Source organism: Schistocerca americana, chromosome 3, assembly GCF_021461395.2.
Source record: "Schistocerca americana isolate TAMUIC-IGC-003095 chromosome 3, iqSchAmer2.1, whole genome shotgun sequence".
Classification (NCBI taxonomy): Eukaryota; Metazoa; Arthropoda; class Insecta; order Orthoptera; family Acrididae; genus Schistocerca; species Schistocerca americana.
The window spans coordinates 295,600,783-295,672,871 of NC_060121.1; positions in this window are offsets into that span (position 1 = coordinate 295,600,783).

The window sequence follows — 72,089 nt, forward strand, 5'->3', positions numbered from 1 at the left end:
TGCCATTTAACGTAACGCTCAACAAAGCAACAATATCAACAATAAACCATTCACAGAGTACTGACTACCGCAACGACACGCATTGGTGCACCTCATAAGTAGGCAGCAGTTGCAAAGCGGCACGCAGACTTTCGAATATCCACCGGCAATGATCCGATCAAACTGTCGCCAACGTCAGAACAAGACGAATCATTCCAGGCCAAAGCAGTGACGACCAATAAGGATATAGAGGTGGAGAGGGTACAATCCGACCTTCCTGTGTTCTGCTTACAGACCGAAACAAACATTCTGCGGTAAATCCATTTTCTTTCAAAAATGGTTCAAGTGGCTCTGAGCACTATGGGACTCAGCGGCTGTGGTCATAAGTCCCCTAGAACTTAAAACTACTTAAACCTAACTAACCTAAGGACCACACCCATGCCCGAGGCAGGATTCGAACCTGCGACCGTAGCGGTCGTGCGGTTCCAGACTGTAGCGCCTTTAACCGCTCGGCCACTCCGGCCGGCTCCATTTTCTTTAACATGTCACTTAGTCAATCAGTTCTGTTGCTTTCATTTTACTTTAAAAATAAAGAAAGACTATAATTTTACTTACGGTTTTTTTTTTCTCGTAACTGTATCATCTGAACTGTCCTTGGGTGCCATAAGTGCTACGCCTACCCCAATCTGGGAATCACTGCTCTAAAGCCTTCAGCTTCAGCACTGGCGGTATAGTGAGTGACCTTCCCTGTGTGCTTTTGTGTTTTTTGATTCGGATCGCTCTCTGGACTGCTTACACATGCCTACTACGACTTTCGCTAAGATATAGACTAGTTTTTGGTTAGCCGTTCACATCGTGAGCTGTAGCGTAATCCACCTCCAGGAACTGCCTTTTTGTCCCACTGGTCTGTGTATCACTGCCAGTGCGAATGATCATAAGCTGTGCTCTGTCTATGCCGAGTAACACACAAAAATTTTCTTCGGTATGTCTATCTTACGCCGTGTGTCGATTGGATGCTTTCCAATTTGCAGCACTCAAAATCTTCTTTCCCCTCTCCCTCTCTTATCACAAACTTTCCTTCAATAACTCTATTTATTCGCAGTATACGTCACACCCCGGGTGATTTCCCCATTTTCATCATTTATATTTTATTCTTTGCTCCCCTATACTCAGAAGTACTTTATCGTTCGTCATTCTGTCAGTATTTCACTTTAGCGTTTTCCTGTACAAGCACATACCAAAACCATTCAACTGGTTTCCTTTTTTGACTGTCCATGATTCGCTATCTTATAACAAAAATCTCATGATTTAAAGACTCTCTTTTTTAATTCTATTCGATTTTTTTCTCTGTTAACAAACCTTACATCTTAACACCTTTCTACCTCTCATTTCCTCCATACAGCTCCCACTTCGTGCTACCAAATTTCCAGAGTACCTGAAAGATTTTACTTGTTCGATACTCGTTCTTTCCAATGATATTTTGACAGAACCTTCATGATTTCATTTACAATCACTTTGAACTTTCATTTATTTATATCCATTCCACACTGTTTTCCCACTTCTACATGCTTCTCCATAATAAATTGCATTCATTCATTTGGTTCATCCAGCACTGCTTCATCATTTACACACTTTTAGTGCCTTTACGCTTTCTCCTCTATGCCTGTATGTAATAACTGACGGCGTCATCGAGAAAAAGCTGAAGGACTGCGTAGACTCCTAAAAATGACTGGGAAGCTTCAGCCATTAACCCACAGATGAGAGCCTGACGAATTTCTCTTTTTCTTTTCTTCGAGCCTCGACCCATTACCAGTCGCAAAGGAAACGAATCCAAGAGCGACAAAGTTCCCGGGAGTAGTTTCCGAGGTCTCCGCCGCTGGCATGGAGGCGCTGCTGAATTCATCGCGTGGGACATTGTTAATGGAGGGCCCGTTTTCCGGGCGAGGAAACGTACTTCAAACCGGGAGTGAACTGGAGTGCTGATCGCCTTGGAGATCCAATTACGGGCACAAAGAAGAGTTTCTGGAGGCCGGAGGGCCGCGCCGATCGGTGTCTGGCGCCGACAGTGAGGATGGCAAGGGGGCGTAGGCGTGGCGAGTCATTCCTTTCCTGGCTTCCGGGGAACTATACCATGCACGGCGCGCGAATGCAGGCCAAAACATACGCGCAGTCTGTATTCCTGTAGCTGAAAGGTGCAGGGATATAGAACCACGACTTACTGTCTTCAGTTTATTCCGACTGTCATATAGAAGAATATACTCTGATTTAATTAAATGGACTTGGATTCACGGGCTAAGTATAAGAGCCATTTCGAAATTAGTATTTATTGTCTTATTGCGTTTTAAATCTTTTTGCTAACGTTCTCTTACTCTCATTGTCCTACACGGACGCTATCCAACATGGGAGGGGAGGGGGAGTGATTGGAGGGGGGGGGAGGAGTTTTCACGTGATTATGACGTGTCCCTTGTTCCCCTATCCCCAGACAACATTATACTACAGTTTTACATAAAAGGTGTTTAAGACAAGTTGTTTTTCTCTCCAACTTACAAATTAAACGGCAGAAGGAATATTTATTTAGACTGCGGTGTTATGAACATAGCGCACTTGGATTTTCCAGAGAGTTAAAACGAGGAGTTATAATTGTAAATACACTGACGGGAAACATCGCACCACCAAAACTAATTAATGCAGAGTAATGAAATTTCGGTAATACGTCTGTTTAGGTAACATATTTAAGTGATTAACGCTGCAAGATAACAGGTTCATGTAATTGTGAGATAAGCCATTGCAGATGAGAAATGCAGATACATTAATAACCGGTGTAGCCACCAGAACGTTCAATGCAAGCAGGCAAGCGTACAAGCATTGTGTTGTACAGGTGCCAGATGTCAGTTTTTGGGATGGAGTTCGCCTACTGCACTATGTCGGTCATTACAGGGACGGTTAATGTTGTTTTTGTATGACGCTGGAGTTGTCATATGATGATGTCCCATACGTGCTCGAATAGAGACAAATCTGGTGATCGAGCAGACCAAGACAACTTACCGACAATCTGTAGATCATGTACTGAAAGAGAACACTTACAGCCTCAAATGGCTCTGAGCACTATGCGACTTAACTACTTATGTCATCAGTCGCCTAGAACTTTGAAATAATTAAACCTAACTAACCTAAGGACATCACACATCTCCATTCCCGAGGTTACAGCCTTCGTTTCGATGTTATTTATTACATGGCTACCAGTTTCGGTGATTCAGTACACCATCTTCAGGCCTGTATGCATAAACACAATCGTAACTTCAACAACTTATCAACCATATAAGTACTAACACAGATTATAAACAGAATAAGAATCAAGTACAATACTATGCAAGTGAATTTACAGTAACCATTTGGTAAAACCCACAGATATATCCATTGTCATGTACTTAAAATGGAATTATATATAGTATACCATAACGAATTTCGACTTTATACATTGTACAAATGTGCTATTTATTTATAAATTCATTAATTAAATATTCCATGATTTTTATGGGTCAGTTGGATGATACATTAAACTACACACTCCTGAAGTGACCTACTATTCGATAAAAATAACTGTAGGAAATTACAGATGTATGAAAGAAACTACGACTTCAGAAATAAGTAAACAAATATGCATTCTGCACGTAGTCCTTGCACAAGGGCAGCATGAACAATATCATAGTGACAATATAAGTAAGCTAGCAAAATGACTGTATAAATATGTCTATACGTCACATCAAAGTTATAAAATGCTTAACTGAAAACCGAATATAGACATATTTATCTCATATTTATAAAATGAATGCAGAATACATAATTCGGTGCAGGATATATGCACAGGTCATGTTCATATATTTTTTCTATTTTTATGTATTCTGTTTCTCTTGCCCACTTTGTCTAGATTGCACCCATTACTAAGCTACATATGTACTGTTAGGGAGAATTCAGAACTTTATTTGTATCCACTAAATACGAATAACTTTTCATGTGGTTTGCTGTTCAAGTATTTTACTGTTACCTCATGGATTAATACTGGCGAGGTATAATTAATACCGAGCATCAAAACGGATAAAGGGATTAGTGAATACAGGTTTGCCGTACCGAGATTGAATATTGTAACACCAAAATCCTCCAAAATTTAACGAAAAGTATACCTATTCAAAAAAGTAGATAAAAATTCACTTGATACCTTCCTGAGAGACGATCTCCAATCCTTCCAAATTAACAATGTAAATGTAGATCAGATGTGCCTTGAATTCAAAGAAATAGTATCGACAGCAACTGAGACATATATGTCAAATAAATTACAAACGACAGGCTTGACACCCCATGATACACAAAATGAGTCAGAACACTGTTGCAGAAACAACAAAAAAACATGGCAAATTTAAATACATACAAAATCTCAAAGATTGGCGATCTTTTACAGAAGCTCGAAATTTAGCGCGAACTTCAAAGCTAGATGTTTATAATAGTTTCCGCAACGAAACTTTGTCTCGAAACCTGGCAGAAAATCCAAACAGATTCTAGTCATATGTGAAGTATGCTAGCGGCAAGACACAATCAATGCCTCTTCTGCGCGATAGTAATCGAGATACAATCGAAGCCAGTGTTGCCAAAGCAGAGTTACTAAACACAACCTTCTGAAATTCCTTCGCCAAAGAAGACGAAGTAAATATTTCAGAATTCGAATCAAGAACACCTGCCAACATGAGTAACATAGAAGTAGATATCCTCGGAGTAGTAAAGCAACTTAAACCCTTTAACAAAAGCAAATCTTCTGGTCCAGACTGTAAGGTAGTAGAGTTGGGTTGGGTGGGGTGGTTGGGGGAGGAGACCAAACAGCGACGTCATCGGTCTCATCGGATTAGGGAAGGACGGGGAAGGAAGTCAGCCGTGCCCTTTGAAAGGAACCAACCCGGCATGTGCCTGGAGCGATTTAGGGAAATCACGGAAAACCTAAATCAGGATGGCCGGAAGCGGTATTGAACCGTCGTCCTCCAGAATGCGAGTCCAGAGTGCTAGCCACTGCGACACCTCGCTCGGTGTAGTAGGAGCAAATCACTAATTATAGGTCATTATCATTAACGTCGATAGGTAGCAGGATTTTGGAACATATATTGTGTTCGAAAAGTATGAATTACCTCGAAGATAACCGTCTATTGACACACAGCCAACATGGATTTAAAAAATATCGTTCCTGTGAAACACAACTAGCTCTTTACTCGCACGAAGTGTTAACTGCTATTGACAAGGGATTTCGAATGGATTCCGTATTTCTGGATTTCCGAAAGGCTTTTGACACTGTGACACACAAGCCGCTTGTAGTGAAATTGCGTGCTTGTGTAACGTCGTCTCAGTTATGTGACTGGATCCGTGATTTCCTGTCAGAGAGGTCACAGTTCGTAGTAATTGACGGAAAGTCATCGAGTAAAACAGAAGTGATTTCTGGCTTTCCCCAATGTAGAGTTATAGGCCCTTTGTTGTTCCTTATCTATTTAAACGATTTGGGAGGCAATCTGAACAGCCGTCTTAGGTTGTTTGCAGATAATGCTGTCGTTTATCGACTAATAAATCCATCAGAAGATTAAAACAAATTGCGAAACGATTTAAAAAAGATATCTGTATTGTGTGGAAATTGGCAGTTGACCCTAAATGACGAGAAGTGTGAGTTCATCCACGTGAGGGCTAAAAGGAATCCGTTAAACTGCGATTACACGATAAATCAGTGGAATCTAATGCAGTAAATTTAACTAAATACCTAGGAATTACAATTACGAACAACTTAAATTGGAAGGAACACATAGAAAATGTTGTGGAGAAGGATATAGGTGTTCGTTATTTCCGCGCGGTTACGAGATTGGAATAACAGAGAATTGTGAAGGTGGTTCGATGAACCCTCTGCCAGGCACTTAATGTGATTCGCAGAGTATTCATGTAGGTGTAGATGTTGATGTACTGCATCATCACAGACTAGTAGCACACTTTCTGTTATGGTTTGATGAATATAGTCTCGGTGTGCCTTCAAGTGGGTATATGTAGTATAGGGTAGCCATCTTAACATTTGTCTGTCCATCCTGTAGTTAGTCTGGTAGCCTTAGTTCCAGTGACACTAGCCAACATATTACATTATGGACTGGTTTTTTACCCGGCTACACAACTTGTACAGAGGTTGGTGTAAGCTGCTTTCTTCTCCGTCGTGCCTTTTTACGACGTTATGCAGTAGTGTATCCTGGACATATCTGACCGTATCCCATACAGGGTGTGTGGGCAGGTATATATATATGATGGCTTTTTTTTACATTTGATCCTTTGATATTACTGCTAACGTATAATCCGATGTACAGATACTGTATGTTATGTGGATATACAATAATAGTATGTGACATTTACATGAATTAGATAGTTTTCCTTCAGTGATATTTGTTTTATGGTAGTACATGGTACATGGATGCATGCACACATGACTGTTGTTCCCCCTAAACAGTTTCTTGTGAGGTTTTTTGATGCATTCTGCCTAAGCTATGATATAGGTGATTTCCTATATTTGGTCTTTTGACACGTCTTGGAGATTCGTTTTATGTATATGACATAAGTATGCCCATCTACCGTTTGCACCTGAGCATTTTACACTTTAACATGACATATAGCTGTATTTCTGTTGCCATTTTGACTGCTTACCTATATTGATACTTAGATTTTGCTAGCTTTACCTATACTGACACTAAGACATTGTTGATGCTATCCTTGTGGAAGGACTGCTTGAACATAGATGCTTATTTCTGTGGTTTCCTTATTTCTTGTATTATAGTTTTTTTCATATGTCTGTCATTTCCTACAGTATTTTAGCCGATTAGTATGTTATTTCTGGATTGTGCTGTATAATGCATCATCCAACTGACCAATAAAAGTCACGTAATATTTAGTTACTGATTTTATAAATAAATAGCGCATTTGTGCAATGTATAGAGTATTTGCATGGTTGGTAAGTTGATGATGCTATCATTACTGTTTACGCATGGTGTATTGAATCACCGAAATTGGTAGCCGTATAATAAATAACATCGAAAGGATAGCTGTGGCTGTCTCACTTTGTTACATAAGTGAACGGCCGAAGTTCCTCAAACCTTCAATCAGAAGGATTGACATACAAAAACGCGGTAGAGAATGTTAGGTTAAGATAGCGGTATGTGGGCGAGCTTTATCCTGCTGGAAACACCCCTTGGAGTGCTGTTCATGAATGGCAGCACAACAGATCGAATCACCAGATTGACGTACAGATTTGTAGTCGGGTGCGTGGGATAATCGCGAGAGTGCTCCCGATGACATACGAAATCGCATCCCAGACCATAGCTCCAGGTGCAGATCCAGTGCCTCCAGTATGCACAGGTTGGCTGTAAGCCCTCAATGGCCCCCTCATAACCAACACAACAGATCTCCATCCTCCCCTCCAATGCTCTCGCTTGACACCACTGAAGTCGCAAATGGTAGTGATTCGAGGTCAGTGGAATTCACGATACAGGGCGTCTGGCTTGGAGCTGTCTCTGAGTACCCGATTTGCAATAGTCTGTTGTGTCACTGTGGTGCCCATTCAGTTGAGAGGATGTGTCACATCTCGAAGTCACTGGAGGCACTTGCGCCACACTCGTCTGTTTGTGGAACTGGCAAACCAGGAAGGCTGTAGTCATTACCCATCAAAGTGGGCGCCTGGGATGCAGGAAGGCTGACATCGCTGGAAGCAAGAGGCTATGTAACCTGTTAAGGTGGTGGCAAGGCGATGTTATCCACTATTCTGGGAGAGGGAGCTAGTCCGAACCACATGTACTCCTGGGGTACACCAGCTCCTCCTACAAGGGAAGACCACTTGCAGAAGGTGTACTCTGGGAGTGCATGTGGTTGATACGTGTGTGGCATGAAGAGATGTCTTGTAGTGGCACTTCTAACAGGGCCTGACCTACTAGGTGTCTGACCATAGCCAGCACCCAGCATTGGTAGTTCCGGGAAAAAAAAAAACAGAGTACAAACCTCGTCCTTGACTGAGTATTGGTGGCGGAGTGACTGCTGAGGAGGATGAGTAAGATTGGGTCAGATAAAGAACGGAGAGTTATGAACGATGTGGTCGTCCATGTAATTGCTTAGCTGGGCTGACTGTCTTGCAGGGTAGAGTAGTATGCAGCATGCAAAAGGGTCCACGCATTGTCCAAGGAAAGGTCCCATTGAAACTTGGCGAGTTATTGCCTAAAAATGCAGACAGATCGTTCTGCTATCCCATTAGATGCTGGTTGGAAGGGTGCCATTTGGATCAAGGTGATGCCGTTGGAGGAAGAAAATTTAGATGAGATGAACTGGGATCCGTTGTAGTGACTATGTTTTCCAGCAGCCACCTGAAAGAAAAAAATATGGGTCAATGCCTAAATTCTTTGAGACGACGATGTCAGTGACATGTGTGACACATATAGAAAGCCGATACTGGCTTCAACAACAATGGGACAGGAATATTCCAAAAAGTGGTCTGCAAAATTCAAGTGGAGGCATGTCCAAGGAAATGAAATATCTAGCTAGAGGAAAGAAACTGACTGCCTGTTTACTCTGACAGACGTTGCAAGCTGCCACCATGTTGGCAATGTCGTTGTCATTCCCATGGCGATATAGAAGTTGCCTAGGGAACTGCTATGTCAGCACGATCCCACAATGTCTCTGCTGGAGGCGTGACAATATGCTGTGCCAGAGAGCATGTCGGATAACAACACGACTGCGGCTATTGTCTCTCTGGTAGAAGGACGCCTCTAAGGGTGGATAGCTGATTATGATGATACCAAAAGGCTTGTACCTCTGGATACTCCAGCGTTTTCAGTCCGTCGGCCAACTGTGGGTCACTAGACACAGTACTTGGATGACCTGGTCCTCAAAGCAGTGGCGAGTGATAGCAGCCACATCTAAGGAGGGGGGGGGGGGCGAGGAGGAGAAGCCAATGCTTCTTCTGCTTTGGTATCCATGTGTAAACAGGCCCCCAGTACTGTGTCGAATAGTGGACCTAGTCCTGGCAGAAATCTAGGGAAAAAGGCGGCGTTCGCATCTTGAGACGTAGAACGATACTTGGTCAGACAAAAACAGTGCCAACCACTCGAAACAACACGCTGTCCTGCTAGGAATATTTGCGTCCATCTTCAACAATTATAAAAGAGCTTTACGATCAGTCAACAGTGTAAATTGCCGGCTATATACGTAATTTTGGAATTTTTTTGGGGTGGCATTATGTGGGGCCGGCGTGCGCCGCTGGTTGTCATGGAAGGCGCTGTAACGACTGTACGACACGTGAATGCCATCCTCCGACGGATAGGGCAACCATATCGGCAGCATATTGGCGAGGCATTCGTCTTTGTGGACGACAATCGCACCCCCATCGTGCAGATCTTGTGACTGACTTCCTTCAGGGTAGCGACATCGCTCGTCTGGAGTGGCCGGCATGTTCTCCAGACATGACCACCATCGAACATGCCTGGGATAGATTGAAAACGGCTGTTTATGGACGACGTGACCCACGAACCACTCTGAGGGATCTACGCCGAATCGCCGTTGAGGAGTGGGACAATCTCGACCAACAGTGCCTTGATGAACTTGTAGATAGTATGCCACGACGAATACAGGCAAGCATCAATGCAAGAGGACGTGCTACTGGGTATTAGAAGTACCGGTGTGTACAGCAATCTGAACCACCACCTCTGAAGGTCTCGCTGCATGGTGGTACAACATACAATGTGTGTTTTTCATGAGCATTAAAAAGCGCGGAAATGATGTTTATGTTGATCTCTATTCCAATTTGCTGTACAGGTTCCGGAACTCTCGGAAACGAGGTGATACAAAGCTTTTTTTGATGTGAGTACATTGCTTGACAAAAAAAGTGTAGCGCCCAGAAGGCAAGGTCGCATGTCAGTATAACTTCATACACGTACAAATCATTGGCAGCTGTGTAAATGATTAGAGTTGCAATTCCCTGTGGTAGGTCTGCGTTTGTGTCGTTTGTGTTGTTCATGTTTAGTGTTGTTATCTGACCTGGTAGAGTATAAAAGTGACGTGAACAGCAGCAGATGTTGGATCTTCACTATGAAGGACATGGAGATGCCGCATACTCGTGTGAGATAATGTTGCAGAGCTGACAGTTTGTAAGGGGCATCGTTTCCATTTGGCCAACTGGTCCAGCATACAATATCCACAGTCGTGGGGCATTTGGATGTAAGGATATGACAGTGTTTCTGTCCATATGATTTCCTCTCGGATATTGGCACGCGCTTTATAGATTCCCAAACGCCCCCCTATTGGTAAATTGTGATAGTAGCCAAGTAACGTGGTACTACCTTCAATCCTAGATGGATTATTACCACGGGTATTACAAAAAAAGAATATATTTTTTGCGTATATAGCCTGTTCTATTCTCTGCTTAGTACCCGTTAAGGATTCATCCTCCTCCCCGTGTTCGGCAATCGCTTTAAGTAGCTCCAGGAAGTAACCAAGCATAGGACTTACCCTTTGTTGTAAGGCAGCTACGTGATTCTGAGAATGTAGGCAAAACTATAATGTCCTGTCACTGTCATTGGAAGGTGATGTATTCTTTTCCCTAACTAGTAGTCAATCCTGTCCTCTCTGTTACATCGGATCTCAAAATCAAATCGTCAGATAATCCCTCCAGTATCCTCAGTGTAATTAGTAAATTCCCATTCCAGCGTCTGCAAGAAGCAGTGTAAGGTTACGTTTATCTAAAAACTTCATAATGATTTTTAAAATTAATATATTCTTTTAATTAAAGACAGCTGCTATATTAGTTGGTAATGGTTGACGAGATCTTATTAAATGTTGTATCAAATCTTGCTGGTTTGCAAACAATTTACATTCGAAAAAAATGTGATTGGTCTCCGTCCGTCACCCCATTACGTTACCAGTAAGTGCTATCTCAAAACTGTATTCGGAAGAGATGTCTGGGGAATGATCCATGATCGAATCTCATGCGAATTACGGAACTCACAAACTTTTTATTATTTTAATTGTGTTGAACCAGGGATCTGAGGAAATGTTTGAGTGTATTTTTCGATAATATTTCCCTTCACTGCTTACAGATGATTGGTGTTCTTCTTCCCACTGGAGTTTCACTCTTCTATATAGTCTCCACTTATGGCGACGGTAACACGACATTTTTAAATGTGCCGTATTGAGCGACGGTCTTCGCCAACTATTTCGTTGTATCTAACGTTAAAGCCTACCTTGATCGACATAAATTTTATCTGATTCCAGAAATTTTCTTTTTTCTTGGTGGCTTTCATTATATTCATTACCAGTGGATTAATTTTATTGGTAACTCTGAGTTCCTAATCCGTAAGAAACGCTCTAACATTATCACCGCCCGAGGTTGGGTAGTTATTAACACACTGGATTCGCATTCAGAGAATGACGAATCAAACCCCTATCCAGCCATCCCGATTCAGTTTTTCCATGATTTTCCTAAGGCAAATGTTGGGATGCTCCTTTCTAAAGCGCACGGCCGATTTCCTTTCCATCCGTCCTTAATATGAGCTTCCGAGCACGCACGAGCATTCCAAAGAACTACATCAGTTTTGATAATGATTGTTCCACATTCAAGGAAGGCTACTAAAATCACCAGTATGTGTTCATAATAGAACACTATCATCAATTTGTTGCATGATTTGTAAGTCGATATTTCTTGCAATACGAAACTAATGAATGGTATGGTCTACTTACTTTCGCTTTCGGAATCAAAATGGAACATCCACGTAATGATTCCAAGGAAACGATGTGGAGGATCTTCACGGGAACATTTCAGAAGATTTTCACTAATCTTCTTGCTGATTTCATAATCTCCCTCGGCAAGAGCCACTAAACATAGCAAGCACATTTTTCCTATAGGCTAATTGTTCGATTGTAGCGTCATAGACCCATTTATGACGTGCGTGTTCTATGAAGTATTTTCCCGATGAACGTCCCAGTTTGGAATGCGTTCGCCAATTATTGATGCATTTTCATTAATAGTGATGTTGGTCTACTCCGCCGTGGATGGTTCTATATAGTATACAGTGATCAATTATAATTTCTTACGTGGTATACCCGCATACATAAATTAGGTACAGATTAAACAATACGAGACTACGAATTTTATTTCCACACTGCCAAACCTGATTGTGCATTACTTTTTCACCGATATAGACATATCTTAGTATCAACAACAACATGTTCCGTATAATTGTGTTATGTTTCCTTGCATATTAAACCACACTTCATTTTTAAAGAGGAAAAGCTACTGTGAAAATCTTTCTCCAAAGTGTTTTTCAGTTGCTCTGTAAGACAATAGTTACTAACACACCGTAACGGCAAACTGAGACTCGTAAATTTCCGTTGAGAACACCTACCTTCATAACTCAGAGTGTAGGTAACGGAAGAATCGATAAACAGTTAGAGATGAATTGGCGTATCAGTCAAATTAGGATGACCGCAGAATAATTGCTAACACTAAGTTCTGCAAACCTAAATGAAAGTAGGTGGCTGCTGACGTAAGTGGACAAACCGCTTCCGTGAGTGAAAAATGCTGGAGGAAGCCGCATATTTAGTTGCAGGTAACGGTGGAATTTTCTGCATAATGGTATGACTCGTCGGTTGCACAAACAGAAGCACACAACATTATATAATCCCGTGGGATTTCCATTCACGCAAACGAAAGATTTTGGCGTCGAAACAGACAGCTGCAGGTAACATAATTTTAAATCAGTCTTCGAATCACCGAAATGGTTCTCAGCGCTTATCAAAGACGCATAGTTCTTTGAATAGTGGTGTAATTATTCCTGTCGTCCATAGTGGCGATAACCCAGCCTTGTTTTAACCTCAATAATTCATTTCGTTTGTGAAACCCTCTGCACAAATGTGAATGCGACTGAAAATTTTTGTCACATGGCACATCAAGATTTTTCCAAGTGGACATTTTAATGCAATGACTTCCTGGTTTGATTTCCCTTTTTTCTTTTCTTTTGCATGAAAATACAAATAATCCACCTGTTCATTTTTCCTCATCTTGGTTGTCTCTTTTATTCCACATGGTGTCCATATGAAACCTCCCTGACTTTCAAATGCTATTAAAGAAACTCTAAGACATTGATACTTGTCATTTACGCCATCATATATAATAACTCAAAAATTTTCACAATAATTAATACGTTACTAAATTTGTAACCCGTAAAATGTCTAGACTATACTCTGTCTCAAGTCATAGGCGCGCAAGCGTTTCTGGGGTGATGGTGCCTATAGCATCCACCATTCTTCTGCCCAGATCAAAGTCACGTACAGATGAGGTACACGATGTCTTTCACATAACCCAACAGGAAGAAATCCAGTGGGGCTATGTCCGGAGATGGCAGTGGCCACTTGTTTGGTCCATCACGTGCTATCCATCTCTGTGGAAATGTATGGTCCAGGGGGTCACGAACTCGCGAACTCCAGTGCAATGGTGCGCCATCCTGTTGTAATGTCCTATTTGAGTGAAGGGGAAGAAACTGAAGGACGGTAAACTGCTCAAGCATGTCCAGATAAACGGTTCATGTTACTCTTTGCTCAACCAAGAAAAATGGTCCAACTGCCTTTCATCAGCGCACACCACAAATTCATATTTTCGCTGTTTCTGTAATGTTCCCGAATACTGTGGCGGTTTTCCGACCCCCAGGTGCGAATTGTGTGTAAGGTGGGTTCGTCAGCGAAAACGACATTTCCTAGGTAGCTGACTTTTACTCAATTCAGTTCAACGTCTCAATAATAAATTCGTAGCGAAGCTGCAAGTTGTTTCACATTACTGTTTGCACGATTTGAACTTTGTAAGTGTGCTATTGAAGCCGTTCATGCAGCACATTGTAAACTGTTGAGAGAGGGATGTTTAGCTCTCGTGATGCTCGGCGAACTGACTTTGACGGGCTTCTTTGGAAGGGCTGTCTAATCTCCTCTACCATTTCATCAGATGTGCGTTTTCTGCCAAAACCTGTCCACATGTCTGCACTCCAAGTGATAAGGAAGTTGTCACACCGAGCCCTAATCGCCGTAACGTCTGGAGACTCCCTCTCAAATCGATGACGAAAATTTCTTTGGAGCACATTGAGTGATTTCTTTTCTGCATACCACAACAGGCACCGGGCTCTCTCTTGAAGTACAGCCATATTTGGTAAATATTTAGTTTCTGCAGCAAATCAAATTGTTTGGAAAAAGTACAAAAAAGTATCTGAATTGCTTTGTGTTATACCGCATCCCACAGTATCCATGTCTCCTAGGTTTTGTTAGTAATTGTGTTTGGAAATTTATGATGTTTCATACGCATACCCTGTAAGGTCCCTCCAAAGGTTTCAAAAGATTTCATTTCTGCCATCTTCTGAAACAGGTTTTTCATGAAGTGAACAGTTTTTCATATATGTAATTGACCTGTATATGTAATTGTAGAGATACCTAGATCTGTAGATGCAACAAGTATTATAATCGGTTCTACTAAACCTATATAAAAAGAAAGAAACTGTAAAAAAATCTGTTGTAATCAATTTTGGCCGGTTTTATGCAAGTGCACTTTCAGTTCTTCACATCAAAGTTTCCAACACCACTGAAAAAATTTAGTACGCATCAAAGCATTATCAGTTTTCAGGCATCCGACCATATCCCTATAACATATAATGCATGAAAAGGAGAGCGTCAAGAAAAGCTACAAAACAGAGGTTGCTACTGCATTTTAATATGTTCTGAATATCATGGTTTACAAATTGTCCATATAAGGGAGCGATTGCGACACGGAAACTTCTCCAGTGAGCATCAGACAACAGACCTCAGAAACTCCGCATCTTGTTGGTTCGGCTCAACATCATATTATTTAAATCACCTACTCCTTTCCTGAGAGCAGTATTGTGGCCACTGTGTCGTTTTCTGCACGAGTTCATTATTGATACTGTTGTTGTCGTCTTCAGTCCGAAGATATGTTTGATGCAGCTCTCCACGCTACTTCCTCCTGCGCAAGCGTCTTCATCTACGCCTAACTACTGCAAGCTACATCTATTTGAACTTGTTTACGTAGTCAGTTGTGGTTTTTCTCCATTGCCAAATGAAGATTCAGTGATGCCTCAGGCTGTATCCTATCAACCGATCGCTTTTTCCGTCAAGCGATCGGTTCTTTTCTCCTCAGTTCGATACAGTACATTGTACTTACAAGGGGACCGTGCCCACTCGTCACCATCGATTTCGTCCAGATTTACGGCGTATGCAGAGCTCTGCCAGAAATGAAAGTGACAGAAGTGGGAGCGCCAGATCGCCAAGCGTTTAGAAAAAAATAACGTCTTTGATGCGGGTCGGTCGAGGCATTTCCATTCAGCTGTTGGCACAGTGGAGAAAGTAAAAAATGGTAATCCTAGAGTTCTAAATTTTTACGTTACTTGCATTGCAGATAAACTGGAATGCTCAATATTTGTATTTATTGATAATTCCGCGAAATGCACGAAATTTCGGGAAAGGTACTGGAAAATTCGGGATCTGAAATAAATTTCCAGGGAGGGTTTGTAAGGCTTACACGAGAATCTCGAATGTAGAATTAGATATATTTGTTATTTTACAGTAGATGATTTACATCGCAAAAATAGGAAGGGAAGCAGTAATTTTCCCGGCATCCTGAATGCGTTATAAACGACTCATTTTTACAATTATGTTTTGTTTAAATCCATACGTGACAAACTTTGTTTACATTCATAAAAGGTTCTCTCTCATCCCACAGTTTGCAGCAAACGACGCACAACGAATCTTTTTGCCAAACGTTGGCTAGGATAGCTGATGATGTACAGTGGAATGAACATTGATGCAGTCTTCTAGGGATGTGATTTCTGTGGCTCCCACGACGAGATAAGGGCAGCTTTGGAGGCTTTTGATGAAATTCTTTACCCAACAATAGCACTAGCGGAGTGCATTTATCTTTTTATTTTATTTTTTTGGTAGTGTGTTCCTATGGGACCAGTTTGCTGAGGTCATCGGTCCCTAGGCTCACACTCTACTTAACCTACCTCAAACTAACTTAAGCTACCCATGCCCAAGGGTGGACTCGAACCTCCAACGAGGGAACCGCGTGAACCGTGGCAAGGCGGCATTAGACCGCGCGGCTACCCCACGTGGCAGGAGTGCATTTGGTGGGGAGTGGGGGGTTGGGGTGGCGGGGAAGGTTGCTTCAAAAAATGGTTCAAATGGATCCGAGCACTATGGGACTTAGCATCTGAGGTCATCAGTCCCCTAGAACTTAGAACTACTTAAACCTAAGGACATCACACACATCCATGCCCGAGGCAGGATTCGAACCTGCGACCGTAGCGGTCGGGTGGCTCCAGACTGAAGCGCCTAGAACCGCTCGGCCACAATGGCCGGCCGGGGGGGGGGGGGGGGGGGAGTGGGAAGGAGGGAATCACGTTAATAATGCATGATGCCAATCCTTCTTCATATTAAAAAAATTTCCTTGTTTAATTGTCAATTTTTTCGTCCTTCCCACGAGTCAATCCACTGAACAAAACTGGGCTCCTGCTGGTAGGGCTGCATCACATCGGTCAAAATTTTATTGTATAAGGCTGTCGTAATTTCCAGATTTTGATGAAGTAATAATGACATTCCTATATTTTGCTGCATACTCGTCCACTGTTTCTTGAATCCTTGGTCCAAAGTGGCCGTGCGGTTCTAGGCGCTGCAGTCTGGAACCGCGAGACCGCTACGGTCGCAGGTTCGAATCCTGCCTCGGGAATGGACGTGTGTGATGCCCTTAGGTTAGTTCGGTTTAACTAGTTCTAAGTTCTAGGAGACTAATGACCTCAGAAGTTGAGTCCCATAGTGCTCAGAGCCATTTGAACCATTTGAATCTTGGTCCAAAAGAGCCACTACTGTGATGTACACATACGAATCAGTTCCGTGTCCGTACGTAGCGTGATCCCCAACGTCCGATAGGCCAATTTTACCTGCTACTTGAATCCATTGTTCGCGTGCAGCTGCAGAGGGCTACTAGAAGTTCAAAATGAAACTAACGGAATACGGAGTTTTATGCCCTTTAATTAGAATCCTTCCTTGGAAATTTATTTGCAAACCCAAATTTTCATTTTCTTTTCCGTTTCATGTATTGTATCAAAATATTAATGAATACAATTTACTGAGCATTATTTCACTTTATTTGCAACGCAAGTAATGTAAAAAATGATAATAAAAAGAAAAAAAATCAGCAGGGTGAGCCGAACCCACGGCTCTTTAATCACCGTGATAGACTCTTTCCGCTGCGTCAACCGTTGCCTCGACTCTGCGCTAACACAAATGTCTCAAGTCTCGTCTGTCCCGAACCAAAATGTTTCTTTTTTTTAAACACTTCGCCATCTGGAGCACTCAGTTTTGTCACTTTCATTTCTAGCCAACCCCTGCATATATAGCATCATAAATTTGGACAACATCCTTGATGAGGAGTAGACGCGGGCTCCCTAGTTAGTTATCTGACCTAAGCATTCAGAATTGTCATGTAGCAACACATCTAGGAAGTTCCTATTCCCGTCTTGTCTGACCAGTTTATCTTCCACCTTTCACTTCCATACAAGACTTCACTTCAGACATGTAACTCAAAAAAGTTATTGTCAGCATTTATATTCGTACTCGACATTAATAAATTTCTTGTTTTCAGAAATGCTTTCTTTGTTATTTGTATTCTGCCTTCTATGTCTTCTCTACCTCAGCTATCGTCACCAAAATAACAAAACTCATCTACTACTTTTAGTACCTCATCTCCTAAACTAATTCCCTCAGCATCGCCTGATTTAATTCGACTAGATTACACTAGCATTGTTTAGCTTTTGTCGATGTTCATGTTATTTCCTCTTCTCAAGACACTATCTGCTCCGTACAAACGCTCTTCGAAGTCCTTTACTGTGGCTAACAATTACAATATCATCGGTGAATATCAGAGTTTTAATTTCTTTTCCTTGGAATTTAAATTCCTCTCCGAATATGTCCCTGGTTTCCTTCAAAACTGTTAAATGCACGGGGTACAGGCCACAGATGTACAAATTCTCCTTTCAGCCTGCCTGCCACTATCTCTGCCGCAACCATTAATGGGTTGGCTTGGGTTGTTTGGGGAAGGAGACCAGACAGCGAAGTCATCGGTCTCATCGGATTAGGGAAGGAAGTCGGCCGTGCCCTTTCAAAGGAACCATCCCGGCATTTGCCTGGAGCGATTTAAGGAAATCACGGAAAACCTAAATCAGGACGGCCGGACGCGGGATTGAACCGTCGTCCTCCCGAATGCGAGTCCAGTAACCATTAAAGCAACTCCCGCTGTCACAATGGAGACAAAAGAGGAAATGTGTCCTGAAGTACGGTGGTTAAAGGAGACAGTTTGGGTTTCCGCAAGCGTGGCAGCTTCACGAGGCCCGTTCAACTAGCTGCGCCTGACAACACGTGGCGCTGTCACTCCAGCGTGGCTAGACAGGTATAAGGATACGTAGAGAGTATTACTTCAGCTCATTTATCACAACTGTGGGAGCAGCAAAGTGAACAAGACAAAATAAAAGGAGATTGAGGAGAAATTAAAAATTTTGGAATATAGAGCACTCACGAAATGGATCCCAAGTCCAGCAGGAGAAAAGCTGTCGTTTGTTTATGAGACAGCTTCAAATAAATCGATAGTTGTATTGCTATGGAAATTGTGCGAAAAGTATTGAACACTCATTCCAGAACCTCCAGTATGTAACAACATATTTGAAAAACTGACCAACAGTTCCCTCACTCCATAAATATTTTGAAAGACGACAAAACTTAAGTGGCTGACAAGTCTATGGAAATGTTTGATAAGGACTTGAGGCCCTTTATTAATTTATAAGCTTCATAAAATTTGGGCAAACGTTGATTGACACAGGAAAAAAATATAGCGTTGTGGATATTAAAAACCACATCCTGGTGGTATGCAATGTAGTGCTAGGAAAGCTCAGCGATTCTACAGTACAGAGCCCGGAAAAAATAATTAAAATACGCATAACTGGAGTCGTATTTTTAGAACGCACTAAGGTTACAGAGAGTAGAGTTCCCAAACCGTACTTTAGTTGGCGTTTCAGTATAATAGACATCATCAGGTTCTTAGGTGCAACAGACCTCGACTTTCAGAGATGGTTATGCTACACGTATTACAGGTGACCTGACGATGGTAAGAATTGAGAGTAGCCAATACTTGTCGAAAGAGAGTGCAATTGCAGAGAAAACCATTCATATCGAAAGAAACAAATAAGTAATAAATACACTGAAAAGGAAAAAAGGACAAATAAAATTCACCATTTTTTAGCCTACAATGACTCAAAATGAATATATATTTAATTGAGACTCGTCTTGTGATACTGGGGTGAAACAATATCTTTCATTGACTTCAGAACCCTACTCATAACACTTCAATGAAAGCGTACAGAATAAATTGGTACGCAGCGTAGCACCTCGGGAAGATGGACAGGCAAGCAGGACTCCTTTAGTCTGCTTTGGATGGGCACAGCTTGGCTGGGATTAAAGTGAAGTAGCCTGCCAGTCCTGCTGACACTGTGCTACGACTTGCCTGCCTGGGTAATAGGCGGGCTGGGCAGGTTAAAAGCGGAATGTGTACACCTCTTGTACAGATACGCTGCAGCCCTGCCACACTGGGAGCGATCCATGTCCTGTTCCATAGGGTGTTCCGTAAGCTGGAAGTTAGCACGACTTTGCTTTTGTCAGGTGATTGGCACATTTTTGCGGTGTGCGGGCTGGAGTTACACGAGCGCCATCGGGAGGCGTTGGAGGGAGCAGAGAAGGACCGAATGGATTAAGTCGGAGCGAGCGGTGAGAAACACTCGTGCGACCAGCAGCAGAGATTGGTACGACATGACGTACGGCTGTTAAAAGGAACCATTAGGAGTTGGCCGACGGACGGTACACTCTGTGTAATTATAAGAAGACGATTATAAGAGTAATTCACATTGCGTAATGTGTACATAAACACTAAGTGTGGTGATAAATATTTGATTGATGATTCGAAGGAAAGCTTAAATTTTATTGCATTTCGAATTTTTATTTAATTGCTTAGCTAATTCATAAATGTTTTAAAACGTCACTCAGCGCTTGTTCGGCCCAGCTCCCCCTCCACTCCTACACGTGTAACAGGGGTGATTAATATTTTGTGGAGTGGCCTTGTGTAATGTATTACATCTCTTTCAAAAACACGTAGAGCCTTCAGAGAATTAAGTTACATACGTTGTCCCTCTCCAAGACCATTACGTAGCAGAAGTAGCGCGTTGTCAGGATTCCGGGTATCCTGCAGACGTACAGTTCTGCTGCGGTACGGATAACAGGTGCACCGCAGTGTGCGAGCGAAATGTTTCGGCAACTGGAAACGTGCTCCAAATTTACGTGGACTAAACATCTAAACTGCACACAGATTCACCGTGGCTGCACATAGACCATATTCAACGTCGCGTGCAGTCATAGTGAAATGGTATCAACAATGTGACGGCCGCACAGGCGTGAGTGATGCTGGCTGAGAAGGAACGCCATCGATATTAACCGAGGAAAAACATCTGGGACGGGGGGAGGGCTTGGAGAGGCGGAATAAGTTTTCCAACTGTGAGGACGTTCACAAAGTTGTTATCGAATGGCTCCATGACCAAGGAGCGGATTTGTATCGTTGAGGTACTGAACGGTTGTTAGAATGATCCGACCACAGTTTAGAGAGACTTGTTGACTACGTAAAAACTAGTGCCATGTAGCTGCGCTACTTTCAAGGGCAGTGTAGCATCCAATAAAAGTTATTTAGCTTGCCTTCACAATGTGTAACTTACCGTTTGAAGTCCCATCACATGTATGTTGCTCTAGCCCTTAACTCACGAGGTGACTTTTCCATAATGTGTAGAAACAGTGGTGTCTCTGGGATCCTTGCATTTAAACCGAGATTTAAGGCGCAAATCATCTGAAATCGTTAATTTAAGTCACGTAACATTTATTTTTGGTATTATTTTAACCTTGCTTAAATTTTAATGTTCTTTAAAAAATGTCTTCGTGTTATCCCAATTTACTGTGTGATATGTTGTTGAGCAAATGGTGTGTTTAATAAGTTTTACTATAATCCAAAGAAAAATTAAACAACTGAATCTGAAAAACAAATATGTAATGTCTGTAATGAAATCAATCCCTCTGAAATTTATTCAGCCTCGTAAGCACAGAGTTCTATGGCCCTGTTCAATAAATTGGTAAAATTCCCTATGCAAATAAACAATGAAATGCATTTTCATTAGCTCTTGAGTCGCAACGGATGTAATCTTGTTATTCTGTTCCCTCCACAGTAGACATACAAAATATTCAATATTGGCTCAGCGAAGTGAAATACCAGCCGTAAAATAGCTTCATACAAAGAATGCCACACAACATGGTAGAGACCGAATTCTGCATTTCGAAAATTGTATTCAAAATAAAGTTTTTGAATCGCAAAATCTAATATGAAACATTTTACATTAACTTCAAAATCAGTGAACTTCTCAACTGTTCTGCAGTTCTTACTTACTGACGTAGTTAACAATATTTGGATTGTTACATGACAGAAGGTCTGAGATCGTATGACAAAATAGAGTCCAAAATTTAACTTCCTTGTATCAGGTTTACAGAATACACAAAATTACAATCTGGGCACACCTAATCAACCTATACATTAAATCTGATGGAAGACATTTGGTTCCTACATTCAAGGGACGGTACTGTTAGAATTAGCAAAATCCACATTGGGTTGCTGCACACTTAAAACTAAATATACAAAATTTCATTAGCTGAAAAAACTGTATTATGCCGCGTCCATAGGCCAACAGCTAAATTCACACAGCTAGCCACTAGCTTAAAGTCTTACACCCTACCTTTACCAGAGTGTAACGGCAACTGCTACTGCACTCTGCGCGCCCCTGCTTACAATCGATTCTGCTTCTCAGGCAACATCTTTGGTTCAGTGGCGTCAAAGATTCGATCGCTCTACATGTGATAACCATTACATGTCATTTTTCATGAAATATATTACAAAATCGGGCTCCACGTACAAGTAGACCCCCTCACAAAATATTACTTGTTGGTTTAATTGCACAAAATAAACTCTGCAGGCCTGCCGGAGTGGCCGAGCGGTTCTAGGCGCTTCAGTCTGGAACCGCGAGACCGCTACGGTCGCAGATTCGAATCCTGTCTCGGGCATGGATGTGTGTGATGTCCTTAAGTTAGTTAGGTTTAAGTAGTTCTAAGTTCTGGGGGACTGATGACCTCAGTTGTTTAGTCCCATAGTGCTCAGAGCCATTTGAACCATTTAAACCCTGCAGTATTTTACTTTTTATCACACAAAATCACCTAGTTTTGTGCTGTTTTTAAATAGGACAAATAAACAAACCTTTAGAGAAATTAACTTTACATTTTAAGAAATTATAGTGCCTCTTACCAAGCAGATTTTCACAAAACTAAATTCCATAGTTTAACATGCACATCAAAATTGTGCTCAACAAATTCAGAAAGAAACACTGCAAAATTGATGGTCATTGCTGGGATCTACAGCTTTCCTTATCGCCATCAGATTTTAACTAGCATGTTTTGTTGGAGAAATGGAAATATCAGTGTCACAATTGTCTCGAATGTCTTCCTTTGGATGAGCCTCCACTAGTACAATGGTGATAGCTGGTTTTTGAAAAATCGCCTTTTTCACCTATTTCGTGATATATACCACTGACATCTTCCTCCATTCACCGACAAACTGTTTAATTACATTGAGGATGGTTTAAATTGACGCATTCCTACTAACATATTTTGGACTACACCGAAGAAAATAGATACACAGTTCACGAGGCGCGGTCTAGGAGGCTCCAACACGTGTCAACAACAAAGAAAGAAGGCGATATTGCAACCAACAACAAAATATTGCAGGGTTGGTGATTTAAGGAAGGTAAGGAGAATATAGAAACATTCTTCCAGACCATACCTTCGAGAACGAGTTGGAACATTTTCGCATTGTCTGGGAGAACACATCTCGTGAGTTAAGGGCTAGACATTTAATTCCTCCGTTTCGATAATATACGCGTCAAGTAAAATTTTATTTACTTTATTTCATTATTTACAGCACTGCTCCAATTATTATTCCGCTGTTGCTAGTTAGCACCTTGTCTGGAAGCTTCCTTATCAACCACTACATGCCTTGCCACAATACAACACTATAGTCCACCTTTGCAGAATGGCTACTGAGCTCCTGGTTTGTGCACTAGACCACGGGTTCAGCATTTAGCCAGGAGAGAGGACCAGTTGCTATGACGCATGGCCTCAGAACAGTTTGTTTACGAAACATTTACGAAATATGGATGACAATTTTTGTTAAAACTCTTAAACATTAACTTTTTTGAGTGCGAAGACTCAATCCCTCTCTACCGAGTTGCATAGCAAACTCACCGAGTATCTTTACACCTTTACTGCGGAGAGTCCGTACGGCTTTTTGGAAGCTGCAGCGTGCGGAGCCACGGTGTGTCTTTCCGAGCTTCCGGAAGCAGCGCGACACGACGCGCTTCGCCCAGTGTTCCCTGGGAAAGGCCAGGGCCCTGCTTACATAACACAGGAGCGTCGCCGCTGGCTCCCCTCCCACGTGGCGTCTCCGTTCTGCAGCCTCTGAGTAACATTTACACAGGTGAAGGTGAGTGACGGTGTAACTTAAAGATCGCTGAAAGTGTCGGCGAACGACAGACCCAGGAATTTGATACTAATGTACTTACAGTTTCCGCACACACCGTGCGACAGCTTCGTGTTCTTTCAGTGTCAATCGCATTTGTCTCACCTAAATGATGACTATAATCTACATTTACTCACATGACATATGCGTGAATAACAGCAGTTCTCTGCGTCACTCTAGGTTGATGCCTACTAAGCACTTCAAAGCACTCATCATCGGGAAGATTTCGTTCTGTTTTACATCATGAATTGCATTTGTTGCATACACATGCGATGTAATCTTGAGATCCAGACTCGAGACGAGAAAGTTATGTGTGTCCTTGTATCAATAGTGAAACACTAACTTTGATTATTACGTCACTGGAAGGTTTTATACTACACACCTACATCTGTGTAAAATACACAGTAAAAGAAGAGACGTAGCTACTATATGATCCTTTAACACACCAGCACATCGTATGTTTTTATTATTACACCATTTTTTTCAGCTTATACACGTAACATAAATGACACTGTCACTATCTGCTACTCAAGAACACCGTTTGTTTTGTCAATATATTTTTAAATACAGTGACAATTTCTCGCACCATGAAGGAATATTTATTAGCTCTTGCACAAATACTTTAACAATTGCTCAGAGATGTGTCAAAGATGTACAGACGGTACACATTTCTTTTTTTGAATTGATAATTCCGTTATTGAAATTAAACATTCTCTTTATGCGATTATGGCACACAGTATTGTTGTCATTACGTATTTGAATACAATAATATCCTACCGCACTAATGAGGAAAATCTATTGGCTTGCGCATCACCAAATTTAAAATTACACAAGAGATTCTTCAAAGATGTACCAAAGTTACAAATGTCTACATTAAACAGCTTATATCTCATACATTCAAAATTAAAACAATTCTATTTTAGGTTTTTGAAAAGCGAAATGTGACGGAAATTATTATCAGGAATCATTGAGTAGTGTTCAACAATAGCGTTGCCAGACTGGTACAAACAATATTTTACTATAATTACAACTAATTAATTAAAATGTAAGTAGTGATGGGGAATCGTAAATATAATGTTTACTGATATTTCTCTTTTGAAAAGTTTTCCGACAAGCTGTTTCAGATTGTGTCTGTTTTGTCGTTAATCAAATTCAGTCTGTTCTATGTACTGAATATATAAAGTTTAAGCTCCTAGTAAATTCTATCCAATTGCCTTCATTTACTCTATGTAGTTCTTTCACACTGCTGTGCAAATTTTCAAATTGATGTGCCATATCTTTTATGGACCGAACCATTGAGAGTGGTGGATCAAAAGATTCTAATCCGTCTTTTAACCTTCATACTGTACTTAAATTTCGTCCATATTTGTCTATATTCTTAATAAGACATTGCTCACAAACAGTTTTTGTGGACTCCAGTGTCTGAGTAGATCTTACAGTTGCTTTCAGTATTGTGGGAAAGCCTATGGCCCAGTTTTATAACTTTTTGTTAGTGCAAAAGTCTTGTACAATGAAAAGCTCTTTTCTGTTGAAATTGTGGTCTATGTTAAAACAGGATAGATGCAGTCGACATGCTATTTTTTTTATTTTTATTTTTCATGTCTTCTCTTCAATTTACATCTGTTTCTTTTGGATACATTATCTTGAGATATGTGCTGATAACAATGAGCTCTATTATTTTTCTAATATTTTCCATTTTTATTCGTGGGCTCTTCGCTCCGTTTATTATGGATAGTTAAGCTGGCAACCTATATCAAATTAAATGAGGGATGGGGGAGTAAATTAATGGCGACGTCATTGAAGAAACCACCTCACAATTCCTCTGAAATAGTTTATGGAAATCATTGGTACAGCTTTAGCGATAATCACTAAGATGGCAAGAAACGCTGGTGACGTGCGAAGTATAACCAGTGCAGAATTGGCTATCTGTGGCTCAGTTTTCTAGTTTAATCAGTGCAGCTCCCTAGAAAATTGCTGATTCTTCGTGCTGCACACTTCACGCTAACATCTTCCTGCCTTTTAGTGACAACGAACAAATTATGAGTTTCATCAGCACTTACTGAAATCTTGTCATTTATTCTTAAGCCATATTCCGCAATATGTTTTTTGAAACTGTGTGATGCAAGCCACTCACTCCATCAGATGTCAGACTGATGTCATCGTTGCTGACTCGTAAGAACGTGCAGAGTAACTTAGCGACCTCCAGAGCGAATTTCACTAACGTAATGAACCAAAGCTTTCGAGCTATTTCAAGGCCTCGGAGTGAGGCTATAAGAGAAGTGCTATTAGATACGGATTTTGTGGCAGTTCTGTTACATCTGGAAAAAGAAGGATCCGAGCACCCCCTTGCGTTAATGACCAAGATTTAGTTCTACAGAATTATGCACTGACAGAAAAATACGCCCCGGCGGTTCTTTATGCTGCGCGAAAATTCTATACACACGTGTATACAGATTCTTTTAGTATGCACGATAGCATCGCAGAGGTGTTCAGTCAATTTCACTATAGACACCACAAAAGAGGCGATCTGCATTTCGGCATGGTTTACTGTTAAAATTCCCAGAATGTGTGTTCTGTGTAGAGAGTTGACCAAGATATTGTTTCGTCCTGTACATATCTCGGGAAAAAATTGTTCAAATGGCTCTGAGCACTGTGGGACTTAACTTCTGAGGTCATCAGTCCCCTAGAACTTAGAACTACATAAACCTAACTAACCTAAGGACGTCACACACATCCATGCCCGAGGCAGGATTCGAACCTGCGACCGTAGCGGTGGCGCGGTACCAGACTGTAGCGCCTAGAACCTCTCGGCCACCCCGGCCGGCTTCTCGCGAAAAGATCGTGAAGGTAAAACAGAGGGCTTCGAACTCACACGGAGATTTACCAACAATCGTTCTTCCTGCGGATCATTATCGAGTGGAACAGGAAAATGGGGAAATGACAGCGGCACACAATATGTTCATACCACACAGCATAACGTGGTTTGCTGTGTCATGGACCCAAGTTATCAACAAGATACGGTGCAAGCTGGTGTTGGCTTCATAATGGTGTTGGCTGTGTTTGCGTGGAATGGACTGGCTCCTCTGGTCCAACTGAACCGATCATTGACTGGAAATGGTTACGTCGGCTACTTGAAAACCATTTGCACCCATTCATGGACTTCATGTTCCCAAACAACGATGTCATGTCACGGGACCACAGGTGTCTGCGACTGATTTTAGAACATTCTGGACAATTCGAGCGAATGATTTTGTCATCCAGATCCCGGCATGAATTCCATCGAGCATTTATTCGACTAATCGAGAGGTCAGTTCAAGCACAAAATCCTGCACCAACATTTTCGCAGTTGTGGACGGCTACAGAGGCAATATTGTTCATTACTTCTGCAGAAGTGTTGCAACGACTTGTTGAGTCCATGCCATGTCGAGCTGCTGCAATATACCTGACTGGATATTAGGATGTATCCCAGGATATTTGTCACTACGGTGTAGATGCGCCAAGTCTCATCTTGTGATGCACTGCAAACCCTCTGTCGACGTTGTTCTGTTCTCTGTCTTGTTTGTCGGATAATACAGCCCAACACACAGTAGTGGGAACTGTTGTTATCAGCATATAACTACCACATTGAGTACAAGACTACCAGCTACCACGCCAGTGCGGACGCTTCTGGTTGGTCTGAACACCGATTTTGATCTAAGAAGAGTTTGTGTGTTTGAAGAGAAACACAGAGGCATTCCATTTCTCGGAAGTATTTCCCATCATCGCATCCAAAATTGTAGCACAGAAGAAGGATGTGATACTCTGACAAGTCTTGAAATTTTATTGATTGGCGACTCCATAGTGCCCTGTGCACTACGACCAGATAATGGGTATACTTGGAAGGAGAGACAGCATTGGTCGTATATTTTTGTTTATTATCGCAAAATCGATTTTCGGTCACTTAGTGACCATCTTCAGTGCTGTAATATATAACTTAAATTAGTAAGCACTGGTGTCAATAAGCTTACGGCCAAAGCTTATTGACACCAGTGCTTACTAATTTAAGTTATATATTACAGCACTGAAGATGGTCACTAAGTGGCCGAAAATAGATTTTGCGATAATAAACAAAAATATACGACCAATGCTGTCTCTCCTTCCAAGTCTTGAAATGTCAGCTGTTACACGGGCCAGACTAACGACCTACAAGGACCAACTTCACGTTGAAAGTCTGCTTTTCATTAAGTCTTTGCTTAATTGCACAAGCTGACTTGCTGCTACTGAGCACAGAAACTGAGATAGCCTTTCCACCCACCCTCCTTGCTAAAGTGCTATGTCTGTGGCATGTGGGACGACACCATCCACATGAAGATCATCGTTTCTGTCACGATCTGGCTCACAAGCGTATTAGTAGTCTTGCCTTCGGTGGAGTATGAGGAGGCAACTTCATAAGAGGCAGACAACGCCGTGTTGCACTCTGCTATCAATTCTCTTCGCTACGGGCACTGTCCTGCCTGAATCCAGTTGTCGTAGAGAATCTAGCCCAGACTGTCCATGCATAAAGCAAATAACACATAGCGGCCGTCGATCACTGTTGGTTGCTTTGGGGGGGGGGGGGGGGGGGGGGGGGAGGAGGGACCAAACAGCGAGGTCATCGGTCCCATCGGATTATGGAAAGATGGGGAAGGAAGTTGGTCTTGCCCTTTCAAAGGAACCATCCCAGCGTTTACCTGAAGCGATTGGGGGAAATCACGGAAACCTAAATCAGGATGGCCGGACGCGAATTTAAACGGTCCTCATCCCGAATGTCAGTCCAGTGTGCTAGCCACTGCACTACCTCGCTCGGCGATCACGGTTGTAATCGACGACAGTATCAATAACAACAGTGCTGAGACTGCATTTCACTGCATCGTCTTTGTAGTACCTGTCTTGTTTCGTTCATTTGCACTGTACCGATTGACAACCTCTTCCCTCAATTACACTTAAGAGCCAAAGAAACTGGTACACCTGCCTAAGCCGCGCGGGATTAGCAGAGCGGTCTAGGGCGCTGCAGTCATGGACTGTGTGGCTGTTCCCGGCGGAGGTTCGAGTCCTCCCTCGGGCATGGGTGTGTGTGTTTGTCCTTAGGATAATTTAGCTTAAGTAATGTGTAAGCTTAGGGACTGATGACCTTAGCAGTTAAGTCCCATAAGATTTCACACACATTTTTTTGAACACCTGCCTAATATGCTGTAGGGCCCCCGCAAGCACGCAGAAGTGCCGCAGCACGACGTGGCATGGACTCGGTTAATGTCAGAGGTAGTGCTAGAAGGAACTGACACCATGAATCATGCAGGGCTATCCATAAATCCGTAAGATTACGAGGAGTGGAGATCTCTTCTGAACAGCACGTTGCAAGGCGTCCCAGATATGAAACTTCCTGGCAGATTAAAACTGTGTGCCGAGCCGAGACTCGAACTCGGGACCTCTAAAAAGGTCGCGAGTTCGATTTTCGGTCCGGCACCCAGTTTTAATCTGCCAGGAAGTTTCATATAAGCGCACACTCCGCTGCAGAAGGTCCCGAGCTCGAGTCTTGGCCCTGCACACAGTTTTAATCTGCCAGGAATCATCGTATCAGCGCAGACTTCGCTGTAGAGTGAAAATCTCATTCTGGATACATCCCCCAGGCTGTGGCTAAGTCATGTGTCCGCAATATCCTTTCTTCCAGGAGTGCTAGTTCTGCAAGTTTCGCAGGAAAGCTTCAGTGAAGTTTGGAAGGTAAGAGACGAGGTACTGGTGGAATTAAAGCTGTGAGAAGAGGGCGTGAGTCGTGCTTGGGTAGCTCAGATGGTAGGGCTCTTGCCCGCCAAAGGCAAAGATCCCGAGTTCGAGTCTCGGCCCGGCACCAGTTTTAATGTGCCAGGAAGTTGCGTATCAACGCACACTCCGCTGCAGAGCGAAAATCTCATTCTGGAAACGTCCCAGAAATGCTCAATAATTTTCATGTCTAGGGAGTTTCGTGGGCAGTGGAAGTGTTTAAACACAGAAGAGTGTTCCTAGAACCACTCTGTAGCAAATTCTGGACGTATGGGGCGTCGCACTGTACTGCTGGAATTTCTCAAGTCCGTCGGAATGAATGGATGCAGGTGATCAGACAGGATGCTTACGTACATTTCACCTGTCAGAGTCGTATCTAGATGTATCAGATGTCCCAGATCACTCCAGCTGCACATGCCCCAGACCATTACAGAGCCTCCACCAGCTTGAACAGTCCCCTGCTGACATGCAGGGTCCATGGATTCATGAGGTTGTCTCCATATCCGTACACGTCCATCGGCTAGATACAATTTGAAATGAGACTCGTCTGACCAGATAATATGATTCCAGTCATCAACAGTCCAATGTCGGTGTTGACGGTCCCAGGCTTGGAGTAAAGCTTTGTGTCGTGCAGTTATCAAGGGCACTGAGTGGGCCTTCGCCTCCGAAAGCCCACATCGATGATGTTTCGTTGAATGGTATACACGCTGACACTTGTTGATGGCCTAGCATTGAAATCTGCAGCAATTTGGGGAAGAGTTGCATTTCTTTCGCGTTGAACGATTTTCCTTAGTCGTCGTTGGATCTTTTCTTGTAGGATCTAATCGCGGCCGCAGCGATGTCGGAGATTTGATGTTTTACGGGATTCCTGATATTCACGGTACACTAGTGAAATGATGGTACGGTAAAATCCCCTCTTCACCGCTACCTCGGAGATGCTGTGTCCTGTCGTTCGTGCGCTGACCATGACACCACGTTCAAACTCACTTACGAGGGGCGCTTGAAAAGTCCATGCAAAAATAAAAACTACTTACGTGTTCGGGGTATACCTGTCTAGTTTTTCGACATAGTCTCCTTTTTGACTTATACACTTCGTCTAACATTATTCTAATTTGCTGATCCCTTCCGAATAATAGAAACTGCCCAAGCCTGCAAAATAGCTATTAGCTGCTTCAATCACCTCCTCGTTTGAATAAAATCTTTGTCCCACCAACCATTCCTTCAAATTGGGGAAGAAAGAGTAGTCCGATGAAGCCAAGTCTGGAAAATAGGGGGGATATGAAACGAGTTGGAATACTGTTTCCAATAATTTTGCGACCACAACTGCTGAGGTGTGTGCCGGTGCATTGTCGTGATGGAAAAGGACTTTTTTGCGGTCCAATCGTCGGCGTTTTTCTTGCAGATCGGTTTTCAAACGGTCAAGTAACGATGAGTAATATGCACCTATAATAGTTTTACCCTTTCCCAGATAGTCGATGAGAATTATCCCTTTCGAATCCCAAAAGACAGTCGCCATAACCTCTTCAGCCGAAGGAATGGTCTTCGTCTTTTTTGGTGCAGATTCTCCCTTGGTAAACCATTGTTTAGATTGTTGTTTGGTCTCAGAAGTATAGTAATGTATCCATGTTTCATCCACAGTGACGAAACAACGCTTGAAGTCGTGCGGATTCTTCCTGAACAGCTGCAAACCATCCTTGCAACACACGATTCCGTTTTTGGTCAAGCTTGAGTAATCGGGGAACCATCTTGCGGATAGCTTTCTCATATCCAAATGTTTATGCAAAATATTATGTACCCATTCATTCGAGATGCCCACAGCACTAGCAGTTTCACGCACCTTAACTCTTCTCTCATCCATCACCATATCATGGATTTTATCAATGATTTCTGGATCGTAACCTCCACAGGGCGTCCAGAACGTTCAGCATCATTTGTGCCCATATGGCCACTCCGAAAATTTTGAAACCAATTAAAAACTGTTCTAATCGAAGGTGCAGAATCACTGTAATGTTTATCAAGCTTCTCTTTAGTCTCCTGAAGCGTTTTGCCTCTCATAAAGTAATGTTTAATCACCACACGAAATTCTTTTTCGTCCATTTTTTGACAACCACTCGACTTCCTTGATTCACACGAATGCCAGACACAAAGAAATAGACCAATATGACTGAAACTTGATGTGCGTTCTTTCCAAAGATGCTACTAGCTAAACATGACCTCGATACGCGGCGGTGGTGCCATCTCTCGGACTTTGTACGGACTTTCCATATGCCCCTCGTAAATGTTGATAACCTGCCATTGTAGCAGCAATAACCGATCTGACAACTGCGCCAGACACTTGTCTTATATAGGCGTTTCCGAGCGCAGCGCCGTATTATTCCCGTTTACATATCTCTGTATTTGAATACGCATGCCTATACCGGTTTCGTTGGCGCTTCAGGGTGTATTCACTCTACACATTTCTCAGAATTATTTTAAAAATTATAGCCCGACCCAAAATATTTCACTTGTTCGTTTTATTGCAACATTATGTTCGACGAGCTCACCACGTTAGTCGAAGCGCTGGCTCTCGCTTCTGTTGTAACGCTCGTCTCGAAGGTAATCTGTTCGAATCCTGTTGGTGGAATAAAACTTATCATCAGTATTTGGCCGCCGAGAGGAGAGGAGGAGCTAACTGCTTTCGCCTATTCGTTTACTTACTGCATGACAACACAAACGGTAACTACATTGTACAACCACTTATTACAGTCATCCACACGGCACAGAATACACTGGACACTTCGTAACATGTTAGGGGAAGGTAACTGTAAACAACCTCCACTAGGCTCAGTTGTGGCCAGTTGTCATGAGCTAATGCGCCACAGCACAAGGTACGAGTAAATATCGCATGAAAATTATGCCATTTCACTTCGAATGAGAGCCGGGAATCACATTAAAACCACGATATTTCTCTTCGAATGCATGCTAGTATGCAAATAAAACGGACAAAAACATGTTTTGTAGCGCTCTCTCTGATAACTAGAAGCCAGTATACAGCGCTGGTATGATGCACAGCCGTGTCACGATCAATTCAGAGAAGCGATGCTGCTGTCTGTTTTCTGCTGTGCATGCTCTGATATGATGTCATACCTTGCGGCACTACGAACGCTACGTTGCTCACAGCACCAGGTCAGTATTTTTCTTTGAAACAGCATGCAGCGTACTATACGAGGGTAGTGTTGACGGATTTTTAAAAGGCCAGTGTTGTGACTGCAGCGTTGGTGAGTAGTCTAACACACGGACTGGAAATTTGCAGGTATTTATTTTTGCTACATTTTATTTTATTCCTCTAAAATGTTAAACTATTTAATAGGTAATTTAAATATGTTTAAACAGTTCAATTGACATATGTAAAATAAATATGTTAAATTTAGTTACGATTACTACCTTGCAAGTCAAAAGGCTATAGGCTAGATTGCAGTAGAACATGTCAACTTTAGTTATTAATACTACCCTTGTAAACCAGAAGGCTGTGCCGGCCGCTGTGACCGAGCGGTTCTAGGCTCTTCAGTCCGGAACCGCGTTGCTGCTACGGTCGCAGGTTCGAATCCTGCCTCGGGCATGGATGTGTGTGATGTCCTTAGGTTAGTTAATTTTAGGTAATTCTAAGTCTAGGGAACTGATGGCCCCAGATGTTAAGTCCCATAGTGCTTGGAGCCATTTGAACCAGAAGGCTGTAGACCACCACATTTTAGCACATTGGTATAACTTTTCACAAGCCACCACTGACTAGGAAAACACACAAGACTTCCTGCATATGCTACAACTCTCGTTTCCTGAGTATGGAATACATTTTGATTTTTTTTTTTTTTTTACTTCTGTTCTTGGTCAACGTTTATATTGTCTTGGACTTCGTGAAAACTGACTAAGGTGGTTGTTCATTTCGAAAATTGAGTTATCATGTTTCAGATAATAAAAACAATGTAACGAAATTTGGGCGCAAGGCTTCCATTGCTTAGAAGCGTTGGTCTTCCTCTCAAACTGATGTTAGGTCATTTGATCTTCATTATGGAACAGACAATTCTGAAACTCGTGTCAGCATCTACCTGTGACATAAGGAACAGCGTTAACTGCGACAGAAAGAGATAGCTACAGTAACCACCGCTGCTGCATCAGAAACAGCTGCGAAATTAGAAACAATAGTTTTAACGACAGGGACGACTCGAGCAGCAATGACACTTGAACAACTTCTGCTGCAATGAGATCCTTTGCCCAATCTCCCTGTTCGACCTGTGGCTTCTACATTCTCCAATAGTCTCAAGTTGTCAATTATATTCTGTGCGTTATTTCGTATACGAAGAATTTGCTGCGCGTGATATAAAATTAGAAGTAGAAATGACTTCTTTGGTACAAACATCTTTCATAAACTGAGTCATCTTTCTTTTCGATTCCTCTTATTCCCACGGTCATTTTACGTACTTGGTGACTTGATTTACTTCTCCATCTCGGTCGCACCAAATAATACAATGGTTGCATGAAGCTAGAGTTTATTAATCAAAATATGTTGAACTTGCGTCTGACCACGAACTATATGCCTTGGTAATGCCGGCTCCAAAAACAAAACAAAAAATGCTCCATTTGAGCATTTCATTAGAATATTGAAGACCTATTTTCTACGTTTTATAGTTGATGTTAGTGAGTTATATAGAAATTTATGTACATGTTCCTGCACATGATAACATTAAATAAATAGAAACACAAATGAAGAACTTGTAAACTTACTCTCAAAATTGTAAGTAATAAAAAATTATTTATTATAAGGTAAAAAACTTAAAATAACAAGTGATTGTAAGAATTATATAAAAATCGTAATTTAGAAATTCTTATTTCAAACTACATTTAAAGTATGCAATAGTTTTAGAAACACGAAACTGATACAATTTCTACTAAACATTCGTTATTCATATCCTTCATCCAAAAGAATTTTGTTCCAAGACTACTGAGTTTAACAGGGTTTACCCTTTCTAGATGCGCCTTAATGGAACTAGACGTTAATACACTAATGCACATGCAATAATTATCAAGTTTACGATGTCAATTGGGACAATTACACCACAGTACATCCCATATGCCTACACACAACTTTGTGTAGTAAACTGTATGTATGTGTGTGTGTGTGTGTGTGTGTGTGTGTGTGTGTGTGTGTGTGTGTGTGTATTTTTACCACGGTATTGTTCGGGAGCAAAATGAGACTGGTCAGCATATGTAGGTTGTCGACATCTTTAGGAAATTTTCAGTCACAAGATTTAGCTTTTCTAATAGAAAATTATGCCATCAAGTTATAGCATGAGAAATAATATTGTTCAGTTACATTATTTAGAAGATTTGTATATATGAAGAATCAGTGAATCGACTCACATTGTTTCCCAAATCTCATGTCCATCTTCTCACTTTTTTTTTTTTTTTTTTTTTTTTGAGAATCACATACAATATGGCTTTGACCTCTCGTCTTATGATTTCCTTGGAAATATTTTAGTGCTCGTCCATTTTGCTAGTATGTGTTCATCCCGGTTGCTGCAGTACGTGTTTTTTTATTGTTTTTTTATTTTCATACTGCTTCCGCATCTAGTTCCAGACGCATTGTGAAGGGGAGAGGGTGAAGGGCGAGTCCCTTGCGCCCTTAAACTGTGTTACTCCGGCGAAGGGAGGAAACTCTCAGCAGAAGAGTGAGGCAGATTCAAAGACCTTGAGATGGCAGCTCTATCACTGGCCTAGTCTGGCGAGAGAACTGTTTTCTGTCTCCCAACACTTTAGTTGTTAATGTGTCGAACAATTCATGAAATGATCAGACTGCCCGTGGCAGCTGGAGACCAGTATACAGCATGTGTAGTGTTTAAGGAACAACAATGAGTAAGCAGACTTCTGTGTTGTTAAGTTTATAAATAAGTGAAGCAGACTTGATCGGCATCGTTCCAGACAAAAGCCAGGACGTAAACCAAACGACTGAAGATTTTCCTTCGACGTCCTTGTCTAGTCCGAGATTCTGCTCCCCACTAGTTGGCAATGACGTCGACATCGTCGGGTCGTTCAACTCCAGACGTCGTGACTAATCGATTCGGGCCGTCTATGTCTGCCATCACAAGGTAGCCACGGAGGTAGATGTTGCGTAATCTTACACAGAACGCAGACTGTAGAAATTATTGGCGTTTACTCATTACTCGGAACTACATTTCGTACAAACATGTGTAAAAACACGCTGCAGTAACTTGTGGAAGGCATAATTTTAATTATGAGGTCAGTTAAATCGGAAAAATGGAAAAATAAAGTAATGTTATCATTTCTTTGTTGCGAATATCCGTATACAGTTGTTGGAATCAGTGGAAAAAAAATGGTTCAAATGGCTCTGAACACTATGGAACTCAACTTCTGAGGTCATCAGTCCCCTATAACTTAGAACTACTTAAACCTATCTAACCTAGGGACATCACACACATCCATGCCCGAGGCGGGATTCGAACCTGCGACCGTAGCGGTCGCGCGGTTCCAGAATGTAGCGCCGAGAACCGCTCGGCCACCCCGGCCGTCGAAATCAGTGGAGAATGATGTCAATAAACACTGAAGCTTGTATCTTCAAGGTCTTGATTTTAGTTGAACTTGAATTAATAGTGTTGTACGACGCTAGTGAAAAAAAAAATTGTTCCTGTTGTATTCTTATCAGATACAACTTACGCATATGACGTATAGGTTTGATTGACAATTTAAAAAAAAAACTGTATCGTTTTTGTACATACTGAGACTGGGTAAATACAGAGTGGAATATGCTAACTGCATGAAAAATGAGGCTACTGAGAGTGCATATTTTTTCAGTGGCGATAAGGAATCTGTTCGTCTGGGTGCTTATGGGAAATTATGGGACTTCCAGCGAATAGCTCACTTCGATTAATTCGGCAATGTAGAAACGAAACTGTGCGAAACAGCGCAGACTAAAAGTAGTTCCGGGTGATTTTGTATAGATTGTAACATTATTTAAGCACATTATAAGTTGGTACACCATCTAAGGAAGACCTGCCAGATTGTGTCACTGTATTACTTTATGAGAAAAATCGTTATCAGGATCAGTAAAAATTTATTAGGCTGTCATACAGAATTGTGCCGAAGTATTGCTACTTCAGTAACTAATATTGTACCCACGGAAATTTGTTGTGTATTTGTCAATAGAACAACAGAAACTTAAATTTAGAGTTTTCAAATGTTGCTCACTGGTTTGCAAATAATAACGGTGTATGTGCTCGTCCTTCATCGACGAAATTTTTCCACTATGTCCGTGTTTTCTGTGTTAAATGATGACTATAAACATTTCACTTCAGTAGAGAGAAACGGATTAAATTATTAGCAGATGCTTATCTGCTCTTGAAGCAAAAATAATGCCCCTGTAAATGGATCTCTCTTTGTCGCCACTTAGGTCCGGAAATTGCTGGATGCAATGTCCCACCTTCAGGCCTTCTTAGGCCATCGCTTAAAGCTCTTAGGTGTGATGTTTTTGACTTCTAAATAAGTCGCACATTTCTATGTCGACCAACGCCTTAAAATTAGTCATAGAAAAGTAGTTTCTGGAATCTGCAACAGATTGTAGAACTATTTTTTTGACAGCACTTTGTGTTTAGGATTTAAAACTTTCAAATTTCTTTCTTCTTCTGAATTTGTGTTTAAGTTTACAGAGCACAATGACCTGTAGACCCTCGAACAGGCCATGTGACTTCAACAGTCGCTGATGTCCAGAAACTCCAGAACAATGTCAACGCTGGCCGACTGGCAGATGAAACAATAATTACCCGATTGCTACGCAAGCAATATGCTTCAATTACAAAATATTGCTATCTGGAAGCATTTACTGTGCTAGATGCCGCAATCATGAACTAATCCTCGACTTACTAGCACTACAAGTAAGATAAGTGCCATACGATAGGATCAAGTATTGTTCTTATGACGCACAGTTGTGTGTCACTGATATTTACCGAGTGGAAATGGAACCAGTGCGTGAAACCCATCTGCATATCATCGCTACTTTATAAAAAACATCTAAAAAAAGATTTAAATCGGCGGGAGTAACATCTGGATTGAAGGATGGATGATTGCAACCTTCACAGAGTAAATCACACAGGAAATATGTTATGCATCGTCAGTATACGATGGTCAGTGTAGCAGTTTAGCTGAGAACCTGTGATAATTCATCCTCTACTCCTGATGCTGCTCCTATCGATTTCTATCTTTCGTCACTCCTGTCTAAATTTTTGTTAGTCCAAGAAATTCACAATTCTCAAACATCACAGGCAAAGAACCTTTGTCACAACAATGCAAAAGCTGTATTCACAATACGACAAACGTCTCAGTTCAGTTAAGGTACATGTCGATAAGTTGTTCTACATTATTGTTGTTTACGTTCCAACAAATTCTGCCGAACTCTGTTTTCTTTCTGTTTGAGGCACTATGGATACCAACTTTCTTTACAACCATAGCATATAAACCAACTGATGCGTTTTTCATGCATATCTGTTTATCATACAGTTCTGTATGTGTGAAAGAGTTACATGAACACCCTGCAGTACAACACAACACTTGACAACCTCATTCGCTGACAAATGAGTAATTGTGCATATTCTTTTTTCAAACAATTAAATCTATATTAATTAATGGTTTCGGCTAAGTTCTGATTGAAACTAATAGTTAAGAATTCCTTAATTTTTAAGAAGCAGTTTCATGCCCTCCTTCTTTAACAGAAGACAGAGATACAATTTTCCACACTTACTTGGTTATCGGTCCATGTAATAGGTTTAGTGATTCTAATTCCGCTTTTGAGTTCATTATTTTAGTAAATATGAGCGTCACCCATCAAAAACACGTTTCTGTGCGGTGCTACTTTCTCGTGATCGTATATACATGTTGTCCACTGATCATCAACAGCATGTAAGACAGGGAATGATATGATTCCACTTTTTCTATTTAAAAAAAATCTGGTGTCTCTTAAAATAAGCCACCTTCGTGTTGCTAACTGAAAACAGTAAGTTTTCTCGATCGTGTATTCTGTTTTTAAGAGCACGGATATGTAATGGACTTGCTCGGTTTCTCTTCGTACATTCCAGTTCTTCCTCTGCTGCTATGATCGTTGCACAAGGAGTTCTTAATGCAATGTTAACATTAGCTGACAGCCATGTTGCCACCCAACAATAATCACGATTCGCGGTATTAAGCTCATAATCAAAATAAACTATGTTTCTTTAGATGATGTCGTGTTTAAACACTCTTTTGTTGACAAAATAATTCACGGATTTACTGCCGGTGTCTGGTGTCCGTAGGCCTTTCTGGATACACACAGACAGCAGTACACCCATGGATTTTTTTTTCATAAAATATGCCGGGAGAACCCTAACCTTTCGTTCTCGCGTCATAAAAAGTTGTCTTTTAAGGGAATGAGAAGTCTGTCTTTCAACGCAAATCGACTGGTATGACACCAACCATGGCCAGTGTTTATAAGCCCTTACAGGAATCCGAGGGTGGTAAGAGAATTAATACCATCAATATTTCCCCCTTTACAACCACACGCGCTGTGATATGTAATTTTTCGATCACACTTCTTCCCGTCTCTTCTAGTCTTGTTTCTGGTAATCACATCAAATTTATGTAACAATGATTCTAATTATCTCTCTGATTAAGTTGTAATTTCGCTCACACATTATGTTTATGACACTGTGAGTCGCTGTCTGTTTTCCAAACTGCAACGTAGCATATTTTTGTAATGAAATCTTGATTCAAAAAAAGCATTTTCATCATTGAACGGAGATCATCTTTGTCTACTGATGCTCGTCTGTCCAGTAATACAGTCTCGAAATTAGGGTATTATTACGGCTGTTAGTAGGCTAAGAAATCTGATGACAGGAGCAAGCCATTAACTCGACTGAACAGTCAACGATTTCTAACTGTTACAGGTATCTTTTTATGTTTTGGTGGAACAGGCTAGCCTACTTGTGACCTCTAAAAGAAGATCTCGAGGGACAATCATAGTGAAGTAGTCGACAAGTAGAACTAGTCCAATAGTTGGAAACCTGTCCGTGCCGAGTCAGAGTCCACTAGAACACCAAACGTAACAAGTTATTTTAACCAAAATATCCAGGTATCCAAAGCCAGATCGTCGTATGCAGCAGCAAAGTCTTCCAATGCAGTAATCTGTTACGATTCCAAATCCACAGCCAACGGCTGGTTTTCACGAACGGTTCAAACGTTGTTACTAGCTGCTCGAAAATCCGCGCGGCCAATACAGAACTCTATATACTGGTCACGTGTCATAACTGAGGGCATCGTTTGACAAGTTGCGAACGCCTCCTAACACGGGTGAAAGAGTCGGTGATTGAGCTGCGTCAATATCGATATCTGAATTGGAACCTGAGTCGCTGTTAGGCCGAGACACAAGGCATATAGAGAAGGAAACCATGGACAGCCTATTTCAAGATTAATTTTGAAGGAGAGAGTCCACGCCACATGGAGCATAGCAAAGTGAAGGGAGGAAGAACGAGAGAGACAGAGAACAAGCTAGAAACGTCGCAGTGTATTCTTTGTCGTTGCACAGAAGGGATGGCCCAGCCGTATACTTCACATTCTTGTGCTTTGGTTCTAATGATGTTAAATTTGCTCTTTGTACTGCCTTCCCTTAAAAAAAGGCAGAACATAGCCGGAGTACGTTACACAGAACACATACATGCAGGCACGGTTCCAGGAGGGTAACAGTTATGGTGGGTCATGACCATCATCCCCCAAAAACATTTTGCTAAAAACGTTTTTATTTTTAAATACACAAATTTCCCGAGAACATGGAAATTTCTACACTCGAAGATTTCAAAAAATTCTATAAATCACAAGCTACGTTTAACACAGGATAGTTTTGTCCCGTACGTGACGGCGAATCCATGTGTGTGGACTTGTGGCCCGGCTGCCTGCAGAGAACATTCGAAAGAGGTTCACAGGCTCACAGTTCTTGCTGTGAATAACAAATGCGACACGATTTGTGAGTCCTCAAGTGAGACTATACGAAGTTAAATAAGGAAAAGTAGGAAGGAAAATGCCCTCCCCTAAGAAAAAGAAGACAAAAGGTCTGACTTCGCGAACGTTAGAGGAACCGACTGAATAAAAAAACAGTATTTCTTTCATTTACACTCCCGCACAGCCATAGTCCGCATACCTGTCTCCATACTCGTAGTGCTAAATGAAACATTTTTAATGCTGGGTCCACGTTGTTAAAGTTTTGAGAGTTTGTTACTATTATAGTTCGTAAGTTAGTTACCTGACACATGTACTTCTAACTTTTCCAGGCGTATCCTTTTGAAACGCTGGGTTACTCTGAACTGCAAATTCTGGGAAGTTATGATTGGTTGGTTGATTGGCTGACTGATTTGGGGGAGTGGGCCAAACAGCAACGTCATCGGTCCCATTGGGTTAGGAAAGGATGGGGAAGGAAATCGGCCGTGTCCTTTCAAAGGAAGCATCCCGACATTTAACTGAAGCGATGTAGGAAAATCACGAAAAACGTAAATCAGGATGTCCGGACGCGGGTTTGGACCATCGTCCTCTCAAATGCGACTCCAGTGTGCTAACTACTGAGCCACCTCGCTCGGTGGGAAGTTATGTTAAAGAGATGTACTGAGCGTTTATGTAAACAAATCGCTATTGTCATTATTAATTAAACATTTTATACACTGTCAGAAAATATTCTGCTCAACGAAAGTTAGGAATACTATCGTAAAATGTAGTCTACGATACTAGAGGCCTCATTGACTTAGGCACTTCATGCAGTATCCAGTCAGAGCCCATACACTGAATAGTGTTTATTACTGACATGGTTTCTGGCCGTTTCCTAGTCAACTAAACATACCACTGTCGCAGCGGCACACCACGACCAGTCCAGTATCAACAACAGCTTCATTCACTTTGTGTTCGGTACTGTAGTAACATGCCACGTAGAGGTGTACAACACTTTGACAGAGAGGATAGTGGCTCTACTTTCAGCAGGTCATACGCAGCAGGATGTTGTCGATCGCTTACTTGTCACTCAGAGTGGTGTGTCTAAGTTATGGAGGAAGTACAGAGAGATGGGAAATGTCAAAGGCAGACCTCGCAGTGCAGGATTGTTTCCTCCAACTGTCGTCTCGCAAGCACTCAACATCAACTGCCAGAAATATTGGAAATGATTTCTCCCGGGCAAGAGGGATCCGTATCTCAGACTAAACAATGCGTAGAAGATTGCATCAGGGTGGCCCTCATTCCAAGGAGCCAATTAGTTTTGCTTTGGACCAACGGAACCGACACAGTTGGGAGACCTCGGCTCTTGCACATCAACACTGGACCATTGCAGAAAGGCGTGCGAACACTAGGCGTATTAGGGTATGGAAAGTGCTAGACGATACCCGGAACGCCGATACTTCCAGGAAGCCCAACCAGGTAAAAGTGTAATGTTCTGGGCAGCAATAAGGACGGCAGACCCCTCTAATTCTCACTTATTGCAATCTGGCTGGTTCTCGATACCTCCAAAAGGTCGTACAAACGATTGTAAGACCTTACAGACGTGAAAACGGTGACAACTTCATCCTACTCTATGACAAAGCAAGGTCTCGGTATCTTCATAGATGCAACATCAGCCGAATGCACTGACCAGCAAAGTCGTCAGACATGACTGAAATTAAGTATGCGTGGGACCTGTTGAAGGTGGCCATTGCATGACGCCCGAATCCACCTGACAATTGCAGGACCACACTGAAGCTGCCATTGAGGAGTGGGACCTCACGCCCCAAGATAAACTTGATAGTTTCATTCGGAGCATGTCTCACGGCATGGAAGAACTCATATGTATGTGTGTGTGGAGGACACACTCACTACTAAAGACTGATGTACGCTTAGGAGAGAACCTGCTTTGTTTTGTTATGATTTTTTGTAACTAACCAAAAAGTTCTTGTTTTCAGAAGGAATTTTACTTTATTGTTTATTTTGTTAATAAGGTATCGTACAAGTTGTAAGTAGGCTGTTTAGGTTTTTATGTTGGCAACGCCATGTAGCGCTCTATATGAAAATCACTGACTGTGCTGTGTGCAGTCTGTGGCTGGTTTGCATTGTTGGAATTTGCTATTGTAGTGTTGGGCTGTTGGCTGTTAACAGCGCGTAGTGTTGCGCAGTTGGAGGTGAGCCGCCAGCAGTGGTGGATGTGGGGAGAGAGATGGCGGAGTTTTGAGAGCGGATGATCTGGACGTGTGTCCATCAGAATCAGTACATTTGTAAGACTCAATGTCTTGAACTGATATATATATATTATGACTTTTGAACACTGTTAAGGTAAATACATTGTTTGTTCTCTATCAAAATCTTTCATTTGCTAACTATGCCTATCAGTAGTTAGTGTCTTCAGTAGTTAGAATCTTCTATTCAGCTGGCAGTATTGGCGCACGCTGTATTGCAGTAGTTTGAGTAACGAAGATTTTTGCGAGGTAAGTGATTCATGAAAGGTATAGGTTATTTTTAGTCAGGGCCATTCTTTTGTAGGGATTTTTGAAATTCAGATTGCATTGCGCTAAAATATTGTGTGTCAGTTTAAGCACAGTCATTTATAATTTTTCTAAGGGGACGTTTCAAAGTATCAGTGGGTGTACTATAAGAAGCCACTGCAGTGAAGTATATGATATTCCAAACTTTAGGTTTGTAAATGGAACGCCTTCAAGGACTGTGTCCACTGGCTCCACAGTATAACATACGCATAATGAGGGGTTGTAGTGTCACTGAATCATTCGGCACGGTTACCGTCGATTAGATGGCGCTCAGGAGGCCTGCCTATGCGCCATTATTTTGACTTTGCGGGGCAAATCAGTACTGAGTTTAGAGATGAACATTGTCTGCAACATTCATTCTAGGGTTCGAACAACTTCAACTGTCTGAACGTGGCTGCATTGAGGTCCCTCGAGAAGCTATATGGCTGCATCGACGGACTGCTACACGTATTGGGCGCAACGTATCGATGGTGTGTTGCTCCTTTCAGGAGTGCTCTGTGGAACATTCCCACACCCATAGACCAGTTTTCGGACGTCCGCATAAAACAGACCGCTGTCAAGATCGACGAATTGTGCGAGCAGCAGTGGCAGACCAAACACCATAAAGGGAAGAAATCCGAGTATATTTTGCACCTGCTGTGTCACCAAGGACCACTGGGAAGCATCTGCTTGCAGCGGGACTAAGATCACATGTGTTTCTGGCCAGGCACCACCACCACCATGACACCGCCAAGCAGTGCTACTCTACCGTCGTGAATCAGTTGACTGGAGAGTGGAATGGCGCTCCTTTGTCTTCAGCGATGAGATAAGGTTCTGTTGTATGCGACTGATGGAAGTACAAGGCGTATACCAGGAGAGCTACCTAATTTAAGAGTTCTTTCGCCAACGACACATTAGTCCCACCGCAGGCTTACTGTTTGAACGGGTCACCAGTTGCAACTCGCGGTCACATTTGGTGCTCACGGTCACATTTTGTTTCAGCAGCGTGAAGTAACCCGTGCCCGATAGATTGTATAGATTGGTACCACATGCTGCTGCCATTCCTTTGACAGGAAGGTGATCTGCTTTCTTGGCAGGACGAAGCACGTCAACATACGGTTGCTGCAACACAACGTGCTTTTCGTTGTGCACCCGTACAATAGCTGCCCTGGGCAGCGAGATTATCAGATATCTCGGCAGTTAAAGAGGTGTACGGCATGGTAAAGCAGAAATGTAGTCGTCCTCCACAGCCTGCAAGAACCATTGTCGAATTGCAACAAAAGGTGCAAGATGCTTGGACAATCTTCCGCAGGATATGATTGGGCACCTTCACAATCGTTTGCATGCTTGAGCATCGTTTTCTATGACATGTGTACTTCATTTGGTCTGAATTTGTTATTATATACTCCTACAATGATAAACTACGTGTCAAATCGCTTGTCAATAAAAAAACTTGCATTTTTAAGGCAGCATACTTTTATTCTCATTATCATTTAATTGTAGGAATGTTAGAAGTGGGGAATTATAGCAAGTTTTATTTGCGGTGGAGTAGGGGTGGGTGTGAGAGACAGTACGTACTATGGAACCCCCATCCCCAGTCCCCCTAGATCCACACCTGCTTCAATGCCGCACATCCGTACGCTTTATAATAATTCTGGTACACAAAGTACGCATTTGGATACTGAGATCGCCAAGGACAGGCGCAAATTTCATGCGTCAGTGGACGGGCGTGGTGCCAAAGTCCCTAGAGAATTGGCTTCCGCTTCAGTAACAGACGGCCTCTCCGTCTTCCACTGAGGATGCCTGCGCACCTTTGGGATGGCGTCCAGGAGAAACTTACGCGTAACCGGCTGGAGCCGCCGGTAACTCACCTCGCCGTGGACATCGTTGACCAAAAAAACCCCACACTGGCCTTGAGCTCAGCACAGCAGCAGGCACGTTTCTGCCCGCCAGTGGCGTGTTCCTGGAAAACCCTCTCGCAGGGAACACACTTACCTCAAGTAGGATACCTGAGCTGTTTGTCACATCTGGACACTCACACGAGCCGACGACACTACGTTCATTTTCTCACTGTGCGCGGATATATAACAAAAACGCGTCACACTGACATATAACGCAATTTTCGTGAGGGTCCTACGCCTCAGTTGAAAAATCACCTACAAAATGCTCGTATATTCGCCTTCAACAAGTAGTTTGTCCTTTCCACATACTCTTGTCATACATGTGTTAAATTTTCCTGAGAGCAAATTATCTTTTTAGACATACATCAGCAGTGTGAGACACAAGGTTCTACATCTCGCACATAAATTTGACCAGTGAAATCATTCGTTACGTTCACAAATAAAACATAAAAGCATAAGAAAAAGAATCATTTCTAAGTTATTTATAGCAAACTGGGAGGGAAACCTTAACATGTGGAAGACAATTTACAAGTCAGGCTAATCTGGATATAACAATGTAGTGACGACAAGGATACGACACCGCTTCAACAATGGCTGGAATGCATTCAGCATTTCAAGCAAGAATTTGTGAACTTCTCTCAATCTGTGCAGATTACACGCTTTTGTAACAGCTCCATTGTGTGTGACTTTCTCGGTACCTTAAAAAGTTTCTCTGTCTTTTACGCAACTTCTGCCCACAGATGGACGTCCCTTCGGAAAGACGTAGCAGTTATAGTTACGAGACTTTCAAGTGTATGATAGAGTGCTCACTACGAAGCCATTGAGACGACGTTTCGGTACTTTAAAAAGACTGTCGATGCCGCTGAGGAACTGTCTGACTCTTCGGAACCATAGAAACTCTCTTGTCTGCAATGCGTGATTTGTCTTTTCTGTGGTTTTTGAGTTTACGGAATACTCCCTTGGAAGGAGATAACCATGCTCCGAAGTATTTACAGATTCTTGGTGTCAGCTTCTGAGTATGTATTACGAAGACAAGTCTAAAGCTCTTTTTGAAAGACAGAAGAAATTATTTTGTTCACGAAGCACTTCAATTTGCGAAAGCCACATTTTTGCATAACATTGCTTTATTTCTGAATAAATTATCAGACTTGTGCGACTTTAAACTTATGGTACTGCCAACATTAATATTTTAATATTTCCTAGTTTTATCATTGCTCTTAACTGCAATTTATTATTACAAGTTAATTCGTATAACCTGCATGTGTTTAATTTATTAGAACGTAAGAGCGCAATAATTATTTACTACAGATTATTTAGCTATCTTAGCTATTGGGGTCGGCCGCGGTGGCCGAGCGTTTCTAGGCGTTTCAGTCCGGAACCGCGCGACCGCTACGGTCGCAGGTTCAAATCCTGCCTCGGGCATGGATGTGTGTGATGTCCTTAGGATAGTTAGGTTTAAGTAGTTCTAAGTTCTAGGGGACTGATGACCGCAGATGTTAAGTCCCATAGTGCTCAGAGCCATTTGAACCATTTTTTTTTTTTCAGCTATTGGGCATAAAGCAGACATGGACAGCTAGATCCTGCGACATCGGCTAGACACATTTTCAGTTACAGCCGTACGTAGCCAATATCGATCTTACTGCTAACACAGACTACGATGCAGATGGAATGACCAGGTTCTGAGGTTTGAAGAACATTCTGGACAGGCCGAGCGAATGATTTAGCCAACCAGATCGTCCGACATGAATCCTATTGAACATTGATAGGACATAATCGAGGGGTCATTTAGTGCACAAAATCCTGCACCGGCAACACTTTTGCAGTTATGTACGGCTATAGAGGCAGCATGGCTCAATGTATCGGCAGGGAACTTCCAACGACTTCTTGAGCCCAAGCCACGTCGAGCTACTGCACTACATCGGGCAAAAGGAGGTCCGACCCGGTGTTAGAAGCTGTCACATGACTGTTTCCACTTTAGAATATATTTGAGGTGTGGGAAGAAATCGAAAGTTCTTCGAAGAATAAAGATACCGCTTTCCGAGGGTACAGCTGTTGTAGGAGTGATAGGGACACATACTTGTTGTATTGATGAGACGACAGAGTATAGTCGATGTATGATTACCGCTTTTTCTGGAAGAGCTTACGTGGCGGAGTTGTCTTTTGATTGCCACACAGATTCTGACTCACGCTGACTATATCTGATCGGCCTTTGCATATTGTATACTACTGAGAAACAACGTCGTGCACCGTAGTGAGAAAATGAGAGTTGTAAAATCAGCTTGGCCTGTGGTTTGAAACTGGAGTCGCAACATGTCTCGACAAATGAGGCGCTATTGCTGGAAAAACCGATGTGCCCCACTGGAACGGCTTGTGGTTACCAGCCTCGGGTACAATTTCTCGTAACAACCTACTTCCCACACAAATAGGTAAATAGTTTGACATGCGACAGAACCTGCTCGCTGTGCTCCTTATCTTGCGTTACAGGCGGGTTTGACTAAGTGAAATCAGCTCCCTGCCAAATTACGTGAACGTTTTATGTATCCTCATTCTGGAGTAATTAGATATGACAGTTAACTCTAGCAGTAACTGGGGGTGGTTATTTACATTTCATATTATTAGTCATTCATAAAAACGTTTGCCATCTTCATTTGCATTGCTTATGTAATAGATTTTTCGCAATTTTTCTTATCTGTACTTACATTTTCGGTAAAATAAGCTGGCACTTATTACCATCTTTCATGAACATATTTGAGTAATGTTTAAAGTTTGGTATTATTCGAAGACTGGTTCTATATTGTATATTTTTACAAGAAGTTTAACGTGGATTGTTCTGTGAGAAATTATAAAGAATAACGTTATTATTGTCATTTTTATTGATGACAGAAGTAATTGCAAGTCGTAACTGTCAGTATTACAATTAATAAAGATTAAAATATTTTCGTAAAATACTTGGGAGAATGACTGCATTAGCGACACGGAAGTTATAAGCATTCCCCATGCGTTTAGTTCTGTTTATATCAATGTAATACTAAGAACAAAGCAAATTATATTAAAAAATTTAATCTTGTAAAACACATATTTGGGGGCACTTACCTTGACCTCTCAACATACGTAATTTTTCTGCCGACAGTTCCTTTTTGGCCGCCGTACAGACGACGCTTTGGTTGTATGTGTCGTGAAAAGGAAGAAATTTTATGACGTACACAACGTTAGAATGTCTTTTTGCAAACGGGCAAACATGAAGATAGATTTGAAGATAAAATTACAATAAATCATTCCCTAAATAACTGGGGCACATAGAACAATTGAAGAAGAATGAACAAAAATTTTTTATGTAATTGGTAAGCTATTTCATTTATCTTGATACAAATATGTATTATTTGTACTAACCACCGCTGATATTCAAGGCGTATCCAATTTACGCACTTTCTTAGTAACATTATGCGACAATTAGAATTGGCTCTGAGCACTATGGAACTTAACATCTATGGTCATCAGTCCCCTAGAACTTAGAACTACTTAAACCTAACTAATCTAAGGACATCACACAACACTCAGTCATCACGAGGCAGAGAAAATCCCTGACCCCGCCGGGAATCGAACCCGGGCGTGGGAAGCGAGAACGCTACCGAACAATGCGAATTGGTTTATCAATAAGCAAGAAGGAAATAGAGTGACTGTGGTTGACAAGATATTCCAAACCGGTTTTACAAACGTTCTGCTTTTGTCGGGTGTTTGTGATGTGTCTACAGCATGAATTAATCGGAACCCTGTGAATGCTTTCCACTGTTTACCTAGATTTATTGAACTGCAGGTAATTAGTGAGGTTCGTGGGGTGCGTCAGTCATTTCCATGCACTGTCATTGTGGCGCTGCACATCGAGACTAGATGAATTAAATTTTAATTCAAGTTAAAGTGTAACATAAACTTGCAAATTAATTTTTCCTCCAAATTCTGATACCTGTAACAGTATTCTTACTGTTAATTTCTATTGATTGTTATTAACCAAAAAAGCGTTGCACTACTAAATCTGGTATAAAATTTTCGTAATTGCTCTTAGACATGTTTAATCGTTGATCACGAGCACAAACTTAGCAGTTGTTAAATGTAAAGCAAGAGAGTTTGTAGTGAACTGACTGATCAAACATTTTAAGAGTGCGAACAATCATAACAACGAGGCCTGCAGAAAATTCACTTGAGGTGATATGATATTCAAAGCAGGTACTAGAAACTAGAGAACTTGGAGGTAACGTAGGAGATGTGATGGCAGTTCAGTGTTGATTATCTAAGACATGCTGCATGGCGCGCACAAGATTTAACTAGATCTCGGGGAGTGGTTTCAACGATTGAGTTTCGAAATCGACAAGGAATCTCAAGTTGACTCCATATTTCCAGATTTCCAAAAGTCTTTTGACACCGAATCTCACAAATGACTTCTAATCAAATTGCTTCATTATGGACTATCGTCACAGTTACGCGAATGGATTCGTGATTTCCTGTCAGAAAGGTCACAGTTCGTAATAGTTAAGGGAAAGTCATCGAGTAAAACAGAAGTAATAACTGCCGTTGTCGAAGAAAGTGTTATATGCCCCTGGTCTACATAAACGACATAGGAGACAATCTGAGCAGCCCTCTTACATTGTTTGCAGATCATGCAGCCATTCTTCGTCTTGTAAAGTCGTCAGCTGGTGAAAACTAATTGCAACATGATCTAGACAAGATATCTGTATAGTGCGAAAAATGGCAGTTGGCTCTAATAATGAAAAGTTGAAGTCATCCACATGTGTAGTAAAAGGAATCCACTAAATTTCGGTTACACGATGAATCACGCAAATCTAAAGGTCGTAAATTCAGCTACGTACATAGACATTACAATTACGAATAACTTAAATTCGAACGATCACATAGAAAATGGTATGGGGAAAGAAACCAATGACTGCGATTTATTGACAGAACAGTTACAAAATGCGACAGGTTTACTGGAGAGAGGCCTTACACTACAGTTGTCAGTCCTCTGCTGGAGTGCCGCTGTATGGTGCGGGATTCGCATCACACAGGATTGACGGAGGATATGGAAAAGTTCAAGGAAATGCCCGGATGCGACACGCAAATTGAGGTGGCAGTCATTAAAACAAAGGCGTTTTTCGATGCTTCATGATCTTCTCATAAAACTTCAATCACTAACTTTCTTCTCAGAGTGTGACAATATTATGTCGACGTCAACCTACACAGAGAGAAATAATCTTGGTAATAAAATATATCAGAGCTCACACGGGTAGATATAAGTGTCCAATTTTTTGCGCTCATTGTTCGATAGTGGAATGATAGAAAAATAGCTTGAACCTTCTGCCAGGCACTTAACGGTAAATTGCAAAGTAATCATGTACGTATAGATGTAGATGTTTAAGACACAAGGGCAGAATGGAGCTACTGTAGTTTGAGGGCATGATTATGAACTCACGCTGATGTGTTGACCATGAAATTCACCTGATCTGAAACCGATGGAACGTATTTAGAACGCTGTCAGGAGCCAGTTCCACGTCCACAACCCACGGGCCAGCAATGTACAGGAGTTGCGTAACCTACGCCTATAAACCTGGTGCGGCATACTCTCACCGCCGGAAAGCCCCCAACTACTTTACCAATGCCTGCCACACGGAGCTGCTGCTGTTTTGTGCCCCAAAGGAGGCTTGGGATCATAATGTTCTGGCTTGTCAGTGCATATATGGTGTCCTGCCGGGGGCATACACACTCAGTACGTAACAGGTTAATCTCCTTCAGTTTTTGATGTGCTAAAGGATGTCTTCGCAGGAATATTAAACGACTGGTTTATTGCTGTTCTTTTGAAGTACAAATAATTCGTAGTTTTCTTTCCTAAACATGTGTTACCTGCCTCCGCCTATATATTGCTGCTTCTTAACTGAAGCAGTTTTCTTTGCCGAGATCGGACACAGATAAGCAATGGTCAGGGTAAGAGCACGTTTCGCACTAAATTGACCATGTTGCCTAAGACGAAAACGTGTCTCTGTGAAGTAATTAAAATAATAGTTCACTTCATTTACTTCGTAAGACACTTTCTAAAAATGGCTAGACCCATCCTCATATAAAAATTCAAATTTAGTTCAAAATTAAACTATCACACCATAACAGTTCACGGTATACCTAATAATTGTTCAAATAATACGAGGATTATTTCGAAAGTCCTGAACTGCGCATGCGCGACGTTATGGTAACGTGATCAAGTTGAAATTTATCTCAGTTGTGAGCGAAGCTAAGGTATGGCGGTCATATATGTATTTTCTGACTCTCGTGGCTGGGTCGTGGCTAATTCAGTTTTAAAATGGAAGCTGAATCTGAAATCAGGTGCGATTACACATAGTGACCAGCGTCGCTGCATAACAATCGAATCCCTGCATGGAAAGAACACAACGGAAATTTAAAACGCTATGAGAGAGTGTCCTGCCGGGGGCATACACACTCAGTATGTAACAGGTTAATCTCCTTTAGTTTTTGGTGTGCTAAAGGATGTCTTCGCAGGAATATTATACGACTGGTTTATTGCTGTTCTTTTGAAGTACAAATAATTCGTAGTTTTCTTTCCTAAACATGTGTTACCTGCCTCCGCCTATATATTGCTGCTTCTTAACTGAAGCAGTTTTCTTTGCCGAGATCGGACACAGATAAGCAATGGTCAGGGTAAGAGCACGTTTCGCACTAAATTGACCATGTTGCCTAAGACGAAAACGTGTCTCTGTGAAGTAATTAAAATAATAGTTCATTTCATTTACTTCGTAAGACACTTTCTAAAAATGGCTAGACCCATCCTCATATAAAAATTCAAATTTAGTTCAAAATTAAACTATCACACTATAACAGTTCACGGTATACCTAATAATTGTTCAAATAATACGAGTATTATTTCGAAAGTTCTGAACTGCGCATGCGCGACGTTATGGTAACGTGATCAAGTTGAAATTTATCTCAGTTGTGAGCGAAGCTAAGGTATGACGGTCATATATGTATTTTCTGACTCTCGTGGCTGGGTCGTGGCTAATTCAGTTTTAAAATGGAAGCTGAATCTGAAATCAGGTGCGATTACACATAGTGACCAGCGTCGCTGCATAACAATCGAATCCCTGCATGGAAAGAACGCAACGGAAATTTAAAACGCTATGAGAGAGTGTAGTAGATTACAGATCAGTATCACGGTAGTCTCTTCGTTTCCGTGATGGTCGGGAAAGTACTGAGTACAGCCTAAGAAGTGGAAGTCCATCAGCTGCAACAGACTACACATCTCAGGTAATTGTTACTGACATTTTGAGAGAGTATTGACGAAAAACATGCAAGCTGTTTCTACAAAATGTTTTGCTCCTGAAGATTCGTCAAGAAAGGCCTGACATGCTTTCCAGCTGGTATCCTCATTTTGCACGACAGTGCAAGACTGCATATTGCCCTACCAGTGAGAGAAACTCTCAACAAATATTGATGGAAAATGCTTCCGTTATCACCATACAGTCCTGATATACGCCCACCAGACTTTGTTTCCCAAATTGAAGGAACAACTCTGTGGCAAACATTTTGATACAGTTATTGAACTTCCAATGAGGTGACACGAGTAATCGGACAGCTCAAGAATGAAGGTGCCCTATTCGGAATACAGAAGTTGCCAAAATGTTGGAAAGATGTCATCAGCAACAACGGATATTATTATAATAATATAAAGGTGTTTTGTAAATTCAATTATTTTTTCAGTTCTGTCTTACAATGTGCAGATCTTTTAAAGTGACCCTCGTGATATAGGACACCTACGGACATTACTGACTAAGAAGGACGATCTGTTTTATCCACCGATTTCGTGGACAGCCACGAGTGCCTTTCACGTGTAAACTCATCAATCGCTCCCTGTTGCCCTACCATTTGACGAAAAACTTCCAAACTCATAGTTTAACAACATCTGCAAACTGTTACTATATTTTTGGTGCGACTCAATGGCGTATGTCTGTTCCACGTGAAATCTGAACAACGACTGCGCTCGCTTCGCATAAAGGCACGTAGCTAGTGATGCTTAGACATTGTTGAACGAAGAGGCAGTAAGACAATGCCCCCTGCAGGTGAAGGCGCGCTCTGCTCTTAAATGTTCCAAAGAACCATTGAGGCGTAAGGGGCACAATTCACTACGTCATATCTCTATATGTGGTGTCTATGCTAAGAGTCGTTAGGCGCACTTTCCCTTATGTTTCAAAAGATATTTGCAGTTTCGTTTTTGTGTTGTGTAGCTGGAGTCAGCCCAAACAGTTATTGCTCGGCACGTCTTTCACGCGATGCCCAGTGTTGACGGAAAGCGTCGGTTTTTTTCTCCCGTTACAAACAAACTGATTTTTAAAGGGGAACTACGCGTGCCCGTTCGACAGAGCGGTCTCAGAATAGAGTAGTGCGATATTTGTTTTATCGATCTGTAATAACAGCAATAGTAAAATACGAAGCATACAGCAACCAACGCTCCAGCATCGCCGTGGCCCAGTCTGACTGGTACCGCCATGCAGCAACGTTACTCAGTCGCTGCTGGAGTACTGGTCATTCTTCATGCTTTACTCTCTCTGTAACTATATATCGATAAAACGAATATCGGGTTAGACTGGTTTTGGGACGCTCTACTGAATGGACATGTAAAGTTACAATTTAAAAATAATTCTGTTTGTAATGGGACGCATACTGGCTCCTTCTGCTAACACGTGACGTCGCGTGAAAGACGTGCCGAGCAGTATTTGTTTGCGCAGATTCCGGCTACGTAATGCGAAAAGGAAACTGCAAATTGAGCCGTGCATGGCTTGTATGCCCGCCATCATGTATTTTACACCCTGTTTTTAACGTACTTCCACCTCACTACGTTAATTTAAATTACTACTGTCACTCAGTTGCTGCTTTGCCTGACCGTGGCCAGCGCTAGCAGCGTGTATCGATATATTTCCTTTCATAGTACCTTTTCTCGAATGCTATTGCTTCCCTGTCGTTGTTTGTTGTAAGCGAGTGTGGGTCGCGAGTTCGGGTCTGCCAGTCAGTTGGAACGCGTCTGGAGCGCAGTCCGGACCTGCCAGTCGGGGAGTTGCAATGCGGCACTAGTGCAGTCGGGTTGGAGCAGCAGTGAGGTCTGCGTTGACATGGCTCGCCTGACCATTGCCGACACGCCACAATCTTGGTGGATCGTCGGTCGGTCGTCCCACCGGACGACGCGTTTTGGCTCGCCAATTGTTCAAGAGTCGGCTGTGTGTGTGTGTGTGTGTGTGTGTGTGTGTGTGTGTGTGCATCGACTCCCGATTTGTCTTCATGCGTGCTTAGTTACTGTTGGGTGTCGTTCAGGTCTTCATGCAAGTGTTTGTCAGGTTGTGTATGTGGTTGGCGTGATTTCCTTTGACAAGTTATTTTAAATGTTGTCGGCATACTGGCTCTGAGAGGCTGGCCGTCTCATTGGGCGACGTGTAACTGGTTCTCTGAGCTCTTCTGGGCACTTTCAGTTACCATCTTGTGGAACTTGGGCCGGTCCTTTCCTGGTGCAGGGATGTTGCTTAGTGAGTGGGCGTGTTTCCTCTGCATGGTTGGGTCCGAGCCAGTATTTCCGCCGTCGTGTGTCTGGAAGTGAGTGGGAGACGCACCAGCAGAGCGGTCGCGACGGAGCAGCAGTCGCGGACGGATCTGCGGGCAGTCAGTCAGTTGCTAAGAACCAGGGAAGTTATCTCCGAGCGGTGCAGTCGGCTGAGTCCGCTGGCGGTCCCTGCCCAGTGTCGGAGTGTGTGTGGAGCTGTCTGATCGCTACGAGCTTCGTGGTTCACCGACCCCGGACGTCAAAGTTGAGTAGTGGCTTCAACTACCCAAGCCACGTCCATTCATGTTGTGTGGTTCGTCTCGGTGCTTCGCTGTTGTGGAGGTTTTCCTGTGAGCAACACCGAGAGTTTCTATTGCTGAAATTTAGCCGCCATGCGGTGCAATTAACTGTATTGGTTGACTACAATTCAAGTGCACCAGCGGAATTTTGTGCTTTGTGGCCGTTAGTGTTTTGGTTACCTGCCCTGGCCACTGATATAAATTCAGTCAGTGTTCCTTTTGAGTGAAGTTAACTATATTACCGTATTTCAAATTCAAGTGTACTAGCGGAATTTTCTGTCTTGTGGCCGTTAGTGTTCCGGTTACCTGCCCTGGCCACTAACGTAATTTCAGGCCTTTCCTCAGTGTTTGAGTTCTCATGTACCGATTGGTGGCAAGCAGGTCGTTTTGTCGGTTGGTCTGTGGCTGTCCCCTGGTTGGATTCCAACGGATCAAGCGTACCTGGCTCACCACGTGTCTCACCTAAGTGAACGAGGGGAGACCGACCTGCCAGGAGGCTTCTGAGTGCCGTTTTCTTTAATGTCCTTCTCACCTGTGTCATAGTCTGTTTACAATCTGTCATAGCCAATGATTTAAAAAATTCTTGCTTTTACTGGATTTTACGTATTTTTGAACTTTGGAAAATCAATTGTGGGCCATCAGCCGTTTGTATTGCATCTTGTTTGTTTGTCTATTCACCCTTGCCTTGAGGCTCTCCAGCCTAGCTGTGATACCATATATATTTTAATTTATTTGCTATTTTAACTGCATTTTTATCTTGTTGATTTTTAAGATTTCTTGTTTGGAGGCCTTCGACTGTAAAGGAATTGCATTTTTAAAATCGTAGTTGTAAAGGTTCGGCTATGTGCCCCTTCGGTTGTAAATGTGTTATTAAATTACAATAAATTATAATTTTTAGGTGAAAGTGACCCCAACCTTATTTGGCCCTTTCCACAATCCTAAGCCAGCAGGTTTAGCGGGCATATCACAAATATCTGCTGAAACATCAGGGAAAGTGCGCCTAACGACTCTTGGGAAAAACATCCGGTATATTGGTATAACTTACAGTTATTTTAGCACATCTGTGCTATGACAGTGGATTCACATTTTATAGCTTATCTTAATTACTTTCATAATACTCTCAGCTCTTCCCTTCATTTACCTGTATCTCCGTATCTATAACAACCCACCCTACATCGCCATAAAATAACTCACACACACACACACACACACACACACACACACACACACACACACAAACACGCGCGTGCGCGCACACACGCGAATTTCCGTCACCCTTACGCTGTCCTGCGATCGTACAGTAAAAACAGGAGTGGGCCCAGAATTGTGGAACACCATTAGTAATTTGCCCCCAGGTGGGAGAAGTTTCATTGCGAGAGCTGTATGAGCTATCATACATGACCCTGATCAATGGAGAACAGCCGCGGGTTCGGTGAAGTCAGTGTACGCCTGCCGCACAAAGACTTGCTGGCGGTTCAACAGCTGCCGGCAAGGCTGGTGCGGTCAGCTTGACGGCGTCGCGCTGGGGGAGTGTGGGAGGTGTTTGCCCGCGGGATTAGCGGCCTGCGGCCCGTCGCTGAGCCGTACATCAAACGGCGGCAGGCGGCGCCGCGTCGTTGTCTCCGCGCGCAACTTTGCGCGGCCGCCGCTCTCATATCGCCGCCTTCATAAAGCCAGGCGCCGGCGCGCTGCTTCACAGAGGGAGTATTAGCCACGCACTAGTTTTTCTATACTTTCACCACAGTCGGGGGCACACACTTTACATATTGAGCCGTGGCGGGAATGGTGGCAGGGCTATCTTTGGTTAGGCACTATCGATTCCCTCTGGCAGAAGTTTTTCTTTGGAGCCTGGGGCGGCTCAGGATATAGCGGGCAGTACGGAGTGGAAAGGGACAACAACGTTGGGCACGGCACGCGGAAGTGCGCGTATTAGCGAGACGTTGGAGAGAAGGCAGCGAGCACGGTGTGCCTGAGTACGGGCGGCAGTTAGCGCTTGATCGTACTGGGGTCAGTAACAGCGGGCCGGCGTTGTCGCTTCTTGGCAACCTCGTGAAGCTATGCATGTGCTCGCTTCCGTGAAGGAAGACGCTGTTACTATCGGACTAGGCAGCGTCTGGTGTCTTCGCCACATCGATCCAGCTGCTGGCATCAAGTTAAGTAATTCAAGTCCTACTTAGTGAAATACAGGGTGGCGCAGGGAAACGGGAAATTTCGAAATAACGTCATTTCCATGAATAAATTCATAAAAATAGTAATTTATTAACGAAAGTGAATGTATTCAGTATGGCATTATTCAGTATGTCTTTACAATCAAAATATCCAAAAGTGTCTCTTTACTTTTTAAAGATGACATCGGAAAGATGTGCTCCCGTTCAGCGTTCACACTCTAACAGCCTGTTATGAAAACTCTGGAATGCGCGGTGTAGAAAATCTTGGGGAATGGCAGTGATTTCGTTTTCACTGTTCTTCTTCAGTTCATGGATTGTTGCAGGACGTGTACGGTACACCTTGCCTTTAAGATACCCCCACTGGAAGAAGTCGCACACACTAAGATCAGGGGATTTCGCAGGCCATGCAATGTCACCGTTACGTGAAATAATGCGTCTTCCAAACAATTGACGAACTGCTGCCATCGATTGTCGAGCAGTGTGTGACGTGGCTCCGTCCTGCTGAAACCACATGTTTTCGACGTTAAGATTAAGCTCGTACAGTCTCGGTGTAAAGAATGCTTGAAGCATTTCAACATATCGAGCGGATGTTACTGTCGCTGCACTACCATCCTCACGTTCAAAAAAATATGAGCCGATAACACCATGACATGATACGGCACACCATATTGTGACCTTGGCGCTATGTAGTGGTCGCTGGTGAAACTCACAAGGATTGTCCTGTGCCAAATAACGAAAATTCTGTTTGTTCACGAATCCGTCAGGTGGAAATGGGCTTCGTCTGATATCCAGAAGTTACCAAGGAAATTCGCGTCCTCGTTGACTTTAGCCAATATCTGGCTACTAAACTCCATACGTGACGCTGGGTCTAGTTCATGTAAGTGTTGCACAATCTGCAACTTATAGGGATGGAAGTCTAATTCGTGCAGTATTCTTTGTAAGCCTCGTCGCTTAATCCCTAGCGAAGATGCATGCTGTCGAACGCAGCGGCGAGGACTTCTGTCGATTGCAGCTCTAGCAGCTGCAATGTTCTCTGGGGTACGTACCGTTGGAATGCCACCTGGAGGTTTCTTTTTCAAGGCAGATCCTGTTTCTTCAAAATTACGCACCCACGTTGTAATCGCACGCGCAGATGGGACACGTCCATGACGTCCAAGCTGGTAATGCTGTCGAAATGTTCTGTGCGCGGTAGTCGCACTATCACCATTTTTGTAAAACGCTCTCACAGCTACTGCACGTTCCGCACCAGTCCAATCCTCCATGATTACTAAATGGCAATGCGTTCACATCAATTGTGCAAAGTTTCGAATATCTGCCGGCGCTACAGTGCTGCCAACTGTAACGTTCAAAATTTCCTGTTCCCCTGCGTCACCCTGTATAATGATGATTGCTCTTGAGGCAGCAAAACTTTGCAAGGCCTGTGATGTGATACTTCATGCCTCTTATTAAGTGTGTGCTTCGCTCCTTAATAGTATTGTTCTTACTTCAGCTGGCAAGTTTCTAAAATATTGATACGTGTGCGCAGTCTTACCGAACGTTCTACATTCCGTATCTAAAGATTGCCGTGTGGTACCTTACAGGCCCACATAAGGTGCTCCATGTGATGCTTGGGTTTTAATGAGCCAGTTCCATTTGCATCATTCGCGTACGTGGTTCTGTTTAAAGGAATGGAATCAGTTGTATTGTCAATGGTATCGAGGAGGTTTTCTGTATAAGTTTGAGTATTAAGGTGAAGGTGAAGGAAGGGTTGTTTGGTTCCCTGTTGTCGCTTCTGATTTATGTTTCAGAGATCGGAAGCAGGGGGCCACCGAAGTACAGGTCCCCCCCCCCCCCCCCCCACTTTTAAATTACTAGCGGGCGTACCGGCGGTGGACTTCGCCTGAGCTCGCGTGTGCTGTTTGGTTCCGATTTCGGTGTTCTGAACGGGGTAGAAGTACAAACGGAGTCCACATCTTAATTCGAAGATAAGTACTCAGTCGCCTCCACCGTTCGTGGCCAAGTCGCGGCCTCGCGATCTCGGGCCTCAGTTATTGTACAAGCTGCAGTTTTCTAAAACTTGTGGTGGCTCTGCAAGGTTGCCCGGATTAAATGTTTCAAATATTTGTTCTTAAGAATTTGGAGGGATTTCTAGAAGAATGTGTCTTAATTGAAACCGTTTTCTAAAATTGCAGTACAATTCAGCCTTAGTGGCGTATGTCAATTTTGATGGGGATATAACTGGGTTATTATTGATCAAACTGTCTATAACCTTGTAAAGTTGTTTGGTAATATCTCGCCCGGGAGGGGCAGTTTTCAATCGATGTGGAAATAATAATTCATTTTTTGGTTATTTGATGTAAAGTTTATTTTAAATGATTTACTTGGCCTGAGTGGCGGTTTTTTTAAATGTTTTTACAGAGATTAATTCATTTGTGGTTTTATACAGCAAGGAGTTTGTAAAGTTTGCCTGAATGGCGTTTGTTAAAGAAATTATCTGATTTATGATTGTAATTCTCTTTACGATTTATCTATGATGCAAATAAATATGTTGAAATGAAATGGTCACTGTATGCGTCAAGTCCTTCCACTCGCTTTATATTAAAGGTCAAGGAAATTGCAGTTCAGAATAGAAATAACGTTCCACATATGCTTCTCTTAGTTTGGTCTACGACTTCGATAAAAAGACATTTTTGCATGCACTGCGTTGGCTTTGTAAACTGGGGAAATGTGAGGGGGCTTTGTATTTAATTTGTGAACCGTGCACATCTTCGATACATCGAAGTACTAGGTAACTTCTTTGGCGCCGGTATCGCGACCTCTGGCGCGAGATGGCGTATGTGTGTCCTGACGAGCTGGCCGAAGGTCTCTCTAGGTTGGTTGAGGGCGAATCAGTGATTACAGCTAGAAAAAGACAAGTTCTCGAAGAGCAGCAGCTTGGTTGGGAAGTGTGGCTGCGGGTCACTAACGCCTTCCAGAACGGGACCAGCTCCAGAGTGTAAGACCGGGTCGGGGTGCTTGGCCAATAAAGATGCCGACAGTACCGCAAGGCTGTGTTTCTTGCGTGGGCCGACAGGCTAAAGCGGTACAAGGATGGGGACGTATCTGGTGAGTATCGCATTCAACGTTGCGGAATTGATTGTAACCCGTTGTGCAAGTCCCCTTTGCTACGACTGTTCCTTGCCCCTGGCTGTATTTGGATTTGAATTCAGCTTGTGGTTATAGCGCGACGGTGGACGTTAGTCCCGTGATTATTAATGAGCGAGAACCGATTCCTTTTAACGGTATTAAATGAGCCCACTGGGGCATTTTGTTTAATATATAAGACACTATCAGCCTCGATTGCGGTAATGAAACCAACCTTTACCTAGGTTTCAGCTCAAATAATTGAGCCTTCTTCAGTAGGTTTACCTGAATCTACAATTTGTCTAAGAGGGCATGGTCTAGAAATAAAACTAAAACAGCCTATTCAGGCTGCTTCAGTTTTATTTCTAGACCATGCCCTCTTAGACAAATTGTAGATTCAGGTACATCTGTTTTAGTTTTATTTGTAGACCATACCCTTTGAGACAAATTGTAGATTCAGGTAAATCTTCTGAAGAAGGCGCAATTATTTGGGCTGAAACCTAGGTAGAAGTTGGTTTCATTTCCGCAATCGAGGCTGATAGTTAAATATAATATAAATATGATATAAATATTAGATTATCACGGTTGCTGACTGTGCCGCGATGTCGAAAGTACAAGAATTTAGTTCGAATCAAGTATGCAGAGTTCAAAGACTCTTTCCTCTTAGGCTATTGACTGGAAAGTTAAACACAGCGCAGTACAGGTGTTGAAGCGCGCGCATGTGAAATTTTGAACATATTAATTACTAGTGGCAAATTAGTTATGTTGAATCTATATTGCCAGTTATATGGGTTGTTCAATTAACAGGGCGTCCATGCTTGATTGTAAGTTATATGTGCTGGTTTTTGCCCATTGTTCTTGTGATCTATAACTACCTGTTTTAACTTAATTGTTAGCTTTCCATTTACATTAATTTTGCTGGCGGCAATTTGTTAATGTCACTTTTCCTTCTGTTTTAGACCTTGTGTGTTCGTAAAATTCAAAGAGTTCAGAATGAAAGACATCTTTTGCGTACATATTTTCTGTTACAGTACTTAGGTGTTTGTATAATTCAGAGAACTCAGAGAGTAAGGTAACTTTTGAGTTTGCTGTAAACTGATATCACTGACATTCTTATAATTGTTTGAGGCATTGTTAATAACAAAATTAGATATTTCGACCTTAAAAAAATAAATGTCTTTTCTGGTACGAACGTTAACTTCATCTTCTTGCGCCTAACCACATCCAGCTATTTGCTGGCTGCCCCATTTCAGTTTGTATGCACTCACTTTTTGTTGCTTCTCGCACCATCCTCACCAATTTACAAAGGCAACACAAATAACAAATACTCAGACCATATTTAGAAAGCTAATAGATTAACCTAATAAACGATAATCAAAGAATAAGTAACAAATCAGTGTTGACAGCAGAATGTAAGATAATGGCAGTTCTATGAAATAATACTGTCAAAGTGGAAAAAAAACAATAGTTTTACTTCAGATCAAATATCTGGGTAAATATATATAGAAGAGGCCACCAAAAATTTTCCGTTCAAAGACTTTACAGTCCAGAATCAGTATGCTAATCAGGCCAAAGCGCCGTGAGCACTGACGCAACCATCTCACTAGCACACCAGACTGAAGATACCCATTTTGTAGAACACTGTGTCCTGCTCCGCGAAGTAGTCCTTAACAGCCTGCTGCACATCCCCGTCCGACAGGAATCGTCGACATTGCTTGGCCTTATTCAGGATCGAAGGTGTGATAATAGTATGGGGAGGTACCAGTATTAGTACCAGTATTACGGGACGGGTGCTGGAGTAACTTCAACTTGAATTGGCGTAACTTCTGCGTTGCGACATTTGCTGTTTGTTGACGTGCGTTACCATGAGGCAGCTCCTCCCCTTAGCACACCAGTTCACAACGGTGGTTTTCGACAGACATGCTGTCTCATATGCATTCTTCATTGTCCGACAGATGTCTACCGGTGTTTGTCCTTCGGAGCGAAGACACATTTGGTAGTAATGTCGCCATAGCCCACGTTTCTGCTTTTACTACTCTCACGTCGGAAAGACACGAGTGTCACATTAATCTCTTGCCTATATAGGTCGGTGCTTATATGCCCTCATCGGTGTCGCGCTATGTTGCACATACGCGGCAGCAACGCCCTCGAATGGAAATTTTTGATCGCCACTTATAATACAGTACTGATAAATCCTGATTATCTTGCAGAAGACAAACTGGAGAAAAACATCAGCTCTACTGCAAATGACAGACAGCCACATAAACAACAATGTGCGACACTAATAATGCCATTAATCCAAACGCCATAGCTGTATATATTATCAAGCAAAATTTTTACGGGTCATTTGACTCAAAATGAATGAACACACTGACGATGATGAAAATCCACCGAAACATGTCCGGTTATCAAAGAAGCAGAATTCATATTTGCTCAAAACAGAACCATATCTCTAAATTTGCATACATATTATTTGTTTGTGATACTATCTAGTCATTCTTGTGTAAGAAGCAGCACGTCTGTCAACAATTGTCGGGTATCGACAGCAGTAGGATCGTGGCCTATCGATACTACAGCGTATTGTTCCGTAATATTGCTGCTCCCTTTCGTCCGTATTTCAATACTGTGATGCAAAGGTGGAACCGAAGGGCTCAAGAATGACACACTCAGTGCCATGCAAGGTTTCAACAACGTCACAGGTCTAGCGTCCGAGGGAAAAGGTATTGTTATCTCGGCCGCGCAGGAGCGTGCATCCACGTTTCACCACAACCTTTAGTCAAGACATGGGCTTATTTGCAACAACACAAGTATACCCACTAACAGGGCGCGAAGATCTCTGAAGCACCACCAATTGTTGTGGATGCTCTTGATCCGGCGGCAGAGAGAGGAGTCCAAATGTGTCTTGGCTCCGAAGGACAAACACCGGTAGACATCTGTCGGACAATGAAGAATGGTACCGGCATTACGTCATCTTTTTGTGAGTGCCGGTTCTGCGTACATCATGATAGTAGCTTCCGTGTAACGAAAATTGGCCGACTGTGCTCGTAATCGTTACGATTTAAGAAGGGTAAATTAAGCTGAAGACGTAAATTGTAGTTTGTGTTAGGAAAGGCATTATCTTATTATCTTCAGACAAGATAACGCAAGACGCCTTTCTGTCCTGACCCGCTTCGATACAGAGGGTGTTTGACTGCTGTCGTGGGCTCTACGTTCTTCAGATATCTGAGCCATTGAAAATTCCAGGTCATGGGTTGCAGAGAGACTGTTACGCTACCACTGGCTAGCCACTACGAACTCCGGCGTAGAGTTGAAGCAGCGTGGAATGACCTGCCGGTATCTTTACTGAGAATGTCACACATCAGTTCAGTTTAAAAAAATGATCACCGAAGTTAGGAGCTGTTGGGCTTGGCTAGCACTTGGATGAGACACAGCTCGGGGCTGTCGAGTGCTTTTGGCAAGCGGGGTGCACTCAGCCCTTGAGAGGCAAATTGCGGAGCTACTTGATTAAGGAGTAGTGGCACCGGTCACGAAAACTGAAAATGGCCGGGAGAGCAGTGTGCTGACGACATGCCCCTCTGTATCTGCATCTGGTGACACCTAAGATCTGAGGACGACGCGGCTGCCAATCGGTACTGTTGACCCTTCACGGCCTGCTCGGACGGTGTTTGTTTTGTATAATTCACTTATCACTAAATGTCTCGGGGCTCTATTATCTTATTACCAAGTTATTAAAGTTACTGCGCCATAAGGCACGCAAAAAAAAAACTAAACTAAACTCCTCCCGAACAGGACATGAAGGCCTAACGGTACCGACCGGCCGCCGTGTCATTCTCAGCCCATAGGCTTCACTGGATGCGGATATAGAGGGGCATGTGGTCAGCATACCGCTCTCCCGGCCGTATGTCAGTTTCCGAGACCGAAGCCGCTACTTCTCAATCAAGTAGCTCCTCAGTTTGCCTCACAAGGACTGAGTGCACCCTGCTTGCCAACAGCGCTCGGCAGACCGGATGGTCAATCCATATAAGGCACGCAAAGCAGGTTGTAAATAGTTCACGCATTTTCGACAACTGGTGCATAGCATTCTCAGTAGTGATTCATCACTCAGATGTGCCATGGTTTCACAACATTATCCGTACGTATCATCAAAGCTCAGTTCGACTCGATTCATAGTCGGGTTAGAGTCAAAGATGGCAGCTCTGAACATTAAATTTCATACTCTGTACGGGCTAGGTGGGGGTAGAGCCCCATAGTTTTCAGTTCCTCTAACATTGTGGTCAATGAGGGTTACATTTTCCAGCGATTTCAAATTCGAGTGTTAGATTGGGCTGTTACCTATAATACCATCAACATTTCAGCTATGGCTGCTTATTAATTACAGAGAAATTTATAATGTAGTTAAAATAACAATTGTGGGGATTTATCCCAAGAAATGGGATAAGTCCACGCACTTTGGGTCTTTGCTCCATTTGAGATAAACATGAATAAAAGTGGATGAATGCATAGTAAAAACACTTCAAGTAACCATTTGAAATGTTGTTGTATCGTAGCCAAGTTACCCAACACAATATTGAACTCAAACGTCTCGCAATTTTGAACTTAATGTTTAAAAATACTTGTACAAAAGTAGTACTTTCTTTTCCACGAAAGACGGTTTAGTCGGGTAACCTAAAGAAGTTTAATTGCTGAGACTAAGCTAACTACGTGCGTAGTAAATAGCGTACTTTGTTAGCTCCCCTGATTCTTCCTTGACCTCACAGGATCTTGTTTTTCTTCTTCTTCTTCGGATATATCTGCACCAAAGAGCAAGTCCGTACATATATTTGAGAGACTGTCATGATGTAAGAGATCTGAATCTGAAGAATAATCAAATGGCTGTTTGCTCTGTTTTCTTCCTTTTTGGCCTTAATGAAATGAAATCTAAGTTAGGTCTTTTTCTTTTCTTTTCTATAGCACGCCCTTTTCTTTCTTTGTCACGTGTTTGCTTCTGAGCAGCAAGTGAAAGGTGGCTACACTGAGCCACAGCGCCAGAGATTGCGCCAGAGAGTATTATTCTGCCGCCTCCACTGGCAGTGCTTGTTCAGACGTTGTGGTAGTTAGTGCTTGCTGAGACGTCGTAGTGGAGAGTGCTTATTGAGAAGTAGCAGTAGGCTGTGCTTGTTGAGATGTAGCAGTGGTGAGTCGTTGTTGAGAGGTTCCCATGGAGAGTGCTTGTTCAGATGTTGTCATATTGTTTTGATGGGCTAGACACCAGATGTTGTTGGATTAGGGATGATGTAATGTGCTTTTCGTCAATATATATGAAGGTAAAAAAATTCCTTTTTTTTTGTATTATTTCAATGTCTTGTACAATAATGCCTACACTTGTGTTTTGTTGTGAGGAAGCTCAATCAGAATTTGAACAACTTCGTGATGCTTTAGTTGCTGCTCTACTACACATCCGGATTTATCTAAAGATTTTTGTTTGGCGACGGACTCATCATACAAAGGCCTAGGTGCACATTTATTTCAAGAGATAGAAGATAACGGCGTTGTCGTGCAGAAAACTATTGCCGATCTGTTCTTGCCAAATGCAAATTATGTCAAAAGGCTAAGCTGCCAACTATTTGTCACAGAGCACTGTTGTTTCCTATCATTCCAGCGAAATTAAAGGAGATGGCTGCAGTCGATTTGTTCGGTCCAGTGGTTCGTTCTACTAATGGTTTTGCATACATTTTAGTAGCAGTGGAATTGACATCAAAATATGTGTGTTTTACACCTTTACGCAAAGCAACAGCTCGTTCAGTATCTAATGCTTTCATTAAACATTTTCTTAAAGAAGTGGGTCATGTCGATAAGGTTATATCGGATAATGGATCACAGTCTCACTCTACAATTTGGCTTCGTACTCTACGGCGTCGTAAGATTAAACCAATTTTCATTTGACTTTTTCACCCTCAATCTAACGCTTCAGAGAGATTGATGAAGTAACTCAATAAATTGTGTCGACTTTATTGTCATCAGAATCACAGAACGTGGGATCAGTATCTTCATATTTTTCAAAACATTCTGAATGAACTCCCTAATGATTCCACTTCTTTACCGCCTATATTGATATTAAAAAATAAAGCACCGACAAATCGCATTTCTGAAATCGTTCCTTTTCCACCTACACGGAAACTGCGGCATTCTGAAGTTGTCAACGTGGCTCTGCAAAATATTGTGTCTGCGGCTGCTAGAAGAGAGAAATCAGCTAAACGTCCTGGTCGTTTAAGAACCTTGTCAGTTGGTCAAAAGGTGTTAATTAAGTCTCACCGTTTGTCTCACAAAGGAAAGGGCTTGTGTCGCAAATTTTTTCTGTTTTATAGAATTCGCAAAATTATTCATGATAACACTCTTGAAGTAGAAACTCTTAAATCTCGACGCTCTAAGGGAATACATCATATATCTAACCTTAAAATTTTTGTGGAATGACATACTTTTGAGAAACTAACAGCTACATGTAAACATGCAGAGAATACAAGGATACCGCGCTGTGTTTTGGCGGCGGCGCATACTCAAAGCAACAGTCAAGTCTGCGCGCCGCAAAAGGCAGTCGTTGACCGCAAACAATTACTTCCTACGTCACGCGTACCTACAGCTGATCGAGCGCTCAGTGCGAATGCACTGACAGCTGTAAACAAATACACAGTCTAATTTCTCCGATTAAATTCAGTATAAAGCTATAGTGACTTGATAAATTATGTTATTAACGTTCAGTATTTTTCAGGATACAGTTGTATAAAATATTTAAGAACTTCAGGTTAATTCTGTGTGTGTCCGACGTTAAGAGGACTTGCTATCGAGAAATTTTCAGGAAGAATGTAATTTCGAAGAAGAAACTAATAAACTAAAAAGGTAACTATTAATTGAGTTTATTTTTCAGGTAACAAATTTCCATTGTGGTACGTACTTTAGACGTTATTTGCTGCTCGCTATTACGTGATTTATACTTTGTGTTACCTGATTTTGACAATGATTGATTAATGAACAGGGTTGTTACTTATGTATATTATGCATCGCTTGGCTGCTATGCTTTTTCACTGATGTCACATTATTTTTTTTGTGTGCCTGCTGTGCTTATTTATTTAAATTATAATTGTCACCTGATTAGTTGTGCTGATATGGTTGTGTATGTAAGTTATACTTTGTGATTTATCTGCTTGCGCCTTCATGTTTACTTATTAAGATTACATATGAACGTTTATTTGCTTATGCTGATATGATGCTAATGACCTGTTTATTATGTAAGATATATATTTGCTGCTTTGGGTATGGATTGCATATTTATACATTTCTGCCGGCCGCGGTGGTCTAGCGGTTCTAGGCGCTCAGTCCGGAACCGCGATACTGCTACGGTCGCAGGTTCGAATCCTGCCTCGGACATGGATGTGTGTGATGTCCTTAGGTTAGTTAGGTTTAAGTAGTTTTAAGTTCTAGGGGACTGATGACCACAGATGTTAAGTCCCATAGTGCCCAGAGCCATTATACATTTCTGTTTGTTGTCATAACTACTCTTTAATTTGGTATATAGAAATGCTGATATAAGGTGTACGAACATGGAGTTTAGGTCACACTATGGTATTAATTATAGATTATTCGCTTGGCAGAGCCTCGTTGTGGGAATTGTGCTGCATCCACTTGTTGACATTCTGTTCTCCACTGGTATATTTACTCGCTATTGCATGTTTTGCTTACGCTCAGTGCCTTATATTTTTAAGATAACAAAATGAACTGCTATAATTTTACGAACGACATTCGTACAAGAAACTTCATTGAAGTCACATGAGCTGGAGGTTTTATCGAAGCTGTATAAATTTATGCTAATAGGAAGGAAGCTAACGACATGACATACCAACACTAGGTTTAGACCATTGACAGTCATTACACTGCATTCTTCGTGAGCAATTGAAATAGCAAGTGACACTTGACACAAGAAATACTCCACATGTTTGCTTCTGTTTTGCTATTATTCTTGAAGTGGTGTACACACTGAGAAATATTATGATCATTAACACTCCGTACTCGTACTTACTTACTGTAAGTTATTCAAACTAAAGGCTGTTAGAGGTCATGTATGCATTTCTTTTATTTAATGATGGACAAGGTAACCAAAATGTATTTTATAATTCATAATGAGTATAAGATTGGGTCAGATGGACTACACAGAGGTTGTGTGTGGACATTGTGTCTTCGGATTGTATGGGATGATGAATTGAAGTTTGCACTACGATTTTATCTGTACTTGTTCGAGGAGACTGACTAGAGGAAAGAGTTGTTATGGAAGTGAAATGATATTGGTGATAAGGTTTATCTGTATCGACGTAAGAGGTGTTATTGAAGAATTGAGATTATGTGATGCTGATGATTATTGGAGTTTTGGTGGACAAGATGTAAGGTAAATGATATTGATGATAAGGTTTATATGTATCGACGTAAGAGGTATTACTGAAGTATTAATATTATGTGATGCTGATGATTATTGGAGTTTTGGTAGATAAGAGGTAAAGTAAGTGAAGAGCATAATTTTTTTGTTGGTTTATATGGAACAAGGAGGATGAAGATGGCAGACTAGAACACTCAAGTGGTAAGAAGATTGTCTACACACACACTTTATTAAATCAATAAGCAGTATATACTTTTTTTGGAGAGAGGAAGCAATTGCATATCTTGGCACACTGACAGTTGTTCAGCAACCGTATATTTTGATTTGGCTTGGCAAACATTGGTCTTGACATGATGACTATGACGTTGACTAACAATTATCGACTGTTATACATTGCTGCCACTACTAGATACACATGTTGAACATCTAATTTGGACAGAATTGCATTTACACAGTTAACACTATTCAATTACACAGTAGTACTTAATGTGGATGAAAGATGAGTGAGTGTGTATTGTGTGTTTTCCTTTCCTAATCCCAAATAATTGGTATCGACCTATCTCCCAAATATTATTTTACTTGTTTGTTGTGGCTTGCACTGACACCATAAATATTATAGGTTTACTGTCATTTGTGTATTGTAATAGTTAATATGACAATTATCTGATATCATTTGTGTGTTTATTACAATTTGTATGTTTAGTTTAAGAGCATTGAGAACAATTTTGTAAAAGCAATTGTGTGTGCATTCAAACTGTTGTTCGTGCTTGCACCTGTTCAACATTGGTGGGTGCCACTTAGAAATGTTTAATTTCTGCTGAGAAACTCTAATGAACTCTCTGATTAGTGATAGTGAATATTATGGACTGTTACTTGCACCTGCTCAACAATGCTGGGTGCCACTGATGGACTGCTTCTACTGAAATGATGTCACTTGTTGCTGTCTGCACCTGTTCAACATTGCTGGGTGCCACTGTGGGAACTGCTTCTACTGAAATGATGTCACTTGTTGGTGTCTGCACCTGTTCAACATTGCTAGGTGCCACTAATGTAACTGCTTCTATTGAAATGTCACTTGTTGGTGTCTGCACCTGCTCAACACTGCTGGGTGCCACTGGTGGAACTGCTTCTACTGAAATAATGTCACTTGTTGGTGTTTGCACCTGTTCAACATTACTGGGTGCCACTGTTAGAACTGTTTCTACTGAAATGATGTTACTTCTTGCAGTCTGCACCTGTTGACCATTGCTGGGTGCTACTGCTGGAACTGTCAACTACTTGTTTATTGAACTATGGCAAGCATTTTATGTGAATATTTGTATAAACTGATTTTTTTTGTGTATTTATTGTTTGTGAAATGTTATGAGACTCTTACCTACACCTATTTGACATTGCTGGTGCCATTGATTGAATAATACTTATGTAAACTATTATATAAAATCATATGTATGAAAGCATTTGTATTCCTTACTGTATTTTATATATTAGGTTATTGAAGGGTCAGTGCAAAGCCAAAATTTATTTAGTGAAGTGATATTTACTTATTAATATTATCTTTTATTTTTGTCCGTATTTTTTTTTTGACGAATTTGGTGGTATTTTCACCACCAATGCTGGCAAAAATACCATCAAATTCTGGCCCGTGGAGGAGGGGCATATGAAAGGTGGCTACACTGAGCCACAGCCCCAGAGATTGCGCCAGAGAGTATTATTCTGCCGCCTCCACTGGCAGTGCTTGTTCAGAAGTTGTGTTGTTAGTGCTTGCTGAGAAGTCGTAGTGGAGAGTGCTTATTGAGAAGTAGCAGTAGGCTGTGCTTGTTGAGATGTAGCAGTGGTGAGTCGTTGTTGAGAGGTTCCCATGGAGAGTGCTTGTTCAGATGTTGTCATATTGTTTTGATGGGCTAGATACCAGATGTTGTTGGATTAGGGATGCTGTAATGTGCTTTTCGTCAATATATATGAAGGTAAAAAAATTCCTTTTTTTTTGTATTATTTCAATGTCTTGAACAATAATGCCTACACTTGTGTTTTGTTGTTTCGTAGGTTTTATAGTTGCTGGGGACTTAATTAATTAATTGTGTTAACGGAAGTTTTCTCTCATTCTTTGTTGTTATTCTATGCAGTCAGATTGCGGAGTAATACCAGTCAGGGCCAACCGGTTACGAGACTTCGTAATCGGACAGTCAGCTACTAAAAATTAAAAAGTATTTGCATTCATTATATTTAATTAAGCCCCCATGCACAAGCTTTCCTTTTCCCACGCATTCTTCTTCCATTCGTTCTTTGTTGGATGTCAACATTGAAATCTCAGATGGAACAATAACTTACAATAAGACAAACAACTCCTGAATCGATGGCATTCAGTTCAAAAACTCGGTGTAGGTTTTTACGCCACGGGAGGTTTACTCTCACCTACCTCACCCACAAAACACCCGCAAATTTAACAAATTTAATCACGTACTCTTCCTTGTTTTCTGTAACACACAGTAAGGCAAATCTGTTTTTTGTGATTAATGGTGTTGCAGTTCTGATGGCCAATAGCGTGTGTCTCACAGGAATATATAGCGTGGCCCACGGGAAACAATTCATTTGCAGTTGACTACCTTGCCTAGATGTACAGGCGCTCTGGCCATCTACCGCTTCTAACTTCACCGAAACAGTATGCCATTCAGTTCAGTACGTAAAGTCGGCAAGTGTAGGAGGTTATTGAGGTAACGGAAGAGTTCAGTGGTGTGCAGAACATTGCAGCCGTCCAACTCGCAATACACCATTGAAGAGGCCGCCATTTCTGTGTTCCAGACAGAAGGACAATGACCACGTGGATTAAACAATGGCGTGGAACTGGTTCTCTAACCAATGTCATGCATAAGGGACCTGAAATGACAATTCGAACGCCGGAAAATATACGACGAGTTCATGTAGCTCCTCAATGAATCCCACTGCGATCTGCCCGTCGCCATTCCAGAACTTTACAAATCTCTCGGACGTCTTTGTACAGCAATGTGAAACGGGATTTAAGATTCATCCTTATAAACTGCAAGTGGCTCAGCTGATACTGCTGGGAGATGAAGTGAGAGGGAGCAGCTCCTGCACGACGTACTGGACAGTACTGGCCAGGATGACGTATTTCTGCCAACTTCTATGATGTCTGCTGTGGCAAACTTTCACCTGAATTAGTCTGTCAATAAACAAAATTTCCGATGTTACTCGGACACAGACCCGCAAGTCACTCATTACAAGACCCAGTGTAGCCCAAAGGTAGTCGTCTGGTGAGCTGCTCGTCAGTTCATTGCAATCGTCGGGCTATATTTCTTTTAGAGACAACAACGACCGGCCCATGTGTCGATGACAATACTGAGGCGCCACTTTTCACATCGATTACTCTCACGATTCGGTCCTATCTCACGATCGACGAGATCACCTGTGTGGGATCAGGCTAAGAAAAAATTGTATCCCGGCAGTTCCAAAATACTGGTAAGTTGAAAATTACAGTCTGGGAAGAGACAGAGGTCTTTTCTCAATAAATGATAGGGAATGTAATGAGGGGCTTCATCG